At 42.9% G+C, this 72,089-nt stretch overlaps 1 protein-coding gene and 1 long non-coding RNA gene across 3 annotated transcripts; both read right to left on the reverse strand.

The window, feature by feature from the left end:
• Positions 1–393: 393 nt before the first annotated feature.
• Positions 394–42,033, reverse strand: LOC111954908 (protein argonaute-3). 2 transcript variants are annotated; one of them, XM_023974824.2, is made up of 19 exons: positions 41,471–42,033; positions 22,844–23,015; positions 22,520–22,640; positions 22,180–22,388; positions 20,124–20,260; positions 18,410–18,544; positions 18,020–18,107; positions 17,671–17,818; positions 17,304–17,423; positions 16,882–17,025; positions 16,187–16,320; positions 13,018–13,202; positions 11,102–11,261; positions 8,004–8,094; positions 7,599–7,793; positions 7,235–7,369; positions 7,033–7,134; positions 6,558–6,757; positions 394–6,342 (listed from the first exon to the last, which is right to left on the reverse strand). In XM_023974824.2, the coding sequence occupies exons 1-19, from the start codon at positions 41,487–41,489 to the stop codon at positions 6,234–6,236; spliced, it is 2,604 nt and encodes an 867-aa protein (XP_023830592.1). In that variant the 5' UTR covers positions 41,490–42,033; the 3' UTR covers positions 394–6,233. The 2 variants fall into 2 exon arrangements, with proteins under 2 accessions (XP_023830592.1, XP_023830591.1); XM_023974823.2 differs by having other exon boundaries at positions 16,187–16,353.
• LOC111954909 (uncharacterized) lies at positions 39,259–41,457 on the reverse strand. Its single transcript, XR_002876047.2, has 2 exons — positions 40,261–41,457; positions 39,259–39,805 (listed from the first exon to the last, which is right to left on the reverse strand). It is a non-coding gene; the product is annotated as an uncharacterized lncRNA (long non-coding RNA).
• Positions 42,034–72,089: the final 30,056 nt, after the last annotated feature.

Consider the following 72,089-nt stretch of genomic DNA (forward strand, 5'->3'; position numbering starts at 1 on the left):
AGTCGCTCTTTCTGTTCATTGAACGTAATCATTCTGGGAGTAGTACGCTTCGTCATTCAGTAGGTTCCATTCATTATAGAGCCTGGGTTTTAGAACCTGTAGGTGAATGTGACATTAACATTTTGATTGTTGATTGTCCTCCAACAATTTTGAATGTGTGCATCCTCAAGTTTTTCATGTGGAAGGAGTGAAGGTTTTATCTGGACAGAATAGTCTGTAGACTGTGCTTTTCCTGATGTGGCTAGAAAACAAGTAAATAAGAGATCTTTACTTTCAAAACATTGAGGGCAATATGCCTAAGTCTACATTGATAACGTATATAATTGATCATGACAATTTTGTGTGTGTGTGGGGGGGGGGGGGGGGGCCTGGGTGTCTGTTTGTGAAGAGATTTTTTCAGAGGAATCCTTTCTTAGGCAAGCGGGCACTCATGTGGCACAACTGGACCACTGCACGTGGTTCTCAGTCTATACACCTCTAGCTGTAACACGTCAAAGCTCTTTCCATAAAGATCTTCAGAAGAAATGCTTAATGCCAGAGCAGTGGTTCTAAACAAAATAGAAATGTATTTCTGTCTAGCCGAGAACAATGGTTGGGCTGCTTCCCAAATGGCACCCTATTTCCTATATAGTGCACTACTTTTGACCAGAGCCAACAGAGTACCATAAAGAGAATAGGGTGGCAATCCTGGTGTAACCCAACAGCCGGTTGCTCAGAGCCTAAAAGGTCACATTGTTTATTGCTATTCACTTTAGAACATACCATCACTTAACATCTACTAAATGGTTAAAGGGAACCAGGGGTGAAAATCCCATGCATTACAGTAAACAGTTTGCCACTAGGGAGGCAGTCTAAAATATCCACTGTAGTTATTAGATGCAACATTTTTTGGTTGTGCATTGTGAGTGCCTGCCCACCTTATCATCCCCACAAGCTTTTTTGGTCCTGACACCTCAAAACTGATTGGTTCTGCATATTGTTGTGTTCTTGGCATACAGTATGTCAGTTTTTACACGCAGACAGACACCCATGCGCACACATACATGCACACGTTGGACAGTATTGTCATGTATCAATATATACGTATCAATGTAGACTTAGGCATATTGCCCTCAATGTTTTGAAAGTAAGATCTCTTTGATTTACTTGTTTTCAGCACCATCAGGAAAAGGCACAGTCTACAGACTATTCTGTCCAAGGATAAAACCTTCACTCCTTCCACATGAAAAACTTTGAGGGATGCACACAGTCAAATGTTTTGGAGGAAATCAACAATCAAAATGTAGGTCACATTCACTACAGGTTCTAGAAGACCAGGCTCTATGAGATGAATGGAACCTACTGAATGGAAGCTAGGCTACTCTCCAGAGATTGTTAGTTCAATGAACAGAGAAGAGGGTGATGGGAAATAGCAGGAGGTTCATCCAATCAGTCACACGACAACAGCTGCCACAAAAAAACAAGCCCCCCCCACACAGGTCATTTAAATGCAGCAGATGTAGCTTCAATATGACACGCTTTGCTTTAAAAGCTGCAATATGTAACTTCATTGGCGACCCGACCAAATGCACATAGAAATGTGAGTTATAGATCTGTCACTCTCATTGAAAGCAAGTCTAAGAAGCGGTTGATCTATTCTATGTGCGCTTTATCTAGGCTTCCTGTTCTTAAGTTTTCGGGTTTACTTTCGGTTTTGTACACCAGCTTAAAAAAGCCAAAAATACAATATTTTTGGTTATTAAAAAGATATCTCACAGCAGTTTAGATGGTACAATGATTCTCTTGCTTGTTTTGTCACAAACTGAAATTACAGGAACTACTAGAATTTTAGCAACCAGGAAATAAACAACAGTCTATTGAATTATTACATTTGGATTATTATTAGTGACTATATCACTATGGTCTTTATTTCATTATTATCGTCATTATTGTTCTATTTTTCTAGAATTGATTAGCAAAAATAAGTGGCTCATTATATTATTACATATTTTAAATATACAAATATATCTCAATTTCAGAATTAAAAATGCATTAGAATAACGAAAGAAGGCATCTGATGTTCAGCTTTTAGAGGGGGGAGGGCATCACATGAAGGAGCCTGGTTCAACCTCAAATGCAACCCTACTCCCTATAGTGCACTATTTTTGCCAAGAGGCCTATGGGTCCTGGTCAAAAGTAGTGCATTATATAGGGAATAGAGTGCCATTTGAAACGGAAGCCCTGTATTACCCCCCTGCCTCAATGATGCTGCGTTCGTAACCAAGTGGGAATTTACCACATACGACTGGGAAAAATCCACTGAAATGGCCCTCCAACTAGTAATTACTAGTGTGAAACTCGTCTATCATCCCGATCTCCGACACGGTGACCTCTGACATCACCTACTAAGGAAATTACCTTCATCACAGCATTTTTTGGTAGATAAATGCAACAAAAGATAATTAAAACAAATCTATTAATATGGTTTTTGAACACATTTGTTTTGCAAGCATGATCCATTATATATACACACAAAAGGTATGTGGCCACCCCTTCAAATGAGTGGATTTGGATATTTCAGCCACACCCATTGCTGACAGGTGTATAAAATCAAGCACACCGCCATGGAATCTCCATAGACAAACATTGGCAGTAGAATGGCCTTACTGAAAAGCTCAGTGACTTTCAATGTGGCACCGTCATAGGATGCCACCTTTCCAACAAGTCAGTTCATAATAATAATATTTCTTCACTGCTAGAGCTGCTCTGGTGAACTATAAGTGCTATTATTGTGAAGTAGAAACGCCTAGGAGCAACAACGACTCAGCCACGAAGTGGTAGGCCACACAAGCTCACAGAACGGGACAACCGTGCGCTGAAGTGCGTAGCGTGTAAAAAATAGTCTGTCCTCAATTGCAACACTCACTACCGAGTTCCAAACTGCCTCTGGAAGCAACGTCAGCACAAGAACTGTTCGTCAGGAGCTTCATGAAATGGGTTTCCATGGCCGAGCAGCCGCACACAAACCTAAGATCACCATGCTCAATGCCAAGCGTCAGCTGGAGTGGTGTAAAGCTCGCTGCCATTGGACTCTGGAGCAGTGGAAACGTGTTCTCTGGAGTGATGAATCGCGCTTCACCATCTAGCAGTCCGACGGACGAATCTGGGTTTGGCGTATGCCAGGAGAATGCTACCTGCCTGAATGCATAGTGCCAACTGTAAAGTTTGGTGGAGGAGGAATAATGGCCTGGGGCTGTTTTTCATCGTTCGGGCCAGGCCCCTTAGTTCCAGTGAAGGGAAATCTTAATGCTACAGCATACAATGATATTTTAGTCGATTCTGTGCTTCCAACTTCATGGAAATAGTTTAGGGAAGGCCCTTTTCTGTTTCAGCATGACAATGACCCCGTGCACAAAGCGAGGTCCATACTGAAATGGTTTTTCGCGATCGGCCTAATCGCCCAACATCAGTGCCCGACTTCACTAATGCTTGTGGCTGAATGGAAGCAAGTCCCCTCAGCAATGTTCCAACATTAGGTGGAAAGCCTTCCCAGAAGAGTGGAGGCTGTTATGGCAGCAAAGGGAGGACGAACTCCATATTAATGCCCATGATTTTGGAAAGAGATGTTCGACGATCTGGTGTCCACATAATTTTGGTCATGTAGTGTAGCTGTACTTTTAGTTTATGGTTTACGCAGCTTGTTGGACATTAGACAAAAATCGGCATTTCTCAATGAGTTCAAAGTGTGTGAATGCTTCCAAATGGTATTTATAACTTCACAACTAGTAAATTCCCACCTCCCACTTGGTTACGAACGCAGCACAAGCTCCCAATGCTCTGCCTCCTAGATGCAAAACCCGACCCACTGGCTCTAGAGGTCGATTCCGTGGCAACGTGAGTGTAGAGCGAATTCCTTCCTGTACTACTGCTGTACAGACTTAAATTATTCACACAAGCAGGGCAGTTACACATTAGCCCACAGTTGCAGTTAATCAGATCCTACCTATGCTGTTCAAGTAAAATCAAATGCTGGTAATGTCTGACATCTTGCAAGACAGTAACAATTTTAGCTGTGACATTTCGCACAAACCCCAGGGGCGGAGCTGTATTGATGTCCACAAACCGGTGTAAACCATGTTACTAAACAATCGTACCCTCTGGGAATTAAAGTATGTCCCCTGTATCATAGTGAGAGAGGACTCTATTGTTACTCCTGATCCTTGAAAAACACCCAATGAATCTCAATCTCTGACTACAACAGAGGCGGTCTGTCTACTAAACCCCCCCCCCCCCCCCCCACAACAAACTGCATCTCTCAGCACCAGGGCATGTGTCTCACCTGAAACACATGCATCTTTAAGTGCAGTAAATTGTCATTCTTATAGTCTCTTTGTACAAATATATATGAACAAAATAAAAATGTAGTATAGCAGCTAGTTTTGTTCTGGTAACACGTGGCTATAGGACAATGAGTGCGGCAAAAAGTTTGCCATGCTACAACGCGGCTGCTTCTTTTGCAAAGGCAGTGAGAGCAGGGATCAACTGTATCCCAGTCAGACAAGGCCCATACCATCCATTCCCCAAGCAGATGACCCCAGGCACGTTGGTTTGGTCCAAGTGGAACGAGACGAAACTCAAAAGCCTCATCTGGAGGATACTTCACAGCAAGGCAAATGGAGAGACAATGCCCTTCAAATACAAATGTGACAAAATGGCTTGATAAAACTCTGAAATATGAATGCTTACTTTTAACAGTGCAAAATGAATCCTACCACCAGTGTTAAAATGAATGAGACAGATCCGTTAGCTAACTGTCCCCACCTTCAATTGGTCAGTCTACATACTCAATAATAATTCACATTAAAAACTAAATCATGAAACTGAATCAATGCAGCCACACCCGCTCTGCTCTCTAACCCCAGACAGTCCTGGACAACATATCATGCTTACAGTAATGCTTGGATGAAATAATTTGACTGTATAACTAAACAAACTAACTAATCTCACAGGAGCTCTAACGAAAAGAAATAAACCCTTTGTCTTTCAAATTCTTCTTTACACCCAAAACAGGCACTTTGTCATTCACCCAATTTACAAAATAACTTTGTCATTTGTCACCCCCACATAACAATTTTATGGCATCAATTCTTGGCCCAGTTTACATTCTTTATCCGTTACAACTTGCCCATGTCCGATCATAATGGCCCAAAAATATCAAATTGGTATGTTAACCATAGGACCTGTTTTCTGCATTAACGACTTATTGCACTTAAGGATTGCATGACATCATCAGTTCCTTAGTTAAAAATGTGAAAAACCTCTTCGGTCATTGACAGACAAACTAACAGTGTTCTATTGCTGAAAATTAATGTTAAATAAGACTAATCTCATAAAATAGCAGGAATAAAACTAAGGAAAAGTGAAATCTGTAGCTACCACAGTGAACTCTGAGTAGGTCCATGATGTGGCTAGGGTTGATATTCTAACAGTACTTAACAGGTAATCCATAAAACAATGGCTGTGGCTGTATGTAAAAAATAAAATAAAAACTCTGTTGATATTGATAGAGAATGCAGTGTTAAACTTTGACTGGCGCAATGACTACAAGTAAGTCACCATTGGCTTAGAGAGAGTAGAGTAACTGGGCTAGCAGCTTGCCGTATGAAAAATGGCATAGCTGTGATTCACGGGCGTTCTTGACTAACAGGCATCATCATGGCAATCAGACTTCTACAGAACATAAGAAGACGCACATACAACGACAAGCTGACGGAGACATGTAAAGAGGACAACTTATACAATTGAACCCCATGGATAGACAGGTCAGCATATCATTCATCACTGTGTTGAGGAACAAGACTGATCCTCACTGGACCTGCTATATCCCCACACCCTGAAACCATCCTTATCAATTCCCCTGTCTTGTCTTCTACACTCTGGCATTTTGAAAGTAACACAAAGCAAAAGTTGAGCTGCTGTCAAACCTGTAAGGCGAGGACATGACTTGCACAGCTCAAGGAGCAATATCAGAGACAATCCATAATGAATTAAAAACACAGCAGAAGAGAACAGGCCGGGAGAGGATTGGCTGGTTTCGTATTGCATAACGTTTCGGTACTCCCCTCTGGCTGTTGTTGTTGTAGTTGCTGTCTTTAGCAGCTTGGCATCCCCTTGTCAGGACCAGAGCTGTGCCAGCCCAGGGTCCAATGTGAGACCTACAAGGCTGACAGAATACCCCTCCCAACACCTCATCCTCAGGCGAAGTACATGGTCCTCAGTGTGTCGTGATGAATCTGAACAGCCTTGGCGAGGGCTGTGGGGTCTCGGCCATTACTCTGCCCCGAGACATGGCTGCCCTCCGCACTGCGTGTGTTCAAGAGAAGGAAGTGAGGAAACGAGAAAGGGAAAAGGACAGAAAGGGAGGGAGAGAACCTTTATCTTGAATTAACATTTTAAAATCAATACATGATATCGACCTCCAGTTTCTTTTTACCTGATAAACAGCAAGAGACATTGATTTTAGCCCTACAGAAAAGTATACTGATCACAATGAAATGAATCCCTTCCCCCCCCCTCACCTGTCATGTTCTTTGTCCACCAGGTGGTAGCGGGCGCGGAAGGCCACCAGGTGGGCGTAGTAGGCTGGCGCGGGGATGGAGACTGAGCGGGTGCAGCGGACGTAGGTGTGGCACAGCTGGTAGGTGAGCAGCTGGAACTCATCAGCCGTGAAGCAGTTGTCATCCCACAGAACATGGTAGTGGGAAGGTCTGCTTGTACCCTGGAGGGAGTAGGCTAGGTCAGTAATACCACAGGGACAATGCCGGTTCCATGGAGAGAATACCAGCATTGATTCAACACTGACAATGAAGTTCAGTGGAAATTAATAGAAGCCGATAAACCTCTGAGAAAATATGACGGCAAGAGTCAACATTAGGGAGAAATAAGCAGGAGATACTACCTGAACTTGTCCAATAAGAATGCTGACTTAGTTTTATTAAATGTTACCATCTTATGCCTATTGAACACAACCCTGGTATGAGTCTTGACACACACCTGTATTCCTGCATGGCTGCAGAGGTAAAAGTCAAACTCATAGGGGTGGGTTATATCTGTGTCCACAGTGGTGCCTGCAGGAATGTTACCACTCCGTCCAACCTGCCAAATAAACACTCCATTTAAAAACAGTTCAACAACCAATCTATACCTAGCAAAGTAAATCGTTAATGTACAAGGAGAGATCCATAGCGCCCCTTACCCGCTCGTTGCGGTCGGCACAGAAAAGGCGTGTGTGATGGCGCTTCTGCACCACAATGTAGGTGATGCCCGGCTGGTACTCTTTTTCCAACATGATACAGGCTTCTCTGATGGCCAGCAGCTCATAGTACAGCACCTGCCACACAGAGAGAAGTCAACACATCAGCAAAGAGTGGCGAGCGGTGAAGAATTTAGGGTTGATGGCCAATAGCTAAAGATTTAAGCTTAAGACTCAAGTTTAAGGTTAATAAACTATGAAGAACATTGCTATTTGTAATAAATGCATTTCAACATGGGGACATCATTTGGCTTAGCTGTAAACTTTAAATGAGAGATTGAAGGGGGACATAAGTATTTTAACTAACCTGTCTGAATTGTCCCTCTGACACACCATCCCTATAAAATATGATTCTGGTTGGTTTGTAGCGGGTAGACTTGTAGAACTGGATGAGGAGCTCCCGCACCATGGAGGCCAGGTCCTGGATCACCTCCTGTCTGGGTCTCTGGACCCTCACTGTGGCACAGTACCTGCTGGGGTGGGCGTCCATACTGCCCACCACCTGGATAGGGCCAGAGAGAGGGAGATGGTCAGAAACATGACTTCTGACACCATGTTTCAGAATGCTATTGTAGGGGTCTGGGTAACAAAACAACCTAGTAGATTACCAATGTACTAGATGCCTCAGACCCCATGACAAGTAGATAGACAGACAAGGCAGTGTTTGTGAGGAAAGTGGCAATGGAAACTAGAATGACAGAAGGAAACTGACCGCTGCGATGGATGGCTTCTTTCCGTCTCCGGCTGGAGGATGAGTGACGTCGGCCCCCAGGAAGATAACAGGCTGCTGGAACACGGAGGGACTGGGTGGAGAGAGAGACAAACAGAAGGCACATACAGTATATCCTGACTCCATCACCATCATTAAGTTTGCCGAAGACAACAGTGGTAGGCCTGATCACTGACAACGATGAGACAGCCTATAGACAGGAGGTCAGAGACCTGGCAGTGTGGTGCCAGGATAACAACCTCTCCCTCAACGTGATCAAGACAAAGGAGATGATTGTGGACTACAGGAAAAGGAGGACCGAGCATGCCCCCATTCTCATCGACGGGGCAGTAGTGGATCAGGTTGAGAGCGTCAAGTTCCTTGGTGTCCACATCACCAACAAACTATCATGGTCCAAACACACCAAGACAGTCGTGAAGAGGGCACGACAATGCCTATTCCTCCTCAGGAGACTGAAAAGATTTGGCATGGGTCCTCAGATCTTCTAAAAGTTCTACAGCTGCACCATCGACAGCATCCTGACTGGTTGCATCACCGCCTGGTATGGCAACTGCTCTGCCTCAGACTGCAAGGCGCTACAGAGGGTAGTGCGTACGGCCCAGTACATCACTGGGGCCAAGCTTTCTGCCATCCAGGACCTCTATAGCAGGTGGTGTCAGAGGAAGGCCCAAAAACTTGCCAAAGACTTCAGCCACCCTAGTCACTGTTCTCTCTGCTACCGCACAGCAAGCGGTACCGGAGCGCCAAGTCTAAGTCCAAAAGGCTTCTTAACAGCTTCTACCCCCAAGCCATATAAGACTCCTGAACAGCTAATCAAATGGCTACCCAGACTATTTGCATGGTCCCCCCCACTTATGCTGCTGCTACTCTGTTTATTATCCATGCATGGTCACTTTACCTCTATCTACATGTACAGTTGAAGTCGGAAGTTTACATACACCTTAGCCAAATACATTTAAACTCAGTTTAACAGTTCCTGACATTTAATCCTAGTAAAAATTCCCTGTCTTAGGTCAGTTAGGATCCCCACTTTATTTTAAGAATGGGAAATGTCAGAATAATAGTAGAGAGAATGATTTATTTCAGCTTTTATTTTCTTTCATCACATTCCCAGTAGGTCAGAAGTTTACATATACTCAATTAGTATTTGGTAGCATTGCCTTTAAATTGTTTAACTAGGGTCAAAAGTTACAGGTAGCCTTCCACAAGCTTCCCATAATAAGTTGGGTGAATTTGGTCCCATTCCTCCAGACAGAGCTGGTGTAACTGAGTCAGGTTGGTAGGCCTCCTTGCTCACACACACTTTTTCAGTTCTGCCCACAAAGTTTCTATAGGATTGAGGTCAGGGCTTTGTGATGGCCACTCCAATACCTTGACTTTGTTGTCATTAAGCCATTTTGCCACAACTTTGGAAGTATGCTTGGGGTCATTGTCCATTTGGAAGACCCATTTGCGACCAAGCTTTAACTTCCTGACTGATGTCTTGAGATGCTGCTTTAATACATCCACAGTTTTCCTTCCTCGTGATGCCATGTATTTTGTGAAGTGCACCAGTCCCTCCTGCAGCAAAGCACCCCCACAACATGATGCTGCCACCCCCGTGCTTCACGGTTGGGATGGTGTTCTTTGGCTTGCAAGCCTCCCCCTTTTTCCTCCAAACATAACGATGGTCATTATGGACAAATAGTTATATTTTTGTTTCATCAGACCAGAGGATATTTCTCCAAAAAGTACAATCTTTGTCCCCATGTGCAGTTGCAAACCGTAGTCTGGCTTTTTTTTTTATGGCGGTTTTGGAGCAGTGGCTTCCTCCTTGCTGAGTGGCCATTCAGGTTATGTCGATATAGGACTTGTTTTACTGTGGATATAGATACGTTTGTACCAGTTTCCTCCAGCATCTTCACAAGGTCCTTTGCTGTTGTTCTGGGATTGATTTGCACTTTTGGCACCAAAGTACGTTCATCTCTAGGAGACAGAACGAGTCTAATTCCTGAGCGGTATGGCGGCTGCGTGGTCCCATGGTGTTTATACCTGCATACTATTGTTTGTACAGATGAATGTGGTACCTTCAGGTGTTTGGAAATAGCTCCCAAGGATGAAACAGACTTGTGGAGGTCAATTTTCTTTTTCTGAAGTCTTGGCTGATTTCTTTTGATTTTCCCATGATGTCAAGCAAAGAGGCACTGAGTTTGAAGGTAGGCCTTGAAATACATCCACAGGTACACCTCCAATTGACTCAATTTATGTCAATCAGAAACATCTAAAGCCATGACATTTTCTGGAATTTTCCAAGCTATTTAAAGGCACAGTCAACTTAGCGTATGTAAACTTCTGACCCATTGGAATTGTGATACAGGGAATTATAAGTGAAATAATCTGTCTGAAAACAATGGTTGGAAAAATTACTTATGTCATGCACGAAGTAGATGTGCTAACCGACTTGCCAAAAATATAGTTCGTTAACAAGAAATTTGTGGAGTGGTTGAAAAATGAGTTTTAATGACTCCAACCTAAGTGTATGTAAACTTCCGACTTCAACTATTACCTTAATTACCTCGACTAACCTGTGCCCCCGTACCGGTACCCCCTGTATATAGCCTAGCTACTGTTATTTTATTGTTGCTCCTTAATTTAAAAAAAAATATTATTTCAGTTTATTTTAGTAAATACTTTAACACTTTTTGGCTTAGGGCTTGTAAGTAAACATTTCACTGAAAGGCTTACACCTGCTGTATCTGGCGCATGTGACATTTTATTTTATTTGTATCAAGAATGGTCCACCACCCAAAGGACATCCAGCCAACTTGACAACTGTGGGAAGCATYGAGTCAACATGGGCCAGCATCCCTGTGGAATGCTTTAACAAGGTAAAATGTAGGTGTCAGAGTCCATGCCCCCAAAAATTGAGGCTGTTCTGAAGGAAAATGGGGGGGGGGGGTGAAACTCAATATTAGGAAGGTGTCCTTAATGTTTTGTATACTCAGTGTATGTATCTCTGCTAAATAGCACATAAGTGTTTTCAGTCACCCAAATAGGGGTTTTCTGCCTGTGGAAACACACTCTTTCACTCTGTGCGTTACCGTTGGTGTGGCACCAGGATGTTGTTGATGCCCCCCAGTTTGACGTTGATCTTGAGGCAGAGGTTGGAGAGGGTCTGAGGGGATGTCTTCACCACGTTCTTCACCTGGACACACTGAGTGGCCATGCCCAGGAGGGTGTCCCCAACCCGCTTCACCTCAGCTGTGGGAAAGAGGGAACCATTTTACAGCTGTTGTCATATTGTAGGACACAGGTAACAATTTTACACCTGATACCATCTTGTACATGGTACATACAGTACCAGTCAAAAGTTTGAAAACACATACTCATTCAAGGGTTTTTCTTTATTTGTACTATTTTCTACATTGTAGAATACTAGTGAAGACGTCAAAACTATGAAATAACACATATGGAATCATGTAGTAACCAAAATAAAACAGTGTTAAACAAATCAACATATTTTTTATTTGAGATTCTTCAAAGTAGCCACCCTTTGCCTTGATAACAGCTTTGCATACTCTTGACATTCTCTCAACCAGCTTTTCCAACAGTCTTGAAGGAGTTCCCACATCGGCTGAGGACTTGTTGGCTGCTTTTCCTTCACTCTGCGGTCCAACTCATCCCAAACCATCTCAATTGGGTTGAGGTCGGATGATTGTGGAGGCCAGGTCATTTGATGCAGCACTCCATCACTCTCCTTCTTGGTCAAATAGCCCTTACACAGCCTGGAGGTGTGTTTAAGGTCATTGTCCTGTTGAAAAACAAATTACATTCCCACTAAGCGCAAACCAGATGGGATGGCGTATCACTGCCGAATGCTGTGATAGCTATGCTGGTTAAGTGTGCCTTGAATTCTAAATAAATCAAGGACAGTGTCACCAGTAAAGCACCCCCACACTATCACACCTCCTCCTCCATGCTTCACGGTGGGAACCACACATACAGAGATCATCCGTTCACCTACTCTGCGTCTCACAAAGACACAGTGTTTGTAACCAAAAATCTCAAATTTGGACTCATCAGACCAAAGGACAGATTTCCACCAGTCTAATGTCCTTTGCTCGTGTTTCTTGGCCCAAACAAGTGTCTTCTTCTTACTGGTGTACGTTAGTAGTGGTTTCTTTGCAGCAATTTGACAATGAACGCCTGATTCACACAGTTTCCTCTGAACAGTTGATGTTGAGATATGTCTGTTACTTGAACTCTGTGAAGCAATTATTTGGGCTGTAATCTGAGGTGCAGTTAACTCTAATGAACTTATCCTCTGCGGCAGAGGTAACTCTGGGTCTTTCATGTGGCGGTCCTCATGAGAGCCAGATTCATCATAGAGCTTGATGGTTTTTGCAACTGCACTTGAAGAAACTTTCAAAGTTCTTGAAATTTTCCAGATTGACTATCCTTCATGTCTTAAAGTAATGATGGACTGTCGTTTCTCTTTGCTTATTTGAGCTATTCTTGACATAATATGGACTTGGTCTTTTACCAAATAGAGCTATCTTCTGTATACCACCCCTACCTTTTCACAACACAACTGATTGGCGAAAATGCATTAAGGAAAGAAATTCCACAAATTAACTTAAGGCACACCTGTTAATTGAAATGCACTCCAGGTGACTACCTCATGATGCTGGTTGAGAGAATGCCAAGAGTGTGCAAAGCTGTCATCAAGGCAAAGGGTGAAGAATCTAAAATATTAAATATTTAACACGTTTTTGGTTACTACATGATTTCATTTGTTAATTAAATAGTTTTCATGTCTTCACTATTATTCTACAATGTAGAAAATAGTCTAAATAAAGAAACACCCTGGTGTGTACACAATTTTGACTGGTACTGTATATACTCAGGCTATGGAAATAACATACAAATAAATAGTATATTAAGAGTTTTTAGAAAATAAAAGTTAAAAAAACATTCATCAAATGTAAAACAAAATGAAACAGTGTCGAGTCTGTACCATAGACTGGGGTCTTCCCAGGTAGGATGACGATGATGAGCTGCAGGCCAGCGTAGGTGTTCTTCAGGTGCCTGAACATGGGCTCTACGCTGTCTGATCCCTGAGCGTACTTACAGAAACATGGCTGGCCCTGGATGGGCATCCCAGCATCCTTAGAGATCTTACGCAGCTGGTCAGTAAAACCCCTGTAGAGACGGAGGGAAGGAGAGCGAAAGGATGAGAAAAAGAGCAAGAATGCGAAAGGGAGGGAGGATGAGGAGACCCAAAGAGACGTTATTGACAGTTACAGAGACGTACAGTACCAGTCAAAAGTTTAGACACCTACTAGTTCAAGGGTTTTTCTTTATTTTTACTATTTCTGACATAGAATAATAGTGAAGACATCAAAACTATGAAATTACACATGGAATCATGCAGTAACCAAACATATTTATATTTTAGATTATCCAAAGTAGCCACCCTTTGCCTTGATGAGAGCTTTGCACACTCTTGGCATTCTCTCAACCAGCTTCACGAGGTAGTCACCTGGAATGCATTTCAATTAACAGGTGTGCCTTAAGTTAATTTGTGGAATTTCTTTCCTTCTTAATGCTTTGAGTCAATAAGTTGTGCTGTGACAAGGTAAGGGGGTATACAGAAGATAGCCCTATTTGGTAAAATACCAAGTATTATTATTAAGGCTGGAACAGCTCAAATAAGCAAAGAGAAACGACAGTCCATTACTTTACATTTCAAGAACTTTGAAAGTTTCTTCAAGTGCAGTTGCAAAAACCATCAAGCGCTATGATGAATCTGGCTCTCATGAGGACCGCCACATGAAAGACCCAGAGTTACCTCTGCCGCAGAGGATAAGTTCATTAGAGTTAACTGCACCTCAGATTACAGCCCAAATAATTGCTTCACAGAGTTCAAGTAACAGACACATCTCAACATCAACTGTTCAGAGGAAACTGTGTGAATCAGGCGTTCATTGTCAAATTGCTGCAAAGAAACCACTACTAACGTACACCAGTAAGAAGAAGACACTTGTTTGGGCCAAGAAACACAAGCAAAGGACATTAGACTGGTGGAAATCTGTCCTTTGGTCTGATGAGTCCAAATTTGAGATTTTTGGTTCCAACTGCCGTGTCTTTGTGAGATGTAGAGTGGGTGAACGGATGATCTCTGTATGTGTGGTTCCCACCGTGAAGTATGGAGGAGGTGGTGTGATGGTGCTTTGCTGGTGACACTGTCAGTGATTTATTTAGAATTCAAGGCACACTTAACTTCTCTAGGGTAGGGGGCAGCATTCGGAATTTTGGATGAAAAGCATGCCCAAATTAAACTGCCTGCTTCTCGGGCCTGGTATATTTGGATAGAAAACTCTAAAGTTTCCAAAACTGTTAAAATAGTGTCTGTGAGTATAACAGAACTGATTTGGCAGGCAAAAACCTGAGAAAAATCCATTCGGGAAGTATTTGTTTTGTGGTTTTGTAGTTTTCTATTCAATGCCATTACAGTATCCATTGACTTAGGACTCAAATTGCAGTTCCTATGCCTTCCACTAGATGTCAACAGTCTTTAGAAATTGTTTCAGGCTTGTATTCTGAAAAATGAGGAAGTAAGAGCAGTCTGAATGAGTGGACCCTAAAGTGTCACAGAGCTTTTTCATGCGCGTGACCGAGAGAGTGCGTTTCTTGTTTACCTTTTATACTGACGACGTTATTGTCCGGTTGAAATATTATCGATTATTTAGACTAAAAACAACCTGAGGGTTGAATATAAACATCGTTTGACATGTTCCTATGAACTTTACGGATACAATTTGGATTTTTTTGTCTGCCTGTTTTGACTGCGTTTGAGCCTGTGGATTACTGAAGAAAACGCGCGAACAAAACAGAGGTTTTTGGATATAAAGGGACTTTATCGAACAAAAGGAACATTTATTGAGTAAATGATTGTCTGCTGAGTGCAACCATATGAAGATCATCAAAGGTAAGGGATTCATTTTATCTCTATTTCTGACTTGTGTAACTCTTCTACTTGGCTGGTTACTGTTTGTAATGATTTGTCTGCTGGGCTATGTTCTCAAATAACGTAAGGTATGCTTTCGCCGCAAAACATTTTTTAAATCTGACACCGTGGTTGGATTCACAAGAAGTTCATCTTTAAACCTATGTAAAATATGTTTTGTTTTCTGAATTTTTATAATGAGTATTTCTGTATTTGAATTTGTCGCCCAGCAGTTTCACTGGCTGTTAAAGAGGTGGGACGCTAACGTCTCACGTACCCAAGAGAGGTTAACCAGCATGGCTACCACAGCGATATGCCATCCCATCTGGTTCGCGCTTAGTGGGACTATCATTTGCTTTTCAACAGGACAATGACCCAAAACACACCTCCAGGCTGTGTAAGGGCTATTTGACCAAGGAGAGCTGCATCAGATGACCTGGCCTTCACAATCACCCAACCTCAACCAAATTGAGATAGTTGGGATGAGTTGGACTGCAGGATAAGCAGCCAACAAGCTCAGCATATTTTTTATTTTACCTTTATTTAACTAGGCAAGTCAGTTAAGAACATTCTTATTTTCGATGACGGCCTAGGAACAGTGGGTTAACTGCCTTGTTCAGGGGCAGAACGACAGATTTTTACCTTGTCAGCTAGAGGATTCGATCTTGCAACCTTCTGGTTACTAGTCCAACGCTCTAACCACTAGGCTACCTGCCACCCCATATGTGGGAACTCCTTCAAGACTGTTGGAAAAGCATTCCTTACGACGCTGGATGAGAGAATGCCAAGAGTGTGCAAAGCTGTTATCAAGGCAACGGGTGGCTACATTGAAGAATCTAAAATATATTTTTATTTAACACTTTTTTGGTTACTACATGATTCCATATCTGTTATTTCATAGTTTGTCTTCACTATTATTCTACAATGTAGAAAATAGTAAAAATAAAGAAAAACCTTTGAATGAGAAGGTGTGTCCAAACGTTTGACTGGTACTGTTAGTGTTGCAGAAACCAACCAAAAGAAACTAAGAAATGTGATATAACATAATAGATATGCTAATAATGCTATTTTTTTGTTGATTATAATGTTATTGCATTGGGTTGAGTATTTATCTGTTGAAAAAGAGACCTGTGTGTGTGTTTATGATGTACGTATGTATAAGACAGACACCACTCACTTGAGGATCTCCTCACGACACTGCCTCTGTGTGGCAAAGCAAGCGATGGCCCACATCTTGATCTCCACCCCGGTGTGGAACTGTTTGCCCCTCATGTCCCACACGCCGTGGCTGGGCGTGGCCACCGTGCGGTTCTGCAATGACACCGCAGGGTTCATCTGCGGGGACTGGCACCCACACACACATACATACATAAATACAGACAGTACAGACATAGACAGAAAGGTGGAGAGACCAATTGGTTCTAAAAGATTGAGAAAATGTTGTTTGTATTTTCTTCAAAATGGTCATTTAATGAATCTAGAAATATTGTCATGCCATTCGTCATAGCCTTTACACAAGTAAAGTAGTAATCATTATTTTCAGAGACAAAAAAACAGAGGTGGGTGAAAGAGAGAGGGTGGTAGAGATTGACAGTTGGCGACAGGTAGCCTAGCAGTTAAGAGCGTTGGACCAGTAACCGAAAGGTTGCTGGTTCGAATCCCCGAGCTGACTAGGTGAAAAATCTTTCTATGTCCTCTTGAGCAAGACACTTAACCCTAATTGCTCCTGTAAATTGCTCTGGATAAGAGCGTCTGCTAAATGACGTAAATGTCAAAAGTGACTAAATGAAAGAGCCAGGGGCAAGAAAGAGAGAGACGGGGAAGCTAAATCACAGAGACACGCGGATGAAAGATGATTTAAAGGGTAGATACCATGAAGTGTTCCAAGCTTGCCCTGCCGCCGTACTGCAGCCCGGGGGCCGGCAGCACACGGCCCGTCACCTGAGCCATCTCGTCACGCACGCGGAACTGAAACTCCTGGACGAACGGGTCCGCCTCATAGTTCGCACTCCGCACCTGGATACAGAGTTGGAGTGAATGAGGGAAGAGGATAGAGGGGTAGGACGGAGGGAGGGGTAGTAGCAAAACAGGAAATTATTAGTTTGGAGGAGATAACTTAAGCAGGTGCATCACATTGGTGGTGGATGAGACGAGTTTCCCCCTTACTACAGTATGTAAGTGCTTTGAGTATCTGGAAAAGTGCTATATCAATTAGTAAGATTCATTATAAAGACATGTCACTCAGTAGTCGTAACACCTCGCAGTCATTCGAGGGCGCTATAGATAGTACTCACCAGCCTGCTGATCTCCTCCTGTCTGTCTGGGGCAGAGCGGGCCGTGGCTTTGATCATGGTGGACGTCTGGTTATCAGTGAGTTTTTTTATACAGCGCTGGCCAGCTACTATGTTGCACACCTGCAAGGAGACACATAGGAATGTGAGTTAAAGTAATTTAATACAGTAGAGAGAGCAGAACTGGTACAGTTTTATGCTTAGGGCCCTGAGTTGATCCTGACCACATGAAAGACAGTAACTCAGGTTCTACTTATGCTGACTAAGATCACGGCTCCTGAGCGCAATCTCCCATAAACAAAGCAATAACGCACATAATCAAAGAGAGGTTGATAATTGGTCAAAAGTACAAAGAGCCAGTAGTACTCACCTCCAGGGGCAGGTAGGTGTGTTTCTGCTCCTGGCCCACCTGTAGGCAGGGGAGGTGGGGGTACTTCAGCTGCAAGCTGTACTTCTCTCTGAAGTACTGGGCCACCGTGCGCTCCACTGTCTGACCATTCTCCAGCTGCAGGGGGAACCTGGGGGTTCGGGGAGGAGAAACATGGAGTTGATGTTTTTGTGACTTTGTGCTCATCTAGTTCTCATGTTTAACTCTTTGGGGTGGCTTCCTGGACAGATTGCTTTTTATTCCAGGAATAAACTTAATCTCAATGGAGAATGTGTCAGAGTTAAACTACACACTACAAACTATATATACGTCTCTCTGTGTAGGTACTCACGTCTGGTGGCTGGCAGGACGGCGAGTCACGTTACACACTCTGTACTTCCTCCGCATCGTCCCACAGTGGGTCACTTCCACCTTCAGACCTGGACACAACAAAGGAAGGAGGGGGAATATGTGTGAGAAGAACTATCCAACTATAATTATATAGTTTGAGGGGCTTCTAATGCCCGATGCAAACACATTTTCATGTGGTGTGTACAATTTGGTAGGTAGTAAAACAATTCAGCAATACAGAAATAGCAGTGAGTTGCAATACCAATATCCCTACAACCAAAACGAAGTTAGAATGACAAAAACATTAGCCCTGGAGTTCAACAGTGATGCAAGGAGTCTAGCAGTGTTAGCATTCCTGAGCATGGGGTGGTGGTGACGTCACTCTGCATACCTTTGATCTCTTTGGTGAACTTGACCCTGTGGGAGTCAGTGAGGGGCCTGGGCTGCTCATCTATGTTGTGGATGTCCAGGACCTCGCACATGAACTGGATCACCGGCTGGGCCTTGTAGAACGCCGTGGCTGATACTATAGATGAGAAGTGGTCAAATTAAAATAAGTTACTTCAATGCGGAAGGATCCAAGTTATGATAGTCTACAACCAAATCCAAATAGTAAGAGTTAGATTAGGTCAATTCGAAAATCAGGGACTTCAATGTAGCTAAGGAACCCAATTCTGATAGCTTATAACCAAAGAAAAAATGTGAGGGATAGGCTGAATTCTATACCAATTGGACTAATCAAAGACATGACTGAGTAAACACGATGCAACTCAGACACTTCCACGCGGCCTCCGTGCTGTTTGATGCTACTTGGCAGGAGCCAAACATTTTACTTTTAATAACTATTAAATCAAACTCTGTATTTAACAAATTTACCAACATCTTAGTTTTGTCCTTACTCAACTTTTTTTCATCCAAGTTTTCCGCCCCGATCACTTTCTGGACATGGATCTGTAGGACCTCCACCAGCCGAAAAAGCCGAGTAAAATGATGACTTCGAATTGCAGTCGCTATAGACCTACTCATAATATGCAGGAGAACTATCGCCTTATGGTGAGGATAGCCAAGTTGCAAGACGCAATCGTTAGGCAAGGGCAATTCTGTGCCACCAGTAAGTACTGGTAGTAGTGTGAAATCCCCCCCACAGTTCCCGCAGCAGGAAAAAAAATTCACAGCTTCTGGAAAGAAATGCTGCCGGCATGCTTAACCGGTGTCGCTCATTCAGCCAACAGCAACTTTCAACCGGTTTTCCCCACTAAGCAGCGAGTCAGAGCCCGAGCATTCTCAGGTCTGTCCTCCACCCGTTACGGGGTCTGAGCCGCCGAAGCCTCCCACCATTAGCTCTGACAAATTTAAAACCCTAGTCATTGCCAGCTTAGTGGAGTCTGCCCATAGCACAGTCATTGTAGTCAGCTCAGCTTTCCCCATCAAGACAGTGTCTGTGTCTCTCCCCTCCTGGAGGATCTGAGCCCTAGGACCATGCCTCAGGAGTACCTGGCCTGATGACTCCTGGCTGTTGCCGTCCCCAGTCCACCTGGTCGTACTGCTAATAGTTTCTGCTGTTCTGCCTGCGGCTATGGAACCCTGACCTGTTGTCCTGCTGTCGCAACCTCTGAATGTTCAGCTATGAAAAGCCAACTGACATTTACTCCTGCGGTTCTGACCTGTTGCACCCTCTACAACCACTGTGATTATTATTTGACCCTGCTAGCCATCTATGAACATCTTGAAGAACGACCTGGACTTAATGGCCATGTACTCCTATAATCTCCACCCCTCACAGCCTGGTTCCTCTCTAGGTTTCTTCCTAGGTTCCTGCCTTTCTAGGGTGTTTTTCCTAGCCACCGTGCTTCTACATCTGCAATGCTTGCTCTCTGGGGTTTTAGATTTGGTTTCTGTATAAGCACTTTGTGACAACTGCTGATGTAAAAAGGGCTTTAGAAATACATTTGATTGATTGAGACATCACAGACTGACTGAGACGCTACACAGCTACTACATCATCATCCAGACAACATGGAAGGAAACACGTCCCTGCCAACAGTGAAGAATATATTTTTTTATCATTGTCCATGTTCTTTACAGTCAAGGGAAAAGGCCCTCACCGTCAATGTTGAGCATCATCTTCCACATGGCGGGCCGCACCGACTGGTGGAAGCCGAACCACACCTCCCTACCCCCGCCCAGGGGGTGGTCGTAACCCTCTGGGGAGGAGAAGAAGGAGCGCCCCACTGGGGTGTACCTGGGGAGAAGAAAGAGGGTCACCTTTCACAGACAGAAAATTAATTGAATTACTCTACTAATCATGTTTTATTCAAGATCTAGCTTCATTGGGTTATATATCTTCTTTGAAATAATCTATACTATAGATATATAAAAAATATACATTGTAGACTACTAGTATATAAATACATACAGTGGGGAGAACAAGTACTTGATACACTGCCGATTTTGCAGGTTTTCCTACTTACAAAGCATGTAGAGGTCTGTAATTAAAAAAATAAAAAATAATCCAGAAAATCACATTGTATGATTTTTAAGTAATTCATTTACATTTTATTGCATGACATAAGTATTTGATCACCTACCAACCAGTAAGAATTCCAGCTCTCACAGACCTGTTCGTTTTTCTTCAAGAAGCCCTCCTGTTCTCCACTCATTACCTGTATTAACTGCACCTGTTTGAACTCGTTACCTGTATAAAAGACACCTGTCCACACACTCAATCAAACAGACTCCAACCTCTCCACAATGGCCAAGGCCAGAGAGCTGTGTAAAGACATCAGGGATAAAATTGTAGACCTGCACAAGGCTGGGATGGGCTACAGGACAATAGGCAAGCAGCTTGGTGAGAAGGCAACAACTGTTGGCGCAATTATTAGAAAATGGAAGAAGTTCAAGATGACGGTCAATCACCCTCGGTCTGGGGCTCCATGCAAGATCYYACCTCGTGGGGCATCAATGATCATGAGGAAGGTGAGGGATCAGCCCAGAACTACACGGCAGGACCTGGTCAATGACCTGAAVAGAGCTGGGACCACAGTCTCAAAGAAAACCATTAGTAACACACTACGCCGTCATGGATTAAAATCCTGCAGCGCACGCAAGGTCCCCCTGCTCAAGCCAGCGCATGTCCAGGCCCGTCTGAAGTTTGCCAATGACCATCTGGATGATCCAGAGGAGGAATGGGAGAAGGTCATGTGGTCTGATGAGACAAAGATAGAGCTTTTTGGTCTAAACTCCACTCGCCGTGTTTGGAGGAAGAAGAAGGATGAGTACAACCCCAAGAACACCATCCCAACCGTGAAGCATGGAGGTGGAAACATCATTCTTTGGGGATGCTTTTCTGCAAAGGGGACAGGACGACTGCACCGTATTGAGGGGAGGATGGATGGGGCCATGTATCGCGAGATCTTGRCCAACAACCTCCTTCCCTCAGTAAGAGCATTGAAGATGGGTCGTGGCTGGGTCTTCCAGCATGACAACGACCCGAAACACACAGCCAGGGCAACTAAGGAGTGGCTCCGTAAGAAGCATCTCAAGGTCCTGGAGTGGCCTAGCCAGTCTCCAGACCTGAACCCAATAGAAAATCTTTGGAGGGAGCTGAAAGTCCGTATTGCCCAGCGACAGCCCCGAAACCTGAAGGATCTGGAGAAGGTCTGTATGGAGGTGTGGGCCAAAATCCCTGCTGCAGTGTGTGCAAACCTGGTCAAGAACTACAGGAAACGTATGATCTCTGTAATTGCAAAGAAAGGTTTCTGTACCAAATATTAAGTTCTGCTTTTCTGATATATCAAATAATTATGTCATGCAATAAAATGCAAATTAATTACTTAAAAATCATACAATGTGATTTTCTGGATTTTTGTTTTAGATTCCGTCTCTCACAGTTGAAGTGTGCCTATGATAAAAATTACAGACCTCTACATGCTTTGTAAGTAGGAAAACCTGCAAAATCGGCAGTGTATCAAATACTTGTTCTCCCCACTGTATATACTCTTAAACTGCACACCAAACAGAATAGCTTGTTCCACATCTAAAAAAAAACACAGCATAAAGCTTTTTATAGCAGTTCTACAGTACGTGGACATGCCTAGGCCCTCAGACCATAGATAAATCTGTATGCCAGTGCTGTCCACTAGGGCGGCAGCAGTCACTCACTTCATGGAAGGCAGGTGTCGCAGCACCACATCTACAGCGTGTACAGGGTTGGTGCTGATGGGCTTGTCCAGCTCCAAGGGCTCAGGCATGGTGCGCCCCATCAGGACCTCGTGCAGCAGGTGCCAGCTGACTAGCGACACAAACTTGATGGACACTTTGAAGGGGCGATCCTTACCCCCCTCCCCTGGCAGGGTGACATCCAGATCCACCTGAGGAGAATATATATGGGAGCTCAAGCTACGGCAACTCAATGTATCACTAGCACACCCATCTGACATTCAACATTGTAAATTACACTAGAAATGTTATCATGTGTATCTTGTGTGCGCTTGCAACTCACCCCCGCTGTGGCGACTGGTAGGGGGTTGGCTGTGTAGAGGCTCCTTTTCCCATCGTAGACTGGCCTTCGGTCCCCAAAGATGGTCACCTTGAAGTGCTTCACCATGGAGTCCACCACCTCCCTATAGGGGCACCAGAGAGACAAATATATCAACTCTCCAACACTGCTCCATAACCATGGTCTTTTAAGTGGGTAAAGTGATGCAGAGTACAGTTCATGAGATCACATGAAAGATCTGCAGCCAGTTTGTGTTGGTTTGAGAATATTGATGCTGACACGTGATAGGTTTGTGGGTTTGATCCAGTGCGTCGGGCAGCTGTTTACCTGTTGACGCGACGCGGGCACTTCTCGGGCTTGATGTCGACTTCATAGAGGTAGACGTCCATCTTGGGGATATCCACCTGGAAGCAGTTGGCCAGTAGCTTGATAGGCTTCCCCATGGTGCCAAAGCCAGGCCTCCGCGGCACTGAGAACAGGGCCTGGGCCCCAACATCTCCTAGAGGGAGAGAGAGGGTGCCAGTACTCAATATAAAAACACTTATGAAAAGAGGTTGTGGGGGAGGAGAAGGAAAGAAAGGGATCAAGAGAGAGTGAGTGTGACGGAGTGAGAACAAGAGCAAAATCAAACTGTAGATAGGAAGTAGTAGATAATGTGGCAAAAGGCAGGGGGCTCATAAGGAGGTGATGAAATAGGAGTCATGAGTAGCCTAGTTTTTTTCCCTCCCCAGAGCTATTGACACTAAAGGCTACAGAGTTTTGCGGTGACATTTACCATGTTAAGGCATTGAATTATCCTAACTGACAAACACAAGCTTTGGATGAGAGTAGAGCAGGGGTGTGTCAGCCACACTACGCCAATTCTACCAAAGCACTTTCATGACAGCCTCGTCGGAAACTACTCCGGTAATCATGATGTCACAAAACCACACACTACCCACACTCAGATGAGCCGTAAACGACCTACTCTGACACTCACACAAAAGACATGACATCCACTCATATATAGTGTCACGAGTCATCTCTCAGAAAACATCAAATCAAAATCATGTGTAAAGAAGAATATAATAAACAGTATTATTTGCCTATGAGTTAAATAGGATGTGTTCTTCACATATTGTAGACCTTAAACATAGAACTAAATGCAGAACATTTATTGTAGGATCTCTATGACCTCAAATTGAAAAAAAAAGATGACTAGGTCTAAAGGGGAAAATAAAAAGGTGAGGCTGTCCTGGTTCATAGTACTGTGTCAGGGTCAGAGAATGACCCTGCAATAAAGTGCTCCGGGATAAAGTTTCCCCTAGGTACAGATCTAGGATAAGCTTGCCTTTCCCCAATACTAAACTTAACCATTAGGCCTCATGGGGGAAATGACCCAAGATCAGCATTTAGGGGCAACTTCACCCTACTCCCAGAAACACGGTGTAGTAGAGTGGGATCGTCTGTGATGGCGCGTCCCCCAGTGTCTTATCACTCGCTCCTCCTATGTGTCGTTTCCATGCCAACATCACCTATGTTGTTGCCACTTCTCCATGGTAACCATGCTAACAAGAGGGAGTCCAAGAGTGGGTGTATTTGAACGTACGCCTCGATAAACCAGGAAAATTATGATCAATACTCGAGGATTTAATATTGTTTGGGGGGTAAACTGACCCTTGCCTATATGAAGTAACAGAAGGTGATTGGAAAACACGGTGATCACACGACTACATGGGCAGAAGAAACCGAAAAGGGCAAGGCATGGCTGAATAGATGCTTATCACCTCAGATGCTAGCAGCCCACGTGAAGACATTCCAGAACTCAAGGCAAAATACTCATTATTCTCACTACTGCCACCTACGCCGGGTAAGAGCCCTCCAACCAAATACAGAGCAGTCAAAAATGGTTCTACCAACCCTGACATTCTCAAAGCCATCTTTGAGAAACTGGCCATCATTGAAAAAAACAGCAGAGACTATATCCAAATATATAGTCTCTCTCAACCACTGTGCAGCAACTTCTCAACCAGGTGTCAACCCAAAGCGAAAAAAATATTGACCATGGAAGCTGAACTACAGAAACTGCAACAGGTGAATCTCCAAATGCAACAGAATATCCTATCATCGAAGTCCAGCGCCACAGCCGGAGATGGAACCTGAAACTGCATGGGTTGCGAGAAGAGGACTGGGAGAGCATACGGAGCGTTACCATTGACATCCTCGGGAAAGTAGCACCCAGGATTCGAGACAAGCTCCCGGATGATCCACGCCCCAATAGATCCACAGACGACGCAATCGCAACCACACTGCATACTGCCCTAACCCATCTGGACAAGAGGAATACCTATGTGAGAATGCTGTTCATCGACTACAGCTCAGCATTTAACACCATAGTACCCTCCAAACTCGTCATCTCAACTCGAGACCCTGGGTCTCGACCCCGCCCTTGCAACTGGGTACTGGACTTCCTGACGGGCCGCCCCCAGGTGGTGAGGGTAGGTAACAACATCTCCACCCCGCTGATCCTCAACACTGGGGCCCCACAAGGTGGCGTTCTGAGCCCCTCCTGTACTCCCTGTTCACCCATGACTGCGTGGCCATGCACGCCTCCAACGCAATCATCAAGTTTGCGGACGACACTACAGTGGTAGGCTTGATTACCACAAACGACGAGACGGCCTACAGGGAGGAGGTGAGGCCCTCGGAGTGTGGTGTCAGGAAAATAACCTCACACTCAACGTCAACAAAACAAAGGAGATGATTGTACCACCCTGCATACCACTGCTGGCTTGCTTCTGAAGCTAAGCAGGGTTGGTCCTGGTCAGTCCCTGGATGGGAGATCAGGTGCTGCTGGAAGTGGTGTTGGAGGGCCAGTAGGAGGCACTCTTCCTCTGGTCTAAACAAAGATCCCAATGCCCCAGGGCAGTGATTTGGACACTGCTCTGTGTAGGGTGCCGTCTTTCGGATGGACGTTAAACGGGTGTCCTGACTCTCTGAGGTCATTAAAGATCCCACGGCACTTATCGTAAGAGTAGGGTGTTAACCCCGTGTCCTGGCTAAATTCCCAATCTGGCCCTCAACCATCACGGTCACCTTAATAATCCCCAGTTTACAATTGGCTCATTCATCCCCCTCCTCTCCCCTGTAACTATTCCCAGGTCGTTGCTGCAAATGAGAACGTGTCTCCAGTCAACTTACCTGGTAAAAAACGGTAAAATAAAAAAATAAATAAATAAAAAATTGTGGACTTCAGGAAACAGCAGAGGGAGCACCCCCTTATCCACATCGACGGGACAGTAGTGGAGAGGGTAGGAAGGTTTAAGTTCCTCGGCGTACACATCACGACAAACTGAATTGGTCCACCCACAGACAGCGTTGTGAAGAAAGCGCAGCATCGCCTCTTCAACCTCAGGAGGCTGAAGAAATTTGGCTTGTCACCAAAAGCACTCACAAACTTCTACAGATGCACAACGAGAGCATCCTGTCGGCTGTATCACCGCCTGGTATGGCAACTGCTCCGCCCACAACCGTAAGGCTCTCCAGAGGGTAGTGAGGTCTGCACAACGCATCACTGGGGCAAACTACCTGCCCTCCAGGACACCTACACCACCCGATGTCACAGGAAGGCCATAAAGATCATCAAGGACAACAACCACCCGAGCCACTGCCTGTTCACCCCGCTATCATCCAGAAGGCGAGGTCAGTACAGGTGCATCAAAGCAGGGACCGAGAGACTGAAAAACAGCTTCTATCTCAAGGCCATCTCAGGACGTTTTAAACAGCCACCACTAACATCGAGTGGCTGCTGCCAACATACTGACTCAACTCCAGCTCACTTTAATAATGGAATTGATGGAAATTGATCAAAAATGTATCACTAGCCACTTTAAACAATGCCACTTAATATAATGTATATGTATATACTGTACTCTATATCATCTACTGCATCTTGCCATCTTTATGTAATACATGTATCACTAGCCACTTTAAACTATGCACTTTTATGTTTACATACCCTACATTACTCATCTCATATGTATATACTGTACTCGATACCATCTACTGCATCTTGCCTATGCCGTTCTGTACCATAACTCATTCATATATCTTTATGTACATATTCTTTATCCCTTTACACTTGTGTGTATAAGGTAGTAGTTGTGGAATTGTTAGGTTAGATTACTCGTTGGTTATTACTGCATTGTCGGAACTAGAAGCACAAGCATTTCGCTACACTCGCATTAACATCTGCTAACCATGTGTATGTGACAAATAAAATTTCATTTGATGTCAGCGACGTGGTGCACCACCTGGGAAAGCAAAGAGATGACGGATCTCCGCGGACAACCACCATGTGGTTCACAATGTGGGGCGGCAGGTAGCCTAATGGATAGAGCGTTGGACTAGTAACCGGAAGGTTGCAAGATCGAATCCCCGAGTTGACAAGGTAAAAATCTGTCGTTTTGCCTCTGAACAAGGCAGATAACCCACTTCTCCTAGGCCGTCATTTAAAATAATTGTTCTTAACTGACTTGCCTAGTTAAATAAAGGTAAATATAATAAAACAATGAGAATCTACAGAGATGTCGTATGGAAAGAAGCCAAGGAGTCCAGGTTTCTTGTGGAGAATAAACTACGCATCAAGAGGCTCTCACTCCAGGAGATGCTGTTGCAATGGAAAAACTTTGGCCAATGGTAAAAAAAGGCTAGAGAAGAAGGTTAGAGAGCATCTTTCACGGATCCTTTTGCACGACATTTTTACATTCACCCCGTTTCATATCACCAGGTTCGTAAATGAATACGGGTTCATCATATTGATCATAACTACCTCGGTTTAGGGTAGTCCAGTTCTTTCTCTAAGCTCAGGTTTCCTTATTAGCTACCTAGCTTACTAGTTCAACTAGTTAACCAGTTGTTCTTTTCACTAAACTGTATTTGTCTTATTTTATTTTTGTCAGGTTATGCAACGTTTTGAATTCAATGCACTAAATATTGTCTCTCTAAATGCCAGGGGTTTATGAAACATAACTAAAAGAAAATCACTTTTTATTTTGTAAACACTAATGCAGATTTCATTCTACTCCAGGAGAATTGTGATTCAGATTCTAGTTTTTGGAAATCACAATGGGGAAATACTGTTTATTATAGTCACGGGTCTAACCACTCAGCTGGTACTATGATACTGCTTCATAAGTTTAGATTCTTGTATGTCCAAAGATGGGAGATGGGTTATATTGATTTCAAAACTAGATAATGCTTGTTTTATTATATGCAATGTACAGTTTAAGTCAGAAGTTTACATACAGTCATTAAAACTCGATTTTCAACCACTCCACAAATTTCTTGTTAACAAACTTCAGTTTTGGCAAGTTGGTTAAGACATCTACTTTGTGCATGACAAGTCATTTTTCCAACAGTTGTTTGCAGACAGATTATTTCACTTATAACTCACTGTATCACAATTCCAGTGGGTCAGAAGTTTACATACATTAAGTTGACTGTGCCTTTAGACAGCTTGGAAAATTCCAGAAAATTATGGCATGGCTTTAGAAGCTTCTGATAGGCTAATTGACATAATTTGAGTCAACCTGTGGATGTATTTCAAGGCCTACCTTCAAACTCAGTGCCTCTTTGCTTGACATCACGGGAAAATTAAAAGAAAATTAGCCAAGATCTCAGAAAAATTATTGTAGACCTCCACAAGTCTGTTTCATCCTTGGGAACAATTTCCAAACGCCTGAAGGTACCACGTTCATCTGTAAATTAGACGCGTTGTCTCCTAGAGATGAACGTACTTTGGTGCGAAAAGTGCAAATCAATCCCAGAACAACAGCAAAGGACCGTGTGAAGATGCTGGAGGAAACAGGTACAAAAGTATCTATATTCACAGTAAAAACAAGTCCTATAGAGACATAACCTGAGAGGCCGCTCAGCAAGGAAGAAGCCACTGCTCCAAAATCGCCATGAAAAAGCCAGCCTACAGTTTACAACTGCACATGGGGACAAAGATCGTACTTTTTGGAGAAATGTCCTCTGGTCTGATGAAACAAAAATAGAACTGATTGGCATAACGACCATCGTTGTGTTTGGAGGAAAAAGGGGGAGGCTTGCAAGCCGAAGAACACCATTCCAACCATGAAGCACGGGGGTGGCAGCATCATGTTGTGGCGGTGCTTTGCTGCAGGAGGGACTGGTGCACTTCTCAAAATAGATGGCATCATGACGATGGAAAATTATGTGGATATATTGAAGCAACATCTCAAGACATCAGTCAGGAAGTTAAAGCTTGGTCGCAAATGAGTCTTCCAAATGGAAAATGACCCCAAGCATACTTCCAAAGTTGTGGCAAAATGGCTTAAGGACAACAAAGTCAAGGTATTGGAGTGGCCATTACAAAGCCCTGACCTCAATCCTATAGAAAATGTGTGGGCAGGACTGAAAAATCGTGTGCCAGCAAGGAGGCCTACAAACCTGACTCAGTTACACCAGCTCCGTCAGGAGGAATGGACCAAAATTCACCCAACTTATTATGGGAAGGTTGTGGAAGGCAACCCGAAACGTTTGACCCAAGTTAAACAATTTAAAGGCAATCCTACCAAATACTAATTGAGTGTATGTAAACTTCTGACCCACTGGGAATGTGACGAAAGAAATAAAAGCTGAAATAAGTCATTCTCTCTACTATTGTTCTGACATTTCACATTCTTAAAATAAAGTGGTGATCCTAACTGACCTAAGACAGGGAATGTTTACTCAGATTAAAATGTCAGGAATTGTGAAAAACTGAGTTTAAATGTATTTGGCTAAGGTGTATGCATTCTTCTTACTTCAACTGTACATGGGTAAAACTCTGCCTCCTCAAATAAGACTTTCTTTTTGGATCTTGCTGATAAGCTTACTGAGCTCCAAAACAAGAATACAAAATGTATGGCTTATAATAGCTGGCGACTTTAATGAAACACCTGATACTCTTTAGATAGATTTCCACCTAGAATAGCTCAAAGATCTCAGAATAGTGACAACTAATTTTGCAGTAAACAGACAGTGATCAATACATGGCGCTTCTTTAATACGAACTTAAATAATACACCTGGTGTAATAGGTCAATGACGAATCAGATCCAGAATTGATCTGTTTTTCATTTCTCCCCCACTTTTACAGTATGTACAAGAAGTAAATCATAAACATSCTCCTTTGACTGATCATAAAATGATATTATTGAAGTTAGAATGTTCTGAAAAATCCAGTGGCATTCGAGGATACTGGAAACTTAATAATTCACTCCTAAATGATCCAGTCTTTAACAAGAGCATAAATAACTTGACCATAGACTTGTTTAACTCAAATTATTTAGAACCAAAGCATGGAAGTAACTGGGAAATATTTAAATTCAAGGTAAGATCTAAATCGCCATTACACACAGTAAGGAACTAAAGAAGCAAAAATATTTTAAAGATGAGCTTATGAATAAATGTAATGTTCTCTTAGAAAAGGATACCCTTTCAGCAGAAGAAACAGATTTGAATACATCTCGATTAGAACTAGATCAAATGTAAATGTATTTAGCTAAAGGGGCCTTTATTAGATCTAGAGCAAAATGGGTTGAGGGTGAGAAAAACACAAGCAATTTTTTGCTCTGAAAAAAAAAGTAACTATAAAGAGAATCTCTTTCTGCCATGATTTTACCTTCATTTAACTAGGCAAGTCAGTTAAGGACAAATTCTTATTTTCAATGATGGCCTAGGAACAGTGGGTTAACTGCCTTGTTCAGGGGCAGAACGACAAATCTTCACCTTGTCAGCTCGGTGATTCGATCTTGCAACCTTCCGGTTACAAGTCCAACGCTCTTACCACTAGGCTACCTCCCGCCCCTTAAATATTGGCAATACCTTGTGTAAAGATCCAAAGATAATCTATAACTTTGTGTATTCTTTCTATGAAAATCTGTATAAATCAAATTTAATGGGACTGAATGTTAACATTTTATAAAACACGTCCATGGTCATGTTCCAATGATTTCTGATGAGTTCATAAGTCCATATGTGAAGAGGAGTTTCGATTGTAGAGATTAGAGATGCTCTTAAATCTATGAAGGGCAAAGCACCCTGGAACAGATGGTCTTTCTGTGGAATTCTATTTACACTTTTGGGAACATTTAGAGTGACCAGTATTCAACATGTTCCGAGAATGCCTAGCTAAGGGTGAGATGATTACTACCATGAAACAAGGGGTTATTTCCTGAATACCAAATCCTGATAAAGATCCCCTTTTCCTAGGTAATCGGAGACCCATTACATTATTAAATACAGATTAGAAATGGATAACTTTAGCATATGCTTATAGACTTAAATGGGCCTAAACCACCTTATTAATGAAACCCAAACCTTTCATGAAAGGTCGCCACATCAGCTGTAACATTAGGTTAGTTTTAGACTTGATTGATTACGTTGATTCAGAGGCTGTTATTTTATTCCACGACTTTTATAAAGTTTTTGATACACTTGAACACAAATTCCTAATACATTCGTTGTACACTTGGTTTCGGGACTAACTTTGTCTCTGTTATCAATGTTTTATAAAGATATTAATAGTTCCATTATGATTAATCATAACACATCTAAAAATTCACCACAGGGAACGCCAGGGTTGCCCTATTTCAGCACTTATTTATTTTAGTTGTAGAATTACTATATCTATTAACATTTTAAACAACCCTGAATTAAAAGGTATTTCAATATTTGGCAAATAAATGAATAGATGATACAGCTGTGTTTCTAAAAGACAAGGATCAAGTTGCTATTGCACTTAATATTATGAAATCATTTTCTGCTTCTGATCTGGATCTTAAATAATGCGAAATATTGTCCCTGCATGACTCAAATTACCAATCTGTTGAGAATATTGCAGTGAGAGATAATGTGAAATATTTAGGGGTGTACATGGTGAAAAACCATATTGTCCGTCAACATCTCAATTTCTCTCAGAGATTAAAGAAATCAAAAAGCCATCTTTAACAACTGGCTCCAACGTGACCTCTATTATTGGAAGGTTTTTATTGTCCAAAGCAGAGGGTCTGTCACGTTTTGTCTACCCTGCTATCCCTATTTGTAGCTGATCAAACCAGCAAGGATATCAACAACAACAAAAAACTTTCCTAGACTTTATATGGAAAAATGAACACAAACTTAAGAAGTCTGTAATATCAAACCAAAGAGCTGATGGTGGGCTTGAAGTACTAGATTTCATCAACAATACCTTTAAAGTAAACTGGATAAAAATATGTATGCTTACATCGGAATCTATATGGTACTTCATTCCCTGTCATATTTTTATGAAATTGGGTGGTCTTCAATTTTTGTAGAAGTGCAATTATTCTCCAGCAAAATTACCCATCAAACTGTCCAAATTTCATGAACAAGCCCGTTTAGCCTGCAAACTATGTTATGTCCACAACTTCTCCCCACTCAAGCCTCTTGTGTGGAACAACTATTTGATAAGGAAATATACTCTTATAGAAAGTTCATAGAAACATAACTTCCCAATACATTATAAAGAATTTAATTCTATATGCAAAGCAATATCTTCAGGACTTAATTAATGAAAACTCATTTGTGTTTTGGCAAACATGTCATGATAGATGCACAACTTATGTTACAAGGTTTCCCCCTGCTGGATAAGAAATGTAATACATTCATAAAATAACTTTTTCACTCCAAGAACAAGATCTCCTGGAGGGAAATTATTCTGGAACGCACATATTACTGAAATTGAATGGAAGAAAGCTTGGTTGCTCCCTCACCCATTTTGTATGTCAAATAAAGTAAAAAGAAATTCACTTTAAAATCCTGCACAAACTTGTCTAAATTCATGGATTTAGAGGACATAAGCCTTTTTTTCTGTGATAAAGGAGAAACTATTATACCCATTTTATGTGTGTGACTCTGAAGTTATTTTGGAGCAAGTATTTACTATTTTTATTTCATCAATAAGACCCATGTATTTACAATGAACGATGTAAAATGTTATTATTCAAATGAAAACAAAACCACTGAATTAGTTGTTCATTTCTTAATTCTCGCTGGTAAATTGTATATACACAAAAACAAATATTTGAAATCTGTCCCTGAATGCAATATATTTTGACTTGAAATCCAATATCTAATAAAATCTCTAGAATTAGTCAATAACAAAAGAAACACTATTCTTACAACTCATAAGTTTATACAACTGTAACCCCTGGCTTTTTTCATATTTTTTTGTTAATTTCTTTAAGGAACTTTAACTTTTGAAAATCAATAAATGTTTTCACTTTTAATGCTGTTTTATGTTTATTCAGAAAAAATATACATGTAGTGATGTCTTATATTTGTATTGTAATTTGAAATGTTATATAAAAAAAAGTTGTAAAAAATGCTGACAAGAGGAAAAACAGACAAAAACACACACCGATCTCATCAAGGGTCTAGCTTAGCTTTACCTGTGGAAAAATCAAAGGAAGATGGTCTAATAGTGTGTTGGAAAATTAATAGTGTCAGCCAGGAACAGAAATAGCCTATACGCTCAAACCTTAACTTATACACCGACTGCACAACTACTGAACCTAAACCTACCAAGAAACAACGAAGTGTACAAGAGTGGGCAGCAATGGAGGTGTGGATGGCTAACTGCCTCTTCTTTCTTCTCCCCTTCCCTTCATAGTTAGGCTACACGTCTACCCACACAGAGCCTGGGCTCTGTTGGCTTACACATACAAAACCCACACAATAAACACCATGTGAAAGCTGTAGGCTTTCGTCATAGTGAGTCAGCCAGTTGTTTTCAGCCAGGTACAGGCACTCGGCAGCTTTGCCCAAGATGTACTCTGAAGGAGCCTACCGTTAATACTTTAGCTTCAAGGACCTTACAATGCCTTCAGAAAGTATTCATACCCCTTGACTTATTACACTTTGTGTTACAGCTTGAATTCAAATTAGATTTAATATACTTTTTTCCTCACCCATCTACACACAATACCCTATAATGACAAGTGAAAACATGGTGTTTTTAGAAATCTGTTCAAATGTATTGAAAATGAAATACAGAAATATCAAATTTACTTAAGTATTCACACCCCTGAGTCAAACAATACATGTTAGAATCACAATTACAGCTGTGAGTCTTTCTGGGTAAGTCTAAGAGCTTTGCACACCTGGATTGTATAATATTTGCAAATCTTTTTTTWAAATTTTTTATCTTCAAGCTCTGTCAAGCTGATTGTTGATCAATGCTAGACAACCATTTTCAAGTCTTGCCATAGATTTAAGAAGATTTAAGCCAAAACTAAACTAACTAGGCCACCCAGGAACATTCAATGTCATCTTGGTAAGCAACTCCAGTGTATATTTGGCTTTGTGTTTTAGGTTATTGTCCTGCTGAAAAGGTGAATTTGTCTCCCAGTGTCTGTTGGAAAGCAGACAACCAGGTTTTCCTCTAGGATTTTGCCTGTACTTAGCTCTATTCTGTTTTTTTTATCCTAAAACACTCCCTAGTCGTTGCCGATGACAAGCATACCCATAACATGATGCAGCCACCACCATGCTTGAAAATATGAAGAGTGGTACTCAGTGATGTGTTGGATTTGCAGTTTTACTTTAGTGCCTTATTGCAAACAGGTTGCATATTTTGGAATATAATTTTTCTGTACAGGCTTCCTTCTTTTCACTGTCATKTAGGTTAGTATTGTGGAATAACTACAATGTTGTTGATCCATCCTCAGTTCTCCTATCATAGCCATTAAACTCTGTTCCTGTTTTAAAGTCACCATTTGGCCTCATGTTGATATCCCTGAGCGGTTTCCGTCCTTTCTGGCAACTGAGTTAAGAAGGACTCCTGTATCTTTGTAGTGGCTGGGTGTATTGCTGCACCATCCAAAAGCATACTTAATTACTTCACCATTCTCAAAGGGATAGTCAATGTATGCTTGAAAAAATGTTTACCCATCTACCAAGGTGCCCTTCTTTGCGAGGCATTGGAAAACCTCCCTGGTCTGTGTGGTTGAATCTGTGTTTCAAATTCACTGCTCGACTGAGGGACCTTATAGATAATTTTCATGTTAAACACTATTATTGCACACGGCGTGAGTCCATGCAACTTATTATGTGACTCTGTTACGGATACAGGTATCCTGTGTGTGTGTGTATCCTGTGTGTGTATTTATTTTCTCTCCTTCTCCCCTCACAGGTGGCAATCATCATTCCCCAATCAGTCATCAATCAGAAGACACACCTTCTCCTGTTTCCATTACCCAATCACAACCCCTTTCCCTTGGTTTAAAAACCCATTCAGTTGTTCACTCTGGAGCTCAATCTCTCTGTCATGCCATCTCTCTGTAGCGTTCTTGTTTGGTTTAGCAACTACATGTCACTTTGTCTGTTAACATGTGAGTATTGTTTTGGTTATGGTGTTTGACTGTTTGATGGTGGGAAAAGGGGTTACCAAGTCGCTCATGGGCATACATTACCCGTAGGAATATTTTGTCTAAATACCCTAGTTAGAACTGGGCGGCCCACCTGCTGTATTTTTGGTTAGTTAGTTGTATTGAAGTAGGCTAGTCTAGCTTAGGGGTGTTTTTGGATATTTGTTTCTTTCCTTGGGTCCAGCTCAGACCCTTTTCCCGACCCCCCTTTACCGTGTGTTTAAAAATAAACCATGAGTGTTTGACGGTAATTTAGTTGTCTGTGGTTTTTGTTCTCACTGTTACGTTTTTACTATACTTTGCATGAGTTATGTTACGGGTCTTGTTCCCCCCCCCCCCCTAGGCTGCCGGGCCAAAGGGATTCGTAACAGACTCGTTAATCAAATGTTTACTCCTAAACTTCTTTAGGTTTTGTATAACAAAGTAGTTGAATATTTATTGACTTAAGACATTTTAGCTTTTAATTTTTACATTTGTAAAAAAATGTCTACAAACAATTCCACTTTGACATTATTGTGCATAGGCCAGTGACAATTTTTATTTAATCTATTTAAATTCAGGCTGTAACAAAATAAAGGGGTGTGAATACATTGGTAGACTGGCTCTGGCAGGCAAAACAGCCAAATATTCCATCCACATGTGGATCGATTCTCAATTGCAATACGATTCTAGAAACTTAAAGCCCTTTACTTTCATATCACATCAAAATAATTTCACATTTTTAAGCAGCTTTATCACAGTTGCAGCCAACAGTATTTTTCAGTGACACCTTCTGGCAGCCACAGGTGTTCGGAGCATGCTAATTAGCACAGGTGGTCCCTCGTTCTTCCATACACCCTTGCTGTAACATAGATATGGCCCTGTGGGAACACTAACCCTAGAAAGGTGTATATCAAGTTAACATTTATGCCATTTTATTCTTGCTGATATAAAAAGGTCCTTATGCATCCAAAACCGTACCACAAGCAATGCGTGTTAATTTTCAGACCGAGCGTCGGGCCTCTTAACAAAACTCCCTTGTACAGAAGACGCCTTTGTCCAATGGCTCTTACGTGTAAAGTAATGGAACTGAGTCATGATCAAGAGCAATCTGCAGCTGTATCCTACCTTTGGCTCCTCTCTCAAGCCACATTAAAACACGTGTCATTTGGTGTGCAAAATGTATCCTTTTCCCCCCTAAAAACACAGCAGTGTCCTTTGGAGGAAGTAGGCAATTTTATTTATCTATTCATCATTTATCTACCAGGCATCATTTTAAGACACCAAATACAGATTAAAGGTGATCTATGCAGAAATCGCTCCACCATTTCGTGGTTGCTAAAATTCTAATAACCTAATTCAGTTGTGACAAGCAATTATTGTGTAGAGAAATACATGTGAAATATATTTTCCATAACCAAAAATACTGTATTTTCAGCTGTTTGAAGGTGTCAATAAAGACGTAAAAATGAAACTTAAGAACGGGAAGTATAAAAAAGCGCACAGAACAGATCTACCGCTTAGACTTGCTTTCGATGAGAACGACAGCGCTGTAACTCAAATTTCTATGAGAATTTGGTCAGGTCGCCCAAAATGTTGCAGCTTTTAGATTTGATGTTAAACTGATAGAATAAGGTGGACCCTATTAACCTAATGACATGGTCTCTTGATTCCCATAGTCTTGTAAGCAGTCATGTTCTTCGGAAAACATGCCGATCCACCAGGCTGTCGAATGAGTGCTAAGAAAGCAGACAGCACAAATCATATCCATCTCCAATCATGGTTGGTTTCAATGTTAACGGCTCAAAAGTATGCCAACAACCATTACTCTCAAAGCAGCTTCCCATAGGTTATAGTTAACTGACTGTGGCTGATCTGATTATTGAGCGAGGCTACAGTGAGCACCATTCAATAACTTCTGACACCAGATGGTGTGGAAGGCAGGCAGGCAACCTCCAAACAGCCAACCACACACACAGCCAGCCAGTCTCTCACGGGCTCCAGATGAGGCACACCCGATGGGCATTCCACCTGCCTATGACAGACATCTGCAAAACGAGTGAGACTGGTGTGCGTGCACATGTCGTTTACCAACCGGCTAACATAGCAGGCGTAAAAGAAAACCCTGAAACTATACAAACAAAAATATAAAAACATAATTTCACATTTACTGAGTTACAGTTCATAAGGAAATCAGTCAATTTAAATAAATTCCTGGATTTTACATGGCTGGGCAGGGGTGCAGCCATGGGTGGTCCTTGGAGGGCATGTTCAGTGTACTGGGCTTGACGAGAAGAGACATAAAAAAATATTTTAGGAGGTTTTCTGTTCAACCAATCGAGTAAATGTGGAGAAGGAGTTAAGATGGAGTGTCGTCTTGTGACTTCAGCTTTTGGACATATAACATCACAGGCTCTCTTTCCATTTCCCCTGAAAACCCGAACATCCGGTTGATGCAATAGGGTTCAGCTGCAACATAATCTCTCAGAGGAGTCATCCCTCAGGTCTCTATGCTGCCACCTACTGATATGTAATCTCTTAGTGCAGTGCATCTCTCAGGAAAGGTGGGGGTGTGAAAGGAACCATATAAGGAGAAGTGGGGGTTTTCAAGGAGTCTTATCACTAGAAGTGCTGGAATTCCATAACTACTAGAACAGCCATGACTTGATATTGTAATTATTTCAAATATTGATTCATAAATTGTAAAATGTATGTTTTTTTTTATAGAAAGGTAGCTAACGTTAGCTAGCATTTTCATTTATGAAAAAACAAAGTTACATCCATGGCTACCGGTAGGTAACATTCAAAGACACAGCTCACAGTTAGTGAATACATAATTTGTTGCATAACTGAACTGACATTCCACACTGTCATTTCTGCAGACTAACGTCCGATAACCCAAATAACGTCGAGTGGCAACTTTTGAAACCCCCACTTCTCCTTAGAGGGCTTGCAGTTGATGTACGACGCCTCCTGACACCCATGTAGGAAGAGCAGTGTAATTAACAGCCGAGTGGCTACTGCATGATAACAGAACCTAAAACTAGTTGATTCATTTGTACCATGTGATTTTCATTTGATTATGTACTACTGTAGGTTCAGCAGCTAACCTTTATCAAGACACCCATGTTGACTCGATTCCCACTGAAGATGTGCAGTGCTACAGCAGCAGCAGACTCAACTTCAACTACTTCTACTAGATATGAAAGGAGACATCCCTCCAATTATGAGATGGTCGTTATATGCTGTGGTCAATCTGAACGAGTCGGTTGTGCCATTTGAGTAGAGCACCTTTACCTTGTCGTCAGGACAAAAGTGCCCCCTTAAACCGTATGAATATCTAAAATATAATTTGAACATGTAAAAGGCTATTATTTATGATATTGTAGTTTAATTATAGCGAATATTATTGTACGGGTGAAAGAATCATATTCATCGCTGCTTTGCCTAGCCCCATAAAACACATTTAGCATTGACAATGTAATTGTGTTAGTTATCACAGTGGCACCTCTTAAGTGCCACTCAGATCTTCTTGGAGAAAAGTATCTGACATTGAACTTGGTGGTAGTAATTGTGTTTTAAGCTAAGGATCTTATCTCCTGCTTTCAGACATTTCACCACCTAGATTACAAGGGTTGAATTTTTTTAAACAAATGTAATCAGTACATTCATACTTGCGGTATGTGGAGCAGAGCTGTTGTGAAGGAAGTGAGTTTGTTTATACAGGACCTCCCGCCCGCCCCCACCTACCATCAACCAATCATGTCAATGCAGAGTTATACAAAGCTCTCCACATTGTTACAAAATTTGAGAGGTGCACGGTGATGCGGTACGGAGCTCAAGTTGTGGGTACGGAGCTCAAGTTGGCCTTTGCGTACCTCCGGAGGCTACACATTGCGTCATATCATCCAAAAAGTGCTTCCGACCACATTTTCAGATCATGCATAAATTTGCTTTAATGCCATCATACTGTAGGCCAGTGGTTCCCAACTCTGGTCCGAGTACCCCACAACAGTACAGTTTTACTGTAGCAGCAAACACACTTGATTCAACTTGTCAACTAATCATAAGGCCCTCAGAGTTAGATCAGTATGTTGTCAGGGGCTACAAAAAAAGTGCTTGCTATTGGGGGTACTCAAGGACTAGAGTTGGGAACCACTGCTGTAAGCCTTTGACTGCATTGGCATTGCATGAAATTAAAAACATGGGTTCACATGGCTGATATCCTGAACATTGTGGCAATCAAATAAAACTAATTGGAGAATTTGACTAAACAAAGGTGATGTTAATTTGAAAATACAACACAGGAACAGACAAATGAGACAGATTCCCTTCCCCTCTTTATTGCTGGATTGTGATCTGTGATTAAATCAACATTGGCGCTAGTTCATCCTGAATAATAGTTAACTTAACAATTAAAACAAGTGTAAACACTTCACTTCAAAGAATCAACACTTTCCTATAATTTATAAGTGTTCAAGTAAGCTAATTCATATGTAAACGTATAGACATTTTAGCAACAAGTAGGCTATTATTACTAAAACAATTGTGGGGGTGGAAATGTCAATACCAACCTCGCTCCACCGATCCCTGTCTACTGGGTTTGCAGAGGTCTGCTCCAGTCCAGCAGTAGCTCACTTGATTAACTAATTAGGTTTGATACATTGAATAAGGTGCATTAGTGCTGGGCTGGAACAGAAGCCTGCACACCCAGCAGGGTTGGCCTGCTCCAGTTGTAATAGGTTTATACATTGTGTGGCTTTTAAACTATTATTGTTGACAAAATTTGCTAACATATAATCCATGGTATACAAGGATGTACCCTTATTCTCTTGGGACCTCTTCATCTGCAGACAAGGGTTTGACAGCTCTATCTGAAGACAGAAAACACAAAAGAAACAAGCTGCATTATACTAAAGTTAGACATCCCTGAAAATTCTGTCCTCAGTTTTTCCTCACTAGGGACTGGAGAAGTTTCATAGTGTCCTCCCACAAAGTTACCAGCCATATCCAGAGTAGCCTACTCTCCCTTCTATGACAACTGGAAGTGGTAGCTAATCCTGTCACCCTCTTCCATGGCTGTTAGTTAGCTATCTACAGTACCTAGCTACAAATGCATTTGGCATTACAACAAATACGTAAAGATAGCTAACTAAAATGACGTTCGTAAACTGGTGATATTTAATTCACGTAGCTAGCTTTAGTGTGTAAAGTTAGTTAGCTAGCTAACTAGCGAACACTACGTAAGCAGCTCATTTAGGTTAGCCTGCACACTAAGTTTCTGTAGCTAGCTAATAATACATTGATAATTTTAAAAATGTTTACTTACTTGAATATGTTCTACAACGCCTCTGTTTTCTGGGTCCTTGAAAAACAAAATAATGGGCAATCTTCCCAAAGTTCATTGTGGTTGCAAAACACAGCCAGCCATTTGGATAATTGGAGGACTTTCAACAGACTGACATGCTGCCCACGTCGCATACACATACATGTTATTCAATCATTTCACCCACTGCTTGCGCATGTCAACGAGTGCTTGCACTAAAATAGATATTGGTTTTATTTGTAAAGCTTGACGTGCTGCCTCTCCCATCTCCTCATTGGTTTTTAGGCGCATATACCCACGTGGGTGATTTTAAAGATGAATTGAGGTCCACACTTCAGTCCAGTTGGTGGTGGTAATGCACCTTAAAGTTGGTTGCCAACCACAATATAAAGTCCGACGAAGCAGCTTGAAGGACGAGAGATTACTAGAAACAAACTTTGCTTAAGTTACCCTTTTATCTGCAGATTAATTGTTGTGGATTACATGTCGGAGTAGAGGACCTTGTGCATTTCAGGTAAAATAACAACCCAATGTTTATATCCCAGCGCAAACTCTAGCAAGCTMATTTGTCCTAGGATATAAACATTGGGTTGTTATTAGCAACAGCTAGCTAAATTACCATAAATGTTTGCTTTTTGACCGGTCCCCAAATTAATATATTTGGTTCAAAGTTCGTTTTGATATTTCAACCTGCGTGTCCTGATCGTGTCTGGTGTGCGTGGACAAAAACGACATGTGTGCAATGGCGAGCGAGCTGTCTGGTCAGCATGTGAGTTTGTCTTCCAACACGAAATTTGGGGTTGCTAGGTGATTTGTGACGCAACTGCAAACCCTCTATGGTTCCTTTCGAATCCCCCACTTTTCCTGAGAGATTACATATCAGTAGGTGGCAGCATAGAGGCCATGTGAGATGACTGATCTGAGATGATGTCGCAGCTGGACCCCTCGGTTGAAGGGGACCCGGCAGAGGCTACCAACCAGCAAACAATCTTACCAACGACCGTATATCTAGTCACCCAAATTAGTTTTCTAACCCAGACAGTACAGTGAAAGGACTGAATGAGTTATATTTAATTTCATCTGATTGGTATAGTAGGCTTGATCGTATGCTATCCTTTAAGGAATTAAACTGATAACGTTAGTCAGCCTACAAAACTTCAACACCAACTGTAACAATTTAATATGGGGTTTGACAGACGGTGTAAGAATATACCTGAAGTTCCGATTTCCATTCATGAGGTCTCTGTCCGGATAATCCCCGGCTCCCAATTGTTAAATGTCGGCGCAGCTCCTGTTCGTACGACGCTATTTAGTCAGCGCTGTAGCTCTAGTGTTGGAGATTTTCCACCCGAAGACTCTCAAGCCGACACCCCGGCTTCTGTCGCTGATGTGGACACGGGCCGCTTGCGGTGTCCACTTACCCAGAGGTCCTCCCAAATTGCCCCAGTTGTTGTCAACCTGCACAAGTTAAACGACGTATCCCATTATGTTCGTTGGAGTATTAATTGTTTCCAGCAGACAAATCTATTTATTTTCAAAGACAAGTCTCTGAAAATATTTCATGGAGACTCGACAGACGGCGCCTATTCCTGAACGGCTTTAATGCTACCTCAGTCGTTCGGAGTTTTGCCTCGTCACCAGTTGCCAGGATAATAACAAATACTTGACGTTCTTTGAACGATAAACGTGAACACTTTGCCGCTCTTTTGGTGTTGTTCTGCCGGCAAATTTGTGTTTCACACCCCGGTACGTTCTCGTTACTACCGCTGTGAAGCAGACAAGAATAATTAAGTACTTTCCGGGTCACGGTTTTTGGAATCCTTCAGAATAAGAGTCCTATCTATACTTTGAAAACTAACAATAAAAAAATATATATAAATACAAAAATATATATAACTAGGCAAGTCGGTTAAGAACAAATTATTATTTACAATGACGGCCTACCCCGACCTAACCCTAAACATGGCCGTTTGTGATACAGCCTGGAATTGAACCAGTGTCTAGTGATGCCTCTAGCGTTGAGATGCAGTGCCTTTGACTGCTGCGCCACTCAGGAGCCCCTTCACAAATCAGACTGAATAAACTTAATTTGAATGTACTTTACCTGTTGTCTGCAGATTGTCTTTATGTAGGAGGTAATATGAGACCAAATATCCACAGGGAAGTGTTATTACAGGCTGACTTGAGTCGCGTTGCAAAATAAATGTAGAAATCTATATTCAATTATTGCGTCAACGAGCGCCTGCGTTGCCAAGGGCTAAAATAGAAGTCAGTTCTATTTCTGATTCAGATCGCGCTGCAAGTCCTGCCTCACCATCTCCTCATTGGTTTATAGAAGCAGGTACCCACGTGCCATCTCCTCATTGGTTTACCCACGTGGGTGACTGAAGACAAACGGGATCAGTGGCGGTAATGCACCTAATTTATGAAAGTTGCCAATCGCAATATAAAGTCAAGAGAAGAAAAAGAAGCCTGGAAGAATGAGAGATGACTAGAAACGATTCGGTTGACTGTTTTATGTGTGGATTAGAGGACCATGTGCATTTCAGGTAAAATAACTCAATGTTTATATCCCAGGACAAATTAAATAGCAACAGCAAGCTAGCTAGCTAAATAGGACAAATGTGCTAGCAACTGCAAGCTAGCCAGCTAAATTGCCATAAATGTTTCATGCTTTTCGACCTGTTCCAAAATGTAATATAATTGGTTCAGAGTTTGTTTTGATATTGCAACCTGTGTGTCGTGATCGCGTTTGGTGTGGGGGGACAAAATCAATTTGCGTGCGAATATGAGTGTTTAATTTGTATCTTGTTAGTTTAACAAAAAAAGATCTCAGTTTTTACCCCACCCAGTAGGTGGCGGCAATACACCTTTTTGGATGTAGTCACCAATAAAACCTTAAGATGCCAGAATGTTGAATAAAATGATATTTACAATTTCTTTACCGGTTGTACCTTTTGGTTGGTAGGAGGTGGAGATAGGGAATCCACAGGAAATGGTTGTTTACCCAACTTTTACGGCACCGGTAAATTCTGTCTTGTATTTTCAATCTCTTTCACGCATTGCACGTGATGCACAATATGTCAACAATAGCCGAAGGTAGTCGACCGAAGCACGTTTCCAAATATTTGTTCTATCTAAACAAAAGAGATGGAAACGACTGACTGGTCTAATGGAACAAATTAGTCAGTGGGCAGAACAAGCAAGATGGGCAGAGCCAAGCACGAGCTAGCATGAGCCAATTGGCTTGTTGTAGCATCATCTGCATATTTCCGTTAGGAAACGCCTACTCAATGAAGTGCGTGTGTGCTTTAACTCAATTTGCCTTTGCACTCCTACTAAATAACGCACTTAAAAAAAAAACTTTAGCAAAGGGTAAAGTCTACAAAACTTAGTCCACTCTGTTCATTACAGATTCTAGTTTTGGGAACAGAACTGTATTGAGATCAAATGTTTCAAATTTGCAATGTTGGCCAAAATCCATCTCGTTCCATCTTCTCCCACTGCTCGCCAGTGGGTTTCCTCTCACTACCATATTTAGTAGTGAGTGGAAACACTATTCAGATGCTTCACATTTATACATCCACTGAAATATATGTCTTATTGTTCTATCTGTGACGTTTCCTCGCAATCAGCTGTTCGGTTAGGCTCTGCGATATTGTGCTAGTGTATGCCATGTGCGAATGGCACCAGTATTGAAAAAATAAAATAAAGGAAATACCCACAATGTACAGACTAGTCTACTGAAAATCGAGCCAACAAGGAACCCAAACCGGCTGCGTGCATGCGCCATCGTGCATAAATGTATTTTGTCCCCCCACACCAAGCACGATCACGACACGCAGGTTAAAATCTCAAAACACTGAACCAATTATATTAATTTGGGGACAGGTCGAAAAGCATTAAACATTTATGGAAATTGTTAGGTAGCTTGCTGTTGCTAGCTAATTTCTCCTGGTATATAAACATTAAGTTATTTTTCCTGGTGATTGGCAACTTTCATAATAAGGTGCATTACCACAACCGACCTCAGTTCATCTTTCAATCAACCAGATGAGTATAAGTTCCTAAACCAATGAGAAGATGGCAAGTGGGTATATGCTTCTAAAAACCAATGAAGATGGGAGAGACAAGACTTGCAGTGCGTTCTGCGTAACAAATAGAATCAACTTCTATTTTAGCACCTGGCAACACAGATGCTCATTGGCGTCCGTGAGCAGTGTGGGTGCAATGATTGAAAAACATGTATGTGTACATATATTTTTGCAGCGCACTCGACGTGTCCGGTTTGGGCCTGGTGTTAGTCAAATGTAGCTTACTCAGATCTCTACACAGGCTCTGCCCCTGAGAGGGGGAAGCTTCTTCAGACAGCATTCCCTGCAATGTTGCATCCTGTGAAATCCTGGACATCTAAGATCCTTTTACCGCTTTCACAATGATTTCCAATTTCTTCGATTTGTTTTACTAGTTTGACCTGTACAATTAATCACCTTAGCAAAAAAACACAACAAAATCAACCTTTTTTGAAATTAGTGTTTCAGGAGCTCTCAACTGCCTGACATCCACAGACTGTTGGGCATCCGCTGCCATAGCTTCATAATTTCTACTCGTTAACAGTTCTGGCTTGTAGATTTTTTTTAGGGCGATGTAATTATGTAGTATCCATGGTAACAATCTGACGTTTAAACAAGTTAATTGTGTAGATACTCTAAGAAAAACCAATGGTCCAAACCTCATGTCTCTATCATAATCTGTTTAAAAATGTATTGGAGTTTTTAACCTTGTAGAATGGCCAAGATTAGGGTGACTAAATCAATGGAGGCCAAAATAGCATTGCGTCAGCTAGGCTGGATCTGGTTTTAATGTCTATAGACTGGATGATATACGTGCAAGAATTAAGGCAAACTGACAGGCTCACTGTTGAACTCGTCTTTCTTCTCGAATCTGTAGAACATAAAACAATATAGAGTATACACTTTTCCATACTAATTTCTCAGATTTATCAGAAAAACAAGTATCTATAAAATGTCAATGGAGCACTGGGTATACCGCAAGCTTTTAATTTTCAAATCCTTTTACATTCAGCTTGTCATGTTAATTTAGCTTTTCGCGACCCTCGGAACCAATTTTGCAGAAGACCAAAACATGTAAAATCCTCAAATCGCTGCAAGAAGACGCACGGCACTGTCGACAGAGCTCGGTGCTTATTATTGAATGTATTAGGTTACGAAATCATTATATATTTTTTATATAATGTTAATGATCTGTTAGATAAAGACCCCACTGAACAATTCAGAACATAAAAAATCATATTTGTCTTCGTAAAATGTATGGATAAATCCGTTTGAATTCAATTACTTTTTGACAGCACCCCTTTTGAGTTGAGCGAAACCTTCCATACATATTTGCCCATTGCAGAAGTGCTCAGAAAGGGACTTTTTAGACCTGAATGGCAAACATCCAAGAGATGAAGGTGCTCAAAGTTGACCTATTTTGCATACCACGCCATTCTATGAGACATCTCACTAATTTCCCCCTAACTTCAGACGCCAGAAGGATTCAGAAGGATTATGATTATCTGGTGCAGTACTGTATCTACTGTGCCAGCTATTGGTTCAGCTTCACCAGACAGAGGCTGATGAAATACACCGACAAACTATGCAAGTATTTGGTGTTATGTGTTCATGTATGTAGAATGCTGGGCGACTGTTCTTAATGTATGTGATGCCAAAATAAACATCCTGGGTGGACAATTAATATTCTATTCTAGGTTTCGGCACCCAAGGGAGACAATCACACCATTGGGGAAGAGGTGACGGGAAATGTTCAGGAGAAGGCCAGACACCCTGGACGGGGGGAGCTGAGCGTGCCACCCGTCTGACTATGGACACCTTCACTTCTTATGAGAAGCAATTGGAGGAGAGTGGGTTGAGGAAGAAACCCAGACAAATCCATAACTGTGAGTCTGGGTTTTGTAGCGGCCAGAGCGGGCACAGGTGCCAGAGCAGGTACAAGGGCGCAAAACACGTGTACCCGCAGGCTCCGGGGGTCAAGGAGCATATCACAGTGCTTCAACACAGCTGGGAGGGACCACCCCCTATTTATCATCTACCCCAAGTGTTTCCCCAGCGGCAACTATACACTGGGCGGCCCCCCCAAGCCTTGTATGGACGGTCAAACAGTGGCTACATCGACGGGGACTTGTTCAGGAAGTCGTTTAAGCACTTTATCAAGCATGCTGTTGGGTTGTAATTTGAAATACTAGCTACACCATAAGTTAATGGTTATATGTTGGAGGAATGTATATGGTCGGGTCAATGGAGGATGGATATGAACCAGGGCTTGGAGAGTTACTAAGTAAGGGAAAAGGCAATCACATGGTCACTGATGAGGATGGATAGCTGTGGATTAGTGAGGAATGGGTGCCGAGGTCAGGTCACATGAAGAGAGAAGGAACAGTTTATTACCCACATCACTTAACGTCCTGCCTAGCAACAAAGATGTAGTGTTTAGAGAAAAGGAGGAGACTCTGCCTAAAAGGGGGAGGGGGTGTATAAACACTTTTGCTGATGGAAACATGACATTACTAGTAATCTGTGAGTTTTGCTCTGTTTATTTAGAACCTAATAGGGTTCACCACAATTTACAGTCGAACTAGAGAGTCCAAAACAGTGAAACGGTAGCTGGCACAAAATCAAGGTAGGCACATTTACCACTCAATCTGACATCTTGGGGAGATGAGTCGTAGGCTGAACCAATTATAGGATACGGACCTGGAAAACCTACATTTATTCAGTAATCCCATTGTATTATGACCGGTTGTAGATTAATGGTATATGGTAAGTCCCGGAAGGTAAACCCGAGCAAGCTGGTACCTGCAAAGGGTACATCCTAGGGGGTAAATCCCGAGTTGGGTTGGTTCCCTACTAGACCTGAAAGGGGGGTGAAAGCCCAGCCGTGGTGGCAGTGAGGCTGTAGAGTCTGTGTATGGATAAATTGTCATGCTTAGGTAGGTTGTAGAGAATGTCCATGGTGATAAAAGGTTGCATATACATTCTGGAGGAGAGCCAAGCATTTTTGATAGTGACTGCAGATGGTATCTTGATGCATGGAAGGAATTAATCAACGAGAACAGTGTGAGCTTCACCCCCCAACCGGCTGAAGAAGTAGTGACAAAGGCGTTCACTACGACCTTGTCTTTCACCACTTCTACTTAGACCTAAGTCCGAGCCAGCAACCAGTACACGGCATCCATTCAAAGCTGTCAACTGACTTTTTCTCTAATGCCTATTCTCTCAGGAGTGTGGCATGAGTCCACGTGAAGTGAGCCCGTCCAATCTTCTTTCATGATGCTGGTTGAAAAATGAAATAATGGAATGTAAACAACAGTGGCGGCTCAGGTGAGACACATTATCAAGGGCCATCCACTTTGAACATGTGACATTGGGAGGACAAACTGAAACACTATCTGAAGCAGAAATGAAGAAACACCGGAAAAAGTGTACGGGGAAGGAGGGGGTGGTCAACTGTGCCTGTGAATTGATTTAAGGTTGCTGTAAACTGTTTATTTGGGGTATCATGTTGATTTTGGAGGTCTACACACGCTTATTGTAATTTAGATTAAAATGCATTGAGATACCGATCTGGTATTAACTGCCTTAATTTTGCTGGACCCCAGGAAGAGTAGCTGCTGCCTTGGCACAAATACAAACATGCCACTCGCGACAGTAAAACAGGGACAAATGGGACGTACTGAGAAAAGTTCCTATCTTGTAGTACAGACTGTTTATATGTTTTCCCTGTTTTGTAAATGTACATTCTAACTGTCGGTGTGTGCTAAATTGAGGGTCTCGAATTTGAGTGATCAACTCAAAGCGAAGCACTAAGGACTGTCATTCTAAAATTGGGTTGATTAATTTATCAAGTGTTTTATTATGATTCGGGAAAGAGCACAAAGTGAGGGGAGGGTGCACTGCTCGAATTTATTGAGTCTAGGGAGGGTTTTCCTCCCTTTAAACCACTAGATGGTGTCCTCCGAGAGGGAGGTTATTACAGAACCCACTAGATGATAGCTTGGGCTAACCACAATGGGCTATTTTGAGAGTAGGGGTTTCATTTTACAATGTCATCAGAGTCCTAATCAGTGGCAATTTTAGAATGTAAATCTTGGTGGGGCAAACTCCCCTAAAAATGTTTCGATGCATGCCAGCAAAGACACTACTAAACAATACATTAATTACACTATAACGGCGACAAGTGGTGCTCACAAACTGTTAGGTCCTACATAAAGCTGTCCCAACAGCAGAGCTTTCTTTCCAGCACAATGGAGTGAATCCTCACCACCGCTACACCTGGCTATCAGCGGAGACTTGTCTGGCAGCGAAACAATTAATTCAGCCTCGTTTACTGCCTTTAAAAAAAAAAAAACATAGCTGACAATTGACATGTACAAACTATGGCATAAGGGAACGCTGAGCGGATAAGAGGCATTCTGTAATTTAGATTAAGACTAATGAGCGAGCGACGATGGATGTAGTCGATATAACTATGTGTTCAGCACTTTTGAAATGTACAGCAACAGAATGCAGAACATGGACTGCTCTTACAGTAAGTCAGAACCGTAGAATAAATAAAGGGGGCATATAAGCAGACAATGAAACCTCTTACAATATTAGATGATGACATTTCTCAAAAACAGGTTACACGCTACATGTGCAGCATCGCCGAGTCAGAACAGTAACGTGAGGTGAAAATAGACCAAATTATAAGGGTGAGGCACATGGGCTACTAACAGCTTACTACATAACATACTTAGGCATACTGCAGCTAAGAAAGTAAGTAATACTATCGCCCTTGCATGTTATATAATTTATGCAGCAGCATACAATACATTTTTGGGCTCACCTTGGCTTGTAATGTGCCCACTTAAACATGAAGGTGGCTCAGCGGTTTTGTCATCAGACTTTGTCATCAAAGTTTGGCATTCTCTGGATTAATGGTGGGAACTCCGGAAAAAAAACAGTCACTCAATTGAATAGCAGGCTACTGGTTGCATTGCACTGCATGCAGTTAGCCACTGATTCGTTCCAAATGACTCATTTTACTTTGCAACTCTGCCTAGAAGACCAGCATCCCGGAGTCGCCTCTTCGCTGTTGACGTTGAGACTGGTGTTTTGCGGGTACTATTTAATGAAGCTGCCAGTTGAGGACTTGTGAGGCGTCTGTTTCTCAAACTAGACACTCTAATGTACTTGTCCTCTTGCTCAGTTGTGCCCAGGGGCCTCCCACTCCTCTTTCTATTCTTGTTGGAGCCAGTTTGCTCTGTTCTGTGAAGGGAGTAGTACACAGAGTTGTACTAGATCGCCAGTTTCTTGGCAATTTCTCGCATGGAATAGCCTTAATTTCTCAGAACAAGAATAGACTGACGAGTTTCAGAAGAAAGGTCTTTGTTTATGGCCATTTTGAGCCTGTAATCAAACCCACAAATGCTGACGTTCCAGATACTCAACTAGTCTAAAGAAGGCCAGTTTTATTGCTTCTTTAATCAGAACAACAGTTTTCAGCCGTGCTAACATTATTGCAAAAGGGTTTTCTAATGATCAATAAGTCTTTTAAAATGCTTAACTTGGATTAGATAACACAACGTGCCATTGGAACATGCTGATAATGGGCCTCTGTATGCCTATATAGATATTCCATAAAAAATCATCCGTTTCCAGCTACAATAGTAATTTACAACATTAACAATGTCTACACTGTATTTCTGATCAATTTGATGTTATTTTAATGGACACTTTTTTTTGCTTTTCTTTCAAAAACAAGGACATTTCTAAGTGACCCCAAACTTTTGAACGGTAGTGTATTTCCAACAATCCTTCCTCTGGACAATGATCACTCTCATATTCCACAACACCTAGAAAACATATTGATTTGAACAGGGAAGCTTTAACATTAGGATCAGTGGTGACCTGTCATTCAAGGGCAGGGTTTTGAGCCCCACATTTTTAGCAAAACAAATGTGGGCCTCAAAACCCTGCCCTGAATGACGGGTTGCTAGTGATCCTAATGTTAAAGCGCAGCAATACATATGGATTGCTGGATGATACAGTACAATTACGTACAAGGTTCATAGTCTGTGTCTTGCTTTGACACCCAAGGATGAGGATGAAGGAGACTGGCATGGAGACTAGCATCCCATTGGTATAGAATTGAACGGATGGACGGTTCTTGTGCCAGTCTCATTCGCATCAAGGGTAGTGTGAAATTATTAATCATGTATTTTCTCTCTTCCCTGTTCAAATTAATATGTTTTCTAGGTGTCGTGGAACACACGTGATCATTGTTCCAGAGGAGGGATTGTTGGAAATTGAGTAATTGATTTGAGAATGTTTTAGTATGTTTATAATTATAGAAGTGGATTAGCAGTAGTGACTAATGTGTTATGGGTTAGAATGATTTATGTGCAAATGTATTTGTGTCCGGAGGCAAGGTACATATGGGGCATGTGTTTGAGACAGAATGTCTGCATAAGGGTGTTAATTGCAAAGGCTGGAGGACCGACATCAGTGTATTCTGTGGAGTCCCAAAAACCAAGGCGTTAGCGTTACGGGGAATTGGGAAATGACTGGAGCGGAGATTTATGTGGCTCATAAATTAAGGAAGAGAAGTTCCTGCAGAGTGTAATTAAGAAACATGTGACTCAGAGTTTTGTGAGGTTGGATACTCTTCCAACGCCACTAATATCTCCCCCATTTCTAACAGCCAGCAAACACTTGACATATCTCCCAGAAGATTGGGACCGAGTGACGGTGACAGGAAAGTGTCAGAAGGGGGCTGCTTATAAACCGCTGAGACCCAAAGTTTACACTGGTGCTGTAGGTGTCCGGGAGGGCAGGCAGTGTGCCGCCGGTGATGCGTTGGGCAGACCACACCACCCTCTGGAGATCCCTGCGGTTGCGTGTGGTGCAGTTGCCGTACCAGGCGGTGATACAGCCCGACAGGATGCTCTCAATTGTGCATATGTAAAAGTTTCGGAGGTAGGGAGTATCTGAAAGATTCAGTCCTAAATCTATCGGGGAACAACAAAGGCAATAGGAGATCGGGAGCAGGAGACAATCAATGCAATAGCTATTCTCACAGCAGTCGCTGTAGGGACAGTAACTGAAGGATGCTATAGTAACAGCACGGAACTGGACTATAGCGCAAATGAGGAATATTTTGAAGTATACATCATGGGCAGTGTTAGTGGTAGCATTGTTGGGATAGCATCTTCTGAGGGCATTGATGTTGAAATGTATAAACAGTGCTGAGTTACCACGAGTAGGTAAAGTTGATTAGGGCCACCGCACGTGAATATCGGGAGGCCATGGAGGAGGAAGGAGATGGAGAGCGACGTGAAAATTACATGGCTTGAGAACATCTCTTGTAACCTATGGCCAGAAGGGGAAGACTGGGTAAAAGCATGAGTTTTTTTAGGACCTTCATTTTTGTGGAACGCAGCAGGAAAGGATCCCGAAGGTATAGAGTCAGGCGAAGAGAGAGTGGGAATTGTCATGTCATCAAACTTTGTTTTTTCCAAATATAATTATGTATAGCTTAACGCATTAATAATAGTTATGTTGTGTGTGAGAAACAGACGCCTTACAAGTCCTCAACTGGCAGCTTCATTAAGTAAACTTTTTCAGGACCCTGTCTTTCAAAGATAATTCGTAAAAATCCAAATAACTTCACAGATCTTCATTGTCAAGGGTTTAAACACTGTTTCCCATGCTTGTTCAATGAATCATAAACAATTAATGAACATGCACCTGTTGAACGGTCGTTAAGACACTAACAGCTTACAGATGGTAGGCAATTCAGGTCACAGTTATGAAAACTTAGGACACTAAAGAGGCCTTTCTACTGACTCTGAAAAACACCAAAAGAAAGATGCCCAGCGTACCTGCTCATCTGCGTGAACGTGCCTTAGTCATGCTGCAAGGAGGCATGAGGACTGCAGACGTCACTGGCAACAACGTCGCCTATGGACACAAACCCACCGTCGCTGGACCAGACAGGACTGGCAAAAAGTGCTCTTCACTGACAAGTCGCGGTTTTGTCTTACATGGGGTGATGGTCGGATTCGCGTTTATCGTCGAAGGAATTAGCGTTACACTGAGGCCTGTACTCTGGAGTGGGATCGATTTGGAGGTGGAGGGACCGTCATGGTCTGGGGGGTGTGTCACAGCATCATCGGACTGAGCTTGTTGTCATTGCAGGCAATCTCAACGCTGTGCGTTACTGGGAAGACATCCTCCTCCCTCATGTGGTACCCTTCCTGCACAGCTCATCCTGACATGACCCTCCAGCATGACAATGCCACCAGCCATACTGCTTGTTCTGTGCGTGATTTCCTGCAAGACAGGAATGTCAGTGTTCTGCCATGGCCAGCGAAGAGCCCTAATCCCATTGAGCACCTCTGGGACCTGTTGGATCGGAGGGTGAGGGCAAGGGCCATTCCCCAGAAATGTCCGGGAATTTGCAGGTGCCTTGGTTCAGGAATGGGGTAACATCTCACAGCAGAACTGGCAAATCTGGTGCAGTCCATGAGGAGGAGATGCAGTGCAGTACTTAATGCAGCTGGGAGTTCTGCTACTGAGAAACTCCCAGGTCACCCCTTCTCGCGCTCACCTTTTGTTCCGGCACCTCCGATTTACAAATTAAGCTTGGCGTTGGGCAGACCCCACCACCCTCTGGAGAGCCCTATAGTTGCAGGAGGTGCAGTTGCCATACAGGTGGTGATACAGCCCAACAGGATGCTCTCAATGGTGCATCTGTAAAAGTTTGTGAGGGTCTTAGGGGCCAAGCCAAATTTCTTCAGCCTCATGAGGATACGCCTTCTTCACCACACTGTCTGTATAGGTGGACCATTTCAGATTGTCAGTGATGTGTATGATGTAGAACTTGAGAAACTTTTCACCTTCTCCACTGCGGTCTCATTGATCAAATCAAATTTTATTTGTCACATACACATGGTTAGCAGATGTTAATGCGAGAGTAGCGAAATTCTTGTGCTTCTAGTTCCGACAATGCAGTAGTAACACACGAGTAATCTAACCTAACAATTCCACACTACTACCTTATACACACAAGTGTAAAGGGATAAAGAATATGTACATAAAGATATATGAATGAGTGATGGTACAGAACGGCATAGGCAAGATGCAGTAGATGGTATAGAGTACAGTATATACATATGAGATGAGTAATGTAGGGTATATAAACAAAGTGGCATAGTTTAAAGTGGCTAGTGATACATGTATTACATAAAGATGGCAAGATGCAGTAGATGATATAGAGTACAGTATATACATATACATATGAGATGAGTAATGTAGGGTATGTAAACATTATATTAAGTGGCATTGTTTAAAGTGGCTAGTGATACATTTTTACATAATTTCCATCAATTCCATTATTAAAGTGGCTGGAGTTGAGTCAGTATGTTGGCAGCGGCCACTAAATGTTAGTGGTGGCTGTTTAACAGCTGATGGCTTGAGATAGAAGCGTTTTTTCAGTCTCTCGGTCCTGCTTAGATGCACCTGTACTGACCTCGCCTTCGGATGATAGCGGGGTGAACAGGCAGTGGCTTGGGTGGTTGTTGTCCTTGATGATCTTTATGGCCTTCCTGTGACATCGGGTGGTGTAGGTGTCCTGGAGGGCAGGTAGTTTTGCCCCCGGTGATGCTTGTGCAGACCTCACTACCTCTGGAGAGCCTTACGGTTGTGGGTGGAGCAGTTGCCGTACCAGGCGGTGATACAGCCGCCAGATGCTCTCGATTGTGCATCTGTAGAAGTTTGTGAGTGCTTTTGGTGACAAGCCGAATTTCTTCAGCCTCCTGAGGTTGAAGAGGCGCTGCTGCGCCTTTCTTCACAACGCTGTCTGTGTGGGTGGACCAATGTCAGTTTGTCCGTGATGTGTACACCGAGGAACTTAAAACTTACTACCCTCTCCACTACTGTCCCGTCGATGTGGATAGGGGGGTGCTCCCTCTGCTTTTTCCTGAAGTCCACAACCATCTCATTTGTTTTGTTGACGTTGAGTGTGAGGTTATTTTCCTGACACCACACTCCGAGGGCCCTCACCTCCTCCCTGTAGGCCGTCTCGTCGTTGTTGGTAATCAAGCCTACCACTGTAGTGTCGTCCGCAAACTTGATGATTGAGTTGGAGGCGTGCATGGCCACACAGTCGTGGGTGAACAGGGAGTACAGGAGAGGGCTCAGAACGCACCCTTCTGGGGCCCCAATGTTGAGGATCAGCGGGGTGGAGATGTTGTTACCTACCCTCACCACCTGGGGGCGGCCCGTCAGGAAGTCCAGTACCCAGTTGCACAGGGCGGGGTCGAGACCCAGGGTCTCGAGCTTGATGACGAGTTTGGAGGGTACTATGGTGTTAAATGCTGATCTGTAGTCGATGAACAGCATTCTCACATAGGAATTCCTCTTGTCCAGATGGGTTAGGGCAGTGTGCAGTGTGGTTGCGATTGCGTCGTCTGTGGACCTATTGGGTCGGTAAGCAAATTGGAGTGGGTCTAGGGTGTCAGGTAGGGTGGAGGTGATATGGTCCTTGACTAGTCTCTCCAAGCACTTCATGATGACGGAAGTGAGTGCTACGGGGCGRTAGTCGTTTAGCTCAGTTACCTTACCTTTCTTGGGAACAGGAACAATGGTGGCCCTCTTGAAGCATGTGGGAACAGCAGACTGGGATAAGGATTGATTGAATATGTCCGTAAACACACCAGCCAGCTGGTCTGCGCATGCTCTGAGGACGCGGCTGGAAATGCCGTCTGGGCCTGCAGCCTTGCGAGGGTTAACACGTTTAACAGGTCGGAGGGCCTTAAATGCGTCACGGAATTTAGAATAACAATGATCCAGGGTTTTACCAGCCCTGGTAGCACAATCGATATGCTGATAGAATTGAGGGAGTTTTGTTTTCAGATTAGCCTTGTTAAAATCCCCAGCTACGATGGATGCAGCCTCAGGGTGTGTGGTTTCCAGTTTACATAGAGTCAGATAAAGTTCGTTCAGGGCCATCGMTGTGTCTGCTTGGGGGGGAATATATACGGCTGTGATTATAATCGAAGAGAATTCCCTTGGTAGATAATGCGGTCGACATTTGATTGTGAGGAATTCTAAGTCAGCTGAACAGAATGACTTGAGTTCCTGTATATTGTTATGATCACACCATGTCTCGTTGATCATAAGGCATACCCCCCCGCCCCTCTTCTTACCAGAAAGATGTTTGTTTCTGTCGGCGCGATGCGTGAAGAAACCAGCTGGCTGCACCGACTCTGTTAGCGTCTCTCGAGTGAGCCATGTTTCCGTGAAGCAAACAACGTTACAGTCTCTGATGTCTCTCTGGAATGCTATCCTTGCTCGGATTTCATCAACCTTGTTGTCAAGAGACTGGACATTGGCGAGTAGTATGCTAGGGAGTGGAGCGCGATGTGCCCGTCTCCGAAGCCTGACCAGAAGACTGCTTCGTTTGCCACTTTTACGGCGTCGTTGTTTAGGGTCGCCGGCTGGGATCAGATCCATTGTACTGGGTGGAAGGCAAAACACAGGATCCGCTTCGGGAGAGTCATATTCCTGGTCGTAATGATAGTGAGTTGATGTTGCTCTTATATTCAGTAGTTCCTCCCGACTGTATGTAATGAAACCTAAGATTACCTGGGGTACCAATGTAAGAAATAACACGTAAGAAATAACACGTAAAAAAACAAAATACTGCATAGTTTCCTAGGAACGCGAAGCGAGGCGGCCATCTCTGTCGGCGGCGGAAGTACATGTGGATGTACTGATGTGGATGGGGGAGTGCTCCCTGTGCTGTCTCTTGAAGTCCATGATCAGCTCCTTTGTTTTGTTGACATTAAGGGAGAGGTTATTTTCCTGGCACCACTCTGCCAGGGCCCTCACCTCCTCCCTGTAGGCTGTCCCGTCATTGTTGGTAATCAGGCCTACGACTGTCCTACCTTCACCACCTGGGGGCGGCCCGTCAGGAAGTCCAGGACCCATTTGCACAGGGCGGGGTTCAGACACAGGGCCCCAAGCTTAATGATGAGCTTGGAGGGTACTATGGTGTTGAATGCTGAGCTGTAGTCAATGAACATCATTCTTACATACAACACCAGTCAAAAGTTTGGACACACCTGCCCATGTCTTTATTTTTACTATTTTGTACATTGTAGATTAATAGTGAAGACATCAAAACTATGAAATAACACATATGGAATCATGTAGTAACCAAAAAAGAAAATGTTAAATCAAAATATTTTTTGAAATTTTTGATTCTTCAAAGTAGCCACCCTTTGCCTTGACAGCTTTGCACACTCTTGGCATTCTCTCAACCAGCTTCACCTGGAATGCTATTCATGCTATGGGGTGATAGTCATTTAGTTCAGTTACCTTTGCTTTCTTGGGTACAGGAACAATGGTGGACATCTTGAAGCAAGTGGGGGCATGATAATGGAATTTATATGTTTAAAGTAATAAGAGAATCTGAATGACATTAAGAGTAATGACTAAAGTATTTCACCCTAATAGTTACAGAAGCTTAGACAATGTGTTTAGACATAATACTAGAATATTGTGAGACAGTGAGAACATTGTGTTTGTGTGTGATAAAGAGGAACTGACAACAGACATGTTTTGGTACTGTGAGGCCAAAGGACAGGAGATAAAGTTCCTCCACCCAGGAGGAACAGATGCTCTTGTAGACTTGTAGGCGCGTGTAGGAGTCCTGGCGTCCCTCACGACGCCAGGACAGCGGAGTCAATCACCCACCTTCCGGAGACACCTGAACCCACCTCTTTAAGAGAATACCTAGGATAGGATAAAGTAATCCTTCTGACCCCCCCCCCCCTTAAAAGATTTAGATGCACTATTGTAAAGTGGCTGTTCCACTGGATGTCATAAGGTGAATGCACCAATTTGTAAGTCGCTCTGGATAAGAGCGTCTGCTAAATGACTTAAATGTAAATGTAAATGTAATTTAAAAGGCTATGCGCATTATATGATTTTTAGAGCTCTCATGAATAAACTACAACGAACCTTTTGCATAAGCTGAGTCTTTGCCTAATTATTATTAAACCCAGGGTCTTTCAAACCTCGGGATTGGTCAAAGCTTATTGATTGCTGGTTATTATCATTGGGATTGAAAATTCTCGTGACAGGGCAGCAGACTGGGATAGAGAGAGATTGAATATGTCTGTAAACACTCCAGCCAGCTGGTCTGCACATGCTCTGAGGATTCGGTTAGGGATGCCGTCTGGGCTGGCAGCCTTGTAAGGGTTAACATGCTTAAATGTCTTACGTCGGCCATTGAAAACGAGAGCCCACAGTCCTCGTAAGGTAATACACATAATAGCATGGTTGGCTATATATACACAGTATATAAGCTATGATGATATTGTTGTGGAAATCTTACACAGGGACACTCAAAGTCCATTTTAAATGAATCATTGTTTATTGTCAGCACATTTACATTTACATTTAAGTCATTTAGCAGACGCTCTTATCCAGAGCGACTTACAAATTGTGCATTCACCTTATGATATCCAGTGGAACAACCACTTTACAATAGTGCATCTAACTCTTTTAAGGGGGGGGGGGGGGGTTAGAACGATTACTTTATCCTATCCTAGGTATTCCTTAAAGAGGTGGGGTTTCAGGTGTCTCCGGAAGGTGGTGATTGACTCCGCTGACCTGCGTCGTGAGGGAGTTTGTTCCACCATTGGGTGCCAGAGCAGCGAACAGTTTTTGACTGGCTGAGCGGAACTGTACTTCCTCAGAGGTAGGGAGGCGAGCAGGCCAGAGGTGGATGAACGCAGTGCCCTTGTTTGGGTGTAGGGCCTGATCAGAGCCTGAAGGTACGGAGTGCGCGTTCCCCTCACAGCTCCGTAGGCAAGCACCATGGTCTTGTAGCGGATGCGAGCTTCAACTGGAAGCCAGTGGAGAGAGCGGAGGAGCGGGGTGACGTGAGAGAACTTGGGAAAGTTGAACACCAGACGGGCTGCGGCGTTCTGGATGAGTTGTAGGGTTTAATGGCACAGGCAGGGAGCCCAGCCAACAGCGAGTTGCAGTAATCCAGACGGGAGATGACAAGTGCCTGGATTAGGACCTGCGCCGCTTCCTGCGTGAGGCAGGGTCGAATGTTGTAGAGCATGAACTTTCCCCCTCTGATAACCAGGTGGTGAATCGCATCTCTGCATGTCTGGCAGACATATCAGTGTGGATGACGGATCACCACCTCAAGCTGAACCTCGGCAAGACGGAGCTGCTCTTCCTCCCGGGGAAGGACTGCCCGTTCCATGATCTCGCCATCACGGTTGACAACTCCATTGTGTCCTCTCCCAGAGTGCTAAGACCTTGGCGTGATCTCTGGACAACACCCTGTCGTTCTCAACTAACATCAAGGCGGTGACCCGTTCCTGTAGGTTCATGCTCTACAACATTCGCAGAGTACGACCCTGCCTCACGCAGGAAGCGGCGCAGGTCCTAATCCAGGCACTTGTCATCTCCCGTCTGGATTACTGCAACTCGCTGTTGGCTGGGCTCCCTGCCTGTGCCATTAAACCCCTACAACTCATCCAGAACGCCGCAGCCCGTCTGGTGTTCAACTTTCCCAAGTTCTCTCACGTCACCCCGCTCCTCCGCTCTCTCCACTGGCTTCCAGTTGAAGCTCGCATCCGCTACAAGACCATGGTGCTTGCCTACGGAGCTGTGAGGGGAACGGCACCTCCGTACCTTCAGGCTCTGATCAGGCCCTACACCCAAACAAGGGCACTGCGTTCATCCACCTCTGGCCTGCTCGCCTCCCTACCTCTGAGGAAGTACAGTTCCCGCTCAGCCCAGTCAAAACTGTTCGCTGCTCTGGCACCCCAATGGTGGAACAAACTCCCTCACGACGCCAGGTCAGCGGAGTCAATCACCACCTTCCGGAGACACCTGAAACCCCACCTCTTTAAGGAATACCTAGGATAGGATAAAGTAATCCTTCTAACCCCCCCCCCCCCCTTAAAAGAGTTAGATGCACTATTGTAAAGTGGTTGTTCCACTGGATATCATAAGGTGAATGCACCAATTTGTAAGTCGCTCTGGATAAGAGCGTCTGCTAAATGACTTAAATGTAAATGTAATGAACCTACAGGAACGGGTCACCGCCTTGATGTTAGTTGAGAACACAGGGTGTTGTCCAGGATCACGCCAAGGTTCTTAGCACTCTGGGAGGAGGACACAATGGAGTTGTCAAACCGTGATGGCGAGATCATGGAACGGCAGTCCTTCCCCGGAGGAAGAGCAGCTCCGTCTTACCGAGGTTCAGCTTGAGGTGGTGATCCGTCATCCACACTGATATGTCTGCCAGACATGCAGAGATGCGATTCACCACCTGGTTATCAGAGGGGGGAAAGGAGAAGATTAATTGTGTGTCGTCTGCATAGCAATGATAGGAGAGACCATGTGAGGATATGACAGAGCCAAGTGACTTGGTGTATAGCGAGAATAGGAGAGGGCCTAGAACAGAGCCCTGGGGGACACCAGTGGTGAGAGCACGTGGTGCGGAGACAGATTCTCGCCACGCCACCTGGTAGGAGCGACCTGTCAGGTAGGACGCAATCCAAGCGTGGACCTTGCCGGAGATGCCCAGCTCGGAGAGGGTGGAGAGGAGGATCTGATGGTTCACAGTATCAAAGGCAGCGATAGGTCTAGAAGATGAGAGCAGAGGAGAGAGAGTTAGCTTTAGCAGTGCGGGAGCGCCTCCGTGACACAGAGAAGAGCAGTCTCAGTTGAATGACTAGTCTTGAAACCTGACTGATTTGGATCAAGAAGGTCATTCTGAGAGAGATAGCAGGAGAGCTGGCCAAGGACGGCACGTTCAAGAGTTTTGAGAGAAAAGAAAGAAGGGATACTGGTCTGTAGTTATTGACATCGGAGGGATCGAGTGTAGGTTTTTTCAGAAGGGTGCAACTCTCGCTCTCTTGAAGACGGAAGGGACGTAGCCAGCGGTCAAGATGAGTGTATGAGCGAGGTGAGGTAAGGGAGAAGGTCTCCGGAAATGGTCTGGAGAAGAGAGGAGGGATAGGGTCAAGCGGGCAGGTTGTTGGGCGGCCGGCCGTCACAAGACGCGAGATTTCATCTGGAGAGAGAGGAGAAAGAGGTCAAAGCACAGGGTAGGGCAGTGTGAGCAGAACCAGGCGTGTCGTTTGACTTAGCAAACGAGGATCGGATGTCGTCGACCTTCTTTTCAAAATGGTTGACGAAGTCATCCGCAGAGAGGGAGGAGGGGGGGGGAGGAGGATTCAGGAGGGAGGAGAAGTGGGCAAAGAGCTTCCTAGGGTTAGAGGCAGATGCTTGGAATTTAGAGTGGTAGAAATTGGCTTTAGCAGCAGAGACAGAAGAGGAGAATGTAGAGAGGAGGGAGTGAAAGGATGCCAGGTCCGCAGGGAGGCGAGTTTTCCTCCATTTCCGCTCGGGTGCCCGGAGCCCTGTTCTGTGAGCTCGCAATGAGTCGTCGAGCCACGGAGCAGGAGGAGGACCGAGCCGGCCTGGAGGATAGGGGACATAGAGAGTCAAAGGATGCAGAAAGGAGGAGAGGAGGGTTGAGGAGGCAGAATCAGGAGATAGGTTGGAGAAGGTTTGAGCAGAGGGAAGAAGAGATATAGGATGGAAGAGGAGAGAGCGGGGGAGAGAGAGCGAAGGTTGGGACGGCGCGATACCATCCGAGTAGGGCAGTGTGGGAAGTGTTGGATGAGAGCGAGAGGGAAAAGGATACAAGGAGTGGTCGGAGACTTGGAGGGGAGTTGCAATGAGATTAGTGGAAGAACAGCATCTAGTAAAGATGAGGTCAAGCGTATTGCCTGCCTTGTGAGTAGGGGGGGAAGGTGAGAGGGTGAGGTCAAAAGAGGAGAGGAGTGGAAAGAAGGAGGCAGAGAGGAATGAGTCCAAAGGTAGACGTGGGGAGGTTAAAGTCACCCAGAACTGTGAGAGGTGAGCCATCCTCAGGAAAGGAACTTATCAGGGCGGTCAAGCTCATTGATGAACTCTCCAAAGGAACCTGGAGGGCGATAAATGATAAGGATGTTAAGCTTGAAAGGGCTGGTAACTGTGACAGCATGGAATTCAAAGGAGGCGATAGACAGATGGGTCAGGGGAGAAAAGAGAAAATGTCACTTGGGAGAGATGAGGATCCCAGTGCCACCACCCCGCTGACCAGAAGCTCTCGGGGTGTGCGAGAACACGTGGGCAGACGAGGAGAGAGCAGTAGGAGTAGCAGTGTTATCATTGGTAATCCATGTTTCCGTCAGTGCCAAGAAGTCGAGGGACTGGAGGGAAGTATAGGCTGAGATGAACTCTGCCTTGTTGGCCGCAGATCGGCAGTTCCAGAGGCTGCCTGAGACCTGGAACTCCACGTGGGTCGTGCGCGCTGGTACCACCAGGTTAGAGTAGCAGCGGCCACGCGGTGTGAAGCGTTTGTATGGTCTGTGCAGAGAGGAGAGAACAGGGATAGACAGACACATAGTTGACAGGCTACAGAAGAGCACGCTGGAGAGGTTCCAACAAACTTAATGCATCATAGTGAATGTTTGTCAGGAGCTCTGCTGGAGCAGTCCCAGCAGTTGTCTTATATATGGCTATACACAGATAATTTACATTTGCATGATTAAGCATAATTATTTCATCATTACCGTTTTCATTGATGTAACCGACCAATACATCACAAAGCTTCTTCTCTCTAAGCTGAGACCTTGTTCTCAAAACAAGGTTTGTGCGTACTGTCAAATTGCAGATACTGATAAGTGAGAATTCATTCAATCAGTCACTTGCATGAACACAGAAATTGGTTATAACAAAATCACATGTATAAAATATCCGTTCACATTCCATTCTCTTATTAGTTGTGTGATTAATAATCATTATATCTTAATGTAAGCGTTTAGATTTTAGCTTCAATATCAACATAGTCTAAATTCTTATTAAAGTAAGGGAAAGAAACACAGAAAAAAGACACTTCATAATTTCAAACCCTTCATTCTGGGTTGTACAATCCAATTATTATGGTAATACTATAATCATAATAAAGGTTATACTTCTATTAATGGGAGTGAGTATCAAAAATACACAAGGGATCTGTAGATTCAGAGGTGAATAAATCTCTCAATGTTAACCATTCTTTCCATATCTTACCACAATCGTGTTGGATTGACCTGTTTTTCACTAACTGTCCCTGGGACATCAACTTAGTCAAAATATATTACTCCTTACCTGTATCTACTGGGGGAAATGGGATCTCACCCAGAGTTGGCAGCTCATTAGTTTCACCATCCTCTACAGGAGAAGAAAACATGATAGCTGATGAAATCTTATCAGCCAGAGGCATAGATCGCCTTACAGCATGTTAATAAATTTCACAGGGAAGAGAGAGAGAACATGTTATAACAGTTTCACACCAACCTTGATCAGAATGAGATTGGGGCTAGGTTAGGCCAAGGGAAAATCGAGTGGCCCTCCTCACATTTTATCCAACCCATATTTAGAATGACAGTGCTTTGTGCTTCACGTTGGTTTTATCACTCAAATGTAAGACCCTCAACTTAGCACACACCGACACTGGCAGAATGTACATTTACATTGAACTTGTTTTTCTAGCATTAACTTTTCTCATCATGGCCCCGTTTGTGGTAATGACAGATTGATATCTCAATGCATTCTTAGTCTTAATTACTATACATTTTGCAGTGTGCAGACCTCCACAATCGACCTGATACCCCAAATAATTTTGGGTGATAAGCCTAAATCAATTACGGGCACAGTTGACCACCCCCCTCCGTCCCGGCACTCATCCTTCTGGCGTTTCTTCATGTTCTTCTTCAGATAGTTTTTCAGTTCGTCTTTTAAAGGCACATGTTCAAAGTGGATGGCCCTTGATAATGTCTCTCACCTGAGCCACCACTGTCCTTTACAGTACATTATGCCCTGTCCATTTTCCTACCAGTACACCAGCAGCATTAGAGAACTTTGGACGGGATCTCTCTCCATGCTCACACACCGTGGACTCATGTCGCACTCCTGAGAAAAAAGGAATGAGAGAAAAGGCAGTTGATCGCTTCGACTAGATGCTGTGCACAGGTTGCTGGCTCAGACTCAGGTCTCATGGTAGAAGTTGTGAAGGACCATACTGAACGCCATTTTCGCCATTACTTCAGCTGGTTAGTGGGGGTTGAGGTTCACACTGTTCTTGGTCAAATTATCCCTTCCATGCATCTAGATACCATCTGTGGTCTGCCTCGCCATAACCGAGACAGGACAGACCAGAAGAACAGTTAGGTTAAGGGCATTTCTGATTCAGGAAATTTAGACAAACTATTTACTGAATGACAAATTGTTACTACTACCAATATTCTTAATACAGATTTCTAAAACAAATGTCAAAGAGAATAACAGACAGCTGAAACCAGTTGCATATTTACCAAAGGGCCCCAGGGGACTGGTAATTCCCCCTGGGAAAAAACCCCAAAACACTGCCTGTTAAATAAACAAATTAGAATAACAAAACAAATTAGAATTATCACTCTTGATAACTCCATAAGGAAATAATTGTATCCCAAAGGATTTGGTAAAATAGACTAGAGACAGGTGTCCCTCATTCAGGGGAGGCACTCTTTCTCTGTCCTTCTCGTGGGTAAACACAAACAAAATGGCCAGGCCTTGCTAAATTTGGGGGGTCCCTTAAAACCTGATCAGGACCAGGGGGTGCTGTTTTCACTTTGGGAAAAATCGTATGCAATTTAAACGGCCTCGTACTCAATTCTTGATCGTACAATATGCATATTATTATTACTATTGGATAGAAAACAACCTCTAGTTTCTAAAAACGTTTGAATTTTTTCTCTGAGTGGAACAGAAGTCATTTGGCAGCACTTTCCCTGACCAGGAAGTAGAATGTCAGAAATCTATGCTCTCTTCAACGTTATGCCTATACATGGTCATGATACGTATGACCCTACGTACACTTCATACGCCTTCCTCTGGGTCTCAAGAGGATGTGAGAGAAGAAATTTTGTGTTCATCTTGTTCTGAGGTGGAATAAAAGCTATTTCTTTGACGTGACCGTCCACTTCCGGAACTCTGAAGCGCGCGACTTGAGTAAGATTGGCGTTCTGTTTTGCTGCCGTTTCGGACGTCAACAATCTCCGGTCGGATTTTTATTTGATAAATGTGACCATATCATCGTAATGTATGTTTTTTCAATATAGTTTAATCAGATTATTTGAATTTTTTCGGGAGTTTTTGCCGTGTTCCGTTCTCTGACTTTTTTTACGTTGGACAGATCCGTGCCAGTCGACAGTACTATGCTAATGAAGAGGGAAAGTTGCCATTCTGAATCCAAACAACGACTCATCTGGACAAGGACACTTGATCAACATTCTGATGAAAGATCAGCAAAAGTAAGACCCAATTTATAATGTTATTTCATATATCTGTCGTGCATGTCAACTGGTCGTGCGCGCCCAAGTGTGTCTGGTTATTGTGGCTATGCTAATATAGCGCTACATTTTGTTTTCGCTGTAAAAACTTTAATAAATCGAAAATATTGTCTGGAATCACAAGAATCCTGTTTTTCAATTGCTGCACAGTATGTATTCTCAGAATGTTTTATGAGGAGTAATTAGGTATTTGACGTTGGTGTCTGTAAATGTTTATGGCTGCTTTCGGTGCAATTTCTGATGTAGCTGAAATGTAATTTATGATTTATACAATAAATATGCAAATTTTTCAAAAAAAACATATGCTATACAATAATTGTTATCAGACTGTCATCTTATGAAGTTTTTCTGGTTAGTGGCTATATATATTTTTTTGGTCGAATTAGTGATAGCTGGTGATGGAGTAAAAAACTGATGTATTAGAAAGTGGTGTCTTTTGCTAACGTGGTTAGCTAATAGATTTACATTTTTTGTCTTCCCTGTAAAACATTTTAAAAATCGGACATGTTGGCTTGATTCACAAGATGTGTACCTTTCATATGCTGTATTGGACTTGTTAATGTGTGAAAGTTAAATATTTCTTTTAAATAGATTTTGAATTTTGCGCTCTGCCTTTTCAGTGGAATGTGGGAGGAGTTCCGCTAGCGGAACGGGGGAGTGAGACAGGTTAACAGCTGGATCAGGAAAGGGGAGAGATACAGAATCATTGATGAACATGTAAAAACAAACTTGGTAGCGGATATTCCATCAGTCTTGGAAGAAAGAAAATAAACATAATCGAGTTTACTCCATCTTGAGCAGGAAGTCTTAGTAAACCCATGAGTATACAGAATTATACTTCAGACACATTTATACCTCAGACACATCAGATGATACAGTGTCCCGTAAAGCTGAATTAGGTACCTTCTAAAGTAAACAATCCAAGAGCTCCTCTCTTGTAATCTTAATATTTTTGACCTGTTGCATTGACATACAATTATTTACAAACTGTCCCAGGAACATAAACTTGTCATAATATGAAACCTATTGTTTAACAAATCTAATAGGAGCTTCAAAAAGTTGGTGCTGGCTTATCAAGTCAATATTCGGTACTAAAAACATTTACTTGGATCTACTTCATTCTAGACACACAGTTCCACGTAATGGAAACAGATAATTGTTTTAGATGACATTACCTTACTTAAATCCCTGGTGCTACCCAAACTATAGAATTAAGAAATACATTGTAAATAACATGTCTTAGTCAATTATTCACCTCTGTCCTAAAATTTTCCCACTGTGTCTCTTATATTCTGTTTGAGTTCAGAGTGTACTGGCGGCTATCTATTGTTCCATAGGAAGGTTATTTCATACCCAAACAGATGACTTAAACACGAGAGCAGTGGACCAGGCCTTGAAGAGTGAGCGACCTCTAATTTAAGTCACAATGCTCAATCGCTCTGTCTTACTTCTTAAATTACTAAAATATTGCATTATTGGATTGCTATCTGAAAGCCAATTACCATTCACTTTGTTACTTTCACTAGTCTCCATAAACATTTCCTCCAACTAGAACTCCCTTCTTCCCAATAGAAGACCTTCTCAATCTACTACTAATACCCACGGATCACTCTCAAACAACATGTTTTCCCCCCTATTACAAGGTCTAAAACAAAACAAAAACATACATAATAACGTTCTCCCTATTGGAAGGCAATGTTTTCATTTTAGTATACCTTCAAAAAGTGACTCTATATTTTTATTACCAATCTCTGTTGGATATTCTTCAATATTTATTAAATGTCTATTATTTTCAGGTTCATGTGTAATGCTTTGGAGGGAATAATATGTATTAACTTGGTTGGTACTGTCTCAGTCCCCAGTAGATGGCACTCTCCATCCATAATAAGTCTGGCACCTAAGACAGCAGGGAAACAGATGGAGTCTCCATTTTGCCTACTCACGAATTGGTTTAGAACGTCATCATTTGGGATATCAATGAAAACTCCATTGGGAGTACAATAAATTGTAGCCTTAAGTTTAGTTCATCTTAAAGAGCCGCCACTTTTTTCAATTTTTGCCTAAAATGACATATAGTAAGTTAGATTTGGGTAGCTCAGGACATGAGCAAGGATATGCATATTCTTGATACCATTTGAAAGGAAACACTTTGAAGTTTGTGGAAATGTTAAATTAATGTAGGAGAATATAAAACATTAGCTCTGGTAAAAGATAATACAAAGAAAAAACATTCGTTTTTTTGTATTTTTGGTACTCATAATGTCCACTGGCTGTGTTGAAGGCCGTCTTCCACTCATCCCTCTCTCGTATCTGAACCAGGTGTTGGCATTCCGAAGGTCCAACTTGGAAAACATGGTGGCTCCCTGGAGAGATTCAAACGCCGAGGAGAGGATAACAATTTTTTTACCGTAATGTCGTTCAGTCCCCGGCAGTCAATGTACGGACGCAGAGTCTTGTCCTTCTTTTCCACAAAGAAAAACCCTGCGCCGGCAGGAGATGCAGACGGACGGACGGCCCCAGTGGCCAGAGACTCCTCTATATACTCCTCCATAGCTTTGGTTTCTGGTCCAGACAGAGAATACAACCGACCCAGAGGTGGTGTAGTGCCTGGGAGAAGATAAATGGCACAGTCATAAGGACGGTGCTGGAGAAGGGAAGTAGCACGTGCCTTACTGAACACTTCCAGGAGATCATGGTATTCATTGGGAATAGCTGAGACATCCACAGTCTTGCTAACATCCTGAGGAAGATGACTTGGGGAAGGCTGTGCTGTTTGAAGGCAGTGGGAATGGTAAAATGGGCTCCAACCCTGGATTGAGCTTGTGGTCCAGTCAATCACCGGATTGTGCTTTGTAGTCAGGAAAATCCCAAAACGACTGGAACATGGGGAGATGCAATGAGGAGGAACTGTATAGTCTCACTGTGGTTACCAGAAACCCATAATTGAACGGGCACAGTACTATGAGTGACTTCCCCTATAGAGCGGCCGTTCAGTGCCCTAGTATCCATGGGCACAGAGAGAGGCTGAGTGGGAATACAAAGCTCCGAAGCAATGGTGGCATTCATAAAATTCTCATCAGCCCCAGAGTCAATGAGCAATCTAAGACTCTCGACTGGTCTCCCCACAACACAAGCACAAAAAAGGCTGTGCGGGTGATGGGAATTAGGGAACTTCCCGTCTGACTATTTTATTTCACCTTTATTTAACTAGGTAAACTAGTTGAGAACAAGTTCTCATTTTCAACTGCGACCTGGCCAAGATAAAGCAAAGCAGTGCGACACAAACAACACAGAGTTACACATGGAATAAACAAGCGTACAGTCTAACACAATACAAAAAATAAAGTCTATATACAGTGTGTGCAAATGGCATGAGGTAAGGCAATAAATAGGCCATTACAATTTAGCAGATTAACACTGGAGTGATAAATGAGCAGATGATGATGTGCAAGTAGAGATACTGGTGTGCAAAAGAGCAGAAAAGTAAATAAAAACAATATGGGGATGAGGTAGGTAGATTGGGTGGGCTATTTACAGATGGACTATGTACAGCTGCAGCGATCGGTTAGCTGCTCAGATAGCTGATGTTTAACGTTAGTGAGGAAAATGTAAGTCTCCAGCTTCAGCGATTTTTGCAATCCGTTCCAGTCACTGGCAGCAGAGAACTGAAGGAAAGGCGGCCAAAGCAGGTGTTGGCTTTGGGGATGACCAGTGAGATATACCTGCTGGAGCGCGTGCTACGGGTGGGTGTTGTTATCGTGACCAGTGAGCTGAGATAAGGCGGAGCTTTACCTAGCATAGACTTATAGATGACCTGGAGCCAGTGGGTCTGGCGACGAATATGTAGCGAGGGCCAGCCGACTAGAGCATACAGGTCGCAGTGGTGGGTGGTATAAGGCACTTTGGTAACAAAACGGATGGCACTGTGATAGACTGCATCCAGTTTGCTGAGTAGAGTATTGGAAGATATTTTGTAGATGACATCGCCCAAGTCAGTTTTACTAGGGTAAGTTTGGCGGAGTGAGTGAAGGAGGCTTTGTTGCGAAATAGAAAGCCGATTCTAGATTTGATTTTGGATTGGAGATGTTTAATATGAGTCTGTAAGGAGAGTTTACAGTCTAGCCAGACACCTAGGTATTTGTAGTTGTCCACATATTCTAGGTCAGAACCGTCCAGGGTAGTGATGCTAGTTGGGCGGGTGGGTGCGAGCAGCGAACGTTTGAAAATTATGCATTTGGTTTTACTAGCATTTAAGAGCAGTTGGAGGCCACGGAAGGAGTGTTGTTTGGCATTGAAGCTCGTTTGGAGGTTAGTTAACCTCCCTAGGGTATGTGGGACGCTAACGTCCCACCTGGCCAACATCCGGTGAAATTGCAGAGCGCAAAATTCAAAAACAGAAATAATAAAAATACATAAAACATACAAGTGTAATACATCAGCTTAAAGATTAACTTCTTGTTAATCCAACCGTTGTGTCACATTTCAAAAAGGCTTTACGGCGAAAGCATACCATAGGATTATCTGAGGACAGCGCCCAGCACACAAAACATTACAAACAGTTACCAGCCAAGTAGAGGAGTAACAAAAGTCAGAAATAGCGATAAAATTAATCACTTCTGATGATCTTCATATGGTTGCACTCACAAGACTCCCAGTTACACAATAAATGTTTGTTTTGTTTGATAAAGTCCCTCTTTATATCCAAAAACCTCCGTTTAGTTGGCGCGTTTTGTTCAGTAATACATTGGCTCAAAGGCAATCACAACAGGAAGACGAAAAAATCCAAATAGTATCAGTAAAGTTCGTAGAAACATGTCAAACGATGTTTATAATCAATCCTCAGGTTGTTTTTAGTCATAATAATCAATAATATTTTAACCGGACAATAGCTTCGTCAATATAAAAGACAAACAAGAAAGGCGCACTCTCGGTCACGCGCAGAAAACAGCTCTGGGACTTCCCAGGGTCCACTCACTCAGAGTGGTCTTACTCCCTCATTTTCAGAATACAAGCCTGAAACAATTTCTAAAGACTGTTGACATCTAGTGGAAGCCATAGGAAGTGCAATGGAAGTCAATGGCAGTCAATGAAAAACTACAAACATAAAAAAATCCCACTTCCTGGATGGATTTTTCTCAGGTGTTTGCCTGCCATATCAGTTCTGTTATACTCACAGACAGTTTAGGAAACTTTAGAGTGTTTTCTATCCAAATCTACCAATTATATGCATATCCTAGTTTCTGGGCCTGAGTAACATGCAGTTTTACTTTGGGCACGCTTTTCATCCGGATGTCAAAATACTGTCCCCTAACCTAGAGAATTTAACACAGTGTCCAAAGAAGGGCCAGATATATACAGAATGGTGTCGTCTGCGGAGAGGTGGATCAGGTAATCACCCGCAGCAAGAGCGACATCATTGATATACAGAGAAAAGAGTCAGCCCGAGAATTGAACACTGTGGTACCCCCATAGAGACTGCCAGAGGTCTGGACAACAGGCCCTCTGTAAAGGGATGCGTAACTGGTGGCGGGGAAGTCAGACACAGGAGAGCAGAACTAGGTAGTAGCCGGAGCAGTTTAATACAAAACCCAACGGCATAAAAATACAACAGAATATGGGTAAAAAAACTCGACGCGCCCCTGTAAACATGTGCACTTACAACAAACAATTCCACACAAAGACATGGGGGGAACACAGGGTTAAATACACAAAAATAAATGTGGGAAATGGAAACCAGGTATGTAGGAAAACAAGACAAAACAAAAGGAAAATGAAAAGTGGATCGACGATGGCTAGAAGACCGGTGACACCGATCCCCGAACACCGCCCGAACAAGGAGAGGAAACGACTTCGGTGGAAGTTGTGACACCCTCCGATTTGACCCACTGAACTCTATCTGCTATTGAGTCTGCCGATTAGAATACGGTGATTGTCGAAAGCCTTTGCCAGGTCGATGAAGACGGCTGCACAGTACTGTCTTTTATCGATGGCGGTTATGATATAGTTTAGTACCTTGAGCGTGGTGGAGGTGCACCCGTGACCAGCTCGGAAACGGGATTGCACAGCGGAGAAGGTACGGTGGGATTCAAAATGGTCAGTGATCTGTTTACTAACTTGGCTTTCGAAGACTTGAGAGGCAGGGCAGGATCAAATCAAATCAAATGTTATTTGTCACATACACATGGTTAGCAGATGTTAATGCGAGTGTAGCGAAATGCTTGTGCTTCTAGTTCCGATAATGCAGTAATAACCAACAAGTCATCAGCTTAAAGATTAACTTCTTGTTAATCCAACGTTGTTGCACATTTCAAAAAGGCTTTACGGCGAAAGCATACCATAGGATTATCTGAGGACAGCGCCCAGCACACAAAACATTACAAACAGTTACCAGCCAAGTAGAGGAGTAACAAAAGTCAGAAATAGCGATAAAATTAATCACTTCTGATGATCTTCATATGGTTGCACTCACAAGACTCCCAGTTACACAATAAATGTTTGTTTTGTTTGATAAAGTCCCTCTTTATATCCAAAAACCTCCGTTTAGTTGGCGCGTTTGTTCAGTAATACATTGCTCAAAGGCAATCACAACAGGAAGACGAAAAAATCCAAATAGTATCAGTAAAGTTCGTAGAAACATGTCAAACGATGTTATAATCAATCTCAGGTTGTTTTTAGTCATAATAATCAATAATATTTAACCGGACAATAGCTTCGTCAATATAAAGACAAAACAGAAAGGCGCACTCTCGGTCACGCGCAGAAAACAGCTCTGGGACTCCCAGGGTCCACTCACTCAGAGTGGTCTTACTCCCTCATTTTCAGAATACAAGCCTGAAACAATTTCTAAAGACTGTTGACATCTAGTGGAAGCCATAGGAAGTGCAATGGAAGTCAATGGCAGTCAATGAAAAACACAAACATAAAAAAATCCCACTTCCTGGATGGATTTTTCTCAGGTGTTTGCCTGCCATATCAGTCTGTTATACTCACAGACAGTTTAGGAAACTTTAGAGTGTTTTCTATCCAAATCTACCAATTATATGCATATCCTAGTTTCTGGGCCTGAGTAACATGCAGTTTTACTTTGGGCACGCTTTTCATCCGGATGTCAAAATACTGTCCCCTAACCTAGAGAATTTAACACAGTGTCCAAAGAAGGGCCAGATATATACAGAATGTGTTCGTCTGCGGAGAGGTGGATCAGGTAATCACCCGCAGCAAGAGCGACATCATTGATATACAGAGAAAAGAGTCAGCCCGAGAATTGAACACTGTGGTACCCCCATAGAGACTGCCAGAGGTCTGGACAACA

This window comes from Salvelinus sp. IW2-2015, linkage group LG30 (genome assembly GCF_002910315.2).
Source record: "Salvelinus sp. IW2-2015 linkage group LG30, ASM291031v2, whole genome shotgun sequence".
Taxonomy (NCBI): Eukaryota; Metazoa; Chordata; class Actinopteri; order Salmoniformes; family Salmonidae; genus Salvelinus; species Salvelinus sp. IW2-2015.

Excerpts from the sequence above, each read along its gene's own strand:
- LOC111954908 (XM_023974823.2), bottom strand. Across the intron at positions 22,641-22,843 it reads TGCCCGCGTCGCGTCAACAG|GGAGGTGGTGGACTCCATGG; the intron begins GTAAACAGCTGC and ends GTGCCCCTATAG. Across the intron at positions 17,424-17,670 it reads ACACCTACCTGCCCCTGGAG|GTGTGCAACATAGTAGCTGG; the intron begins GTGAGTACTACT and ends GTCTCCTTGCAG.